The sequence below is a fragment of the Equus asinus genome, chromosome 1 (assembly GCF_041296235.1).
Source record: "Equus asinus isolate D_3611 breed Donkey chromosome 1, EquAss-T2T_v2, whole genome shotgun sequence".
NCBI lineage: Eukaryota > Metazoa > Chordata > Mammalia > Perissodactyla > Equidae > Equus > Equus asinus.
The window spans coordinates 118,442,397-118,514,485 of NC_091790.1; the positions used below are offsets into that span (position 1 = coordinate 118,442,397).

Sequence of the window (72,089 nt, forward strand, 5' to 3'; positions counted from 1 at the left end):
ATTGATAAAGCTTATCTTCATTTACAAATTAGATTAATATTCACCTATATTTCCTGTTATTTCTTTAGTTTCAATTTCCATGTTTAGCTCTTCACCCTGTTATAATTTGTTCTGATCAAATAGAGTGAAGCAACGTCAACATGGATTTTTAAACTAGCTCATCAATACTCTCAGCAGTACATGTTGAATGATGCATCTCTCTCACCGGATTCAGCAGGATTCATTCATCACACACTACTTCCCAGGACCTGTTCTGTGGTAGCTGTTCTACTCCATTGATCTGCTGGTCTATTTTTCACCCACTAATTACTATAGTTTAATCATTTAAATTACACGTTTAATTATTCTAGTCTAATAGAAAGTTGTATTACCTTGTGGTCCCTACATACCATTGATATTAGTCCTATCAATGACGCTAGTCCCTACGTATCATTCCCATTTCCAAAAGTTCCAAATTATTTCACATCTTCTTGTTCTTTAAGACAAGAATGAAGCTCCCACTTTTATTGCAGTTTTGAACAGTCATGAAGAGCATTTACTCTATATCTGGTCTACATAGGTTCAAAATCTCAGCGCAATTACATACTAGCTCTGTAACCTTGGGCAAATTATATGAACTCTCTGCCTCAGTTTTACACTTGTAACATGGGTATGATAATGGAACCTACGTCACAGAACTGTTATGATGATAGAGTAAATGATTGAATATATGTAAGGCACTTAGAATAGTACCTGGCATCATAGTAAAGAACATTATACAGATGTGTTTCCTATTATTATCTAGCGACAACCACTTTGCTAAGCTCTACACGCATCCTATCATGCAATCCCTGCTTGGGGCTACCTCTCAGGACTCCCTCCTTCTGACTTCATGTTCCTGTGAAAACTAATCAAGTTAAAATAATTTCATGTTTTGTCATGAGCAAACAGTTTCACAGGCAAAAAGAAAAAAAGAAAAGAAAATCCAAGACATATTTTTCCATTTCTATTGAATTATTTTCACAGATATTGCCTCACCTGAGGTACTGATTCTCTTGACTTTCCAACAAGTAGGAAGAGAAAGGACAAATGCCAGCGTGAGTATATGCGTTTAAAATCATTCCCAATTCATTTTTGTTGAAGCACTGCATTATCATGTGTCTTCTGTTAGGGTTTCATCCAATCTGTACAATAGAATTTTAGGAACGACTCTTTGTAGCTTATAGTTTGTCCCAAGTACACACCCATATACACATGGTATTCTCTTTGTTGGTCCTTTGTGATGCAGACCCAGTAGTTTGGGATCTCAGTTGTTACGGTACATAAAGAGAGAGAGAAAAAGAGCAGATTTACCAAGAGAGCAGGTTAAAATGGAAGATCCCAGAGATTCTGACATTTAATAAGTACCTTCCACCCCAAGTAATAGAATACAGTTGGTTCAAAGGAGCATATTTTTCTGAGAAATATTGAGATTGAATATTGAAATATTGCCCAAAAGAGAAACACAAAGGGAGGCATCTGGCATAGCCTATAATTGTTGTTGGTTCCTTATGAAAAAGAGAAAGACAAACTTCTCAGATTAAGGGAATGTTATCAGATTACTGTGTGAAACAGAATGAGTGGGGGGATGGAAAGAAGATATAGACAGACTTGGATCTGCTGCTGGTATTGGAACAACAGCTGCTTAAAATCGACGACGACATCATCAAGTGGAGCCAGAAACCACTTTTCTTTTCCTGAGATGTGGAATCTGTACTACCGGGATCAGGGCTCCTTCCTCCATCCACTTCTCTGGTTTCCATTTCCTGGGGCAGCCGCCGGGTAGGAAAATTTCAGATAGTGTCTCAGCACATTCGCTGTTTGGATCCTGTCTTTCCACAATGACCCTGAAATTCTGTGTGCAGCTTCTGTGTTTCCCCCTCCCATGGCCAACTCCTCATGCAAGTGTGGCCAGTTTAAGAGGAAGAAGAGGGAATCAGTTGATCTTCCTGTACTTAAATCTGTGGACTTTCTCTTTCAAAATGCCTTCAATACATAACCTGTATCCTACACTCACTGAGTCTACACTAAATGAGGTTTTAACTCTAGAAATATCATCACCAATGTTATGAAGCATAAATTAAACAGGCCATTTTTCCAGTTTGCCAGCATAGACGTCTTCCCTGCATATATTACTGCCCTCTCTCCTGTCACTTCTCCTGCCATCTGCACTTTATTGTGATGAGTTCCACTTGTCAGTGAGATCCATGGAATTTTGAGAACTATTCTAGGAATTAATGTTTCAGAAAGTTCAGAAAAAGTACAAAATTTGAGTAAGAATTATGAGAGAAATGGGTTCCCAGAGAAGAATTAATCATGTTTAACTTGCAACAAGTTAATATTCCCATGGTCTAACATGCTTCAAGTGTATGATAAACTTTTATAGACAGAAAATTATGCCAGGTTTTTTCCCAAAAATGGTTATAATTCATTGAGTTTCTCTTAATGGTTAATATTTGCTTGGAGTTTTATAGACCATTCATTGGGTTCTGTTAGAAATGTTCATCTTTAAAAGATGCTTAAGGATGGTAATTTTTAAAAGAGTCCGTTATCTGGGCAGTGATAAAATGGTCTTAGGTAATAACATCCGTCATCCCCAACTCACTGGAGGCAGGTGGCTTTAGCAAATGAGTTGTACGCCTTGCTGACCAATTTGCTTCCCTTAACGGAAAACCTTGGTAGTAACATAAAGCCTGTAAGGCAAAACTTCAAAGAAATACAGAATGGGCAAAAAGAGTGACATGACAAGACAGTGAACCAATACCTAAGAACAAAAATAGTGGGATTCAAGCCTAAAAGTCAACACTAAAAAATCTGAGCTGTGAAAATAATTAGCTCCTAATAAGAATGAAAGAGAAACAGACCGGCTTTCTTTCCTTAGGCCATTTTTAAGACAGTTTTATGATATTAACCATATCTGAGAATAATTTCCACCATGTCAAGTAAACAATTAGGAACCAGCAACTGGCAACATTTTAAGATTCCTGGAGTACCATTTAAGGAGCATGATGTGACATTTTCATATCCTAAAAACTCTTCTTATAAGCAGGAGCCTTCCCTCTGAAACTTGCCATAGCCTAGCCAATCATAATAATCTTTTTAAAGTAAAAGACAATAATCTTTTACTCTCAGCGATTATGGTTTTCCTCACCCCCATCCTCATCTCACAGACTGGTTTAATGCCAGTGGAAACCTGAGATGGTAAGGTCACTATCCTAGAGCCCTGGGGGAACTTCAGAGCAGACACAAGAGCAGTTAGTCCAGGGGCACCATTTCCTGACAAAGACGACTTCCAGCTGGCTAAGGTGTAGTGAGAATAACCCTAGACATGGAGTCAGAAGTCCTGGGCTCCAATTTAGGTTCTTCTGTTTTGTGCGTGTGCAATCTTGAGCAAATTGCACCACCTTCTAAGGCTGTGTTTCCTCGCTGTGCAGCAGTGACGGTTACACCTAAATGTGAAGTTGTCTTTTCTGGAACTTGACACATAGCAATACTCAGAACTGTGGCTGAACCTCAACCTAAATGTTGAGAAGATTCCAGAACCCCTCATTTAATTTCTGCTCTCATTTAAGCCTGATAGTTTTTGTCCACATCAACATGGAGGGCGCTGCTTCTCCAGTGCCTGCACAGTTTCAGTAATTGGCCAGTTTCTTACACATCGGGGGGCTGCAGAGCCCTGCCACATACTTCACGTGCAGTCCACTTAGCAGCAGCAGAAGTAATTTAATAATTGTTACTGACTTGAATAAAAGTAATAGCAAACACGATATGCCAGGTACAATTCTAAGTGCATTGCTTGTATTAATTTATTTAACCCACACAATAAGCTAACTAAAAAGAGTTAATTTATTTGTATATGCCTAAAAGCACAGGCAACAAAGGGAATAGAATCCCCTGTGTCTTAGAAATGCTTCTAAATAGTGAGAACCCTGACTTTGAGAAGCTTTTCTCCTTTGCATCTTCTTAGCTCTGGTTTGCTTTAAGAACACAGGGAGTCACTCCAAATCCAGGATGCAGGATTCCATGGAAATGGTCCAGCTGGCTGGCTGTTGAAGGGAGGTGCATAACAGCTAGATTTATACGCTTTTGCAGCTAAGAAGAGGAAAAGTCAGCCCAATTCAATCACAATACCATTATCAAAACAAGTTATCCATAAATCACTGGGGATTATAAAGGATAAAGGGAAATTTTCTTCCTTTCATTTTTTACTGTTTCTTGATTTTGTCTATGTTCCAAATCAAGAACTTTTTTTTTTTTAACATTGATGGCTGGTACAGTCTTTTCTCAGATTCTATCAGATGGTTGGAAGTATTAAAAAGATCTCATCTTAAGATGTCAAAGAAAGAGACAAAACAAAGACAGGCTCATGTTGAGAGCATTCAGTGCGTTTGGTGACATTTTCACCTTTGACATGGCTGTGCATCTTATTCTGTATTTTTCCCACTAAACTTGTGGCAGTCATATAAATGTTTGCTGAGATTCAAAATTGCTGCTTTAAAGAGTGACATTTTTTAAAAAGTTATTGAATCATCTTTCAGCAATAAGAAGCATTTATATTTGTACATTTTGAAACATAATGAAATAAGTACTTCAAAATAGGCCACTTAAAGACGTTACCAGAATAAATGATTGTAAAAAATCAAAACATTTTGAAAGGCTGGTATATATTAAATTTTCCAATATGATAAGGAGACAATGCTTCTTTCTTTGTTATAATACCTCTCATTTCTTTATATCAAATTCTTTTTTTTTTACGATACACTATTGTTAACTATAGTCACCGTGCTGTACCTTCCATCCCCAGAACTTATTTATTTTATAATGGAAGTTTGTACCTTTTGATCACCTTCACTCATTTCTCCTCTCCCCACAAAATTCTTCAGTATATGATTATTCTATTTTCAAAAGTATAAACCTCATTTTTTAGTCAATATTTTCCTTTTCATTGTAATGCTATAATACAAATCCAAGAACTACGTTACTACATTACCAGTGCCTACATTTCCACATAAATTAGATTCTCTTTCTTTACCTAATTAATTTTTAAAAGAGAAATTGTGTTCCTGCATTTTCAAGTTTATCTATTATTGCTAAAGATATTTGACAGTCATATAGTTTTATGTGATTTTTTATTGAAATATGATTTCAATGTTAAGAATCAAGTAATTTTCAATTTCTTAAATTATTCTGTATCCCTATAATATATAAGGCTATAGTTACAATTTATTTGAAACATACAATTAAGAATTTTTAAATTATGCCAAATAAGATAAAATGGGGTCATATTTCCACTTACCTATATTTGGACTTGTATTTATCTTTAAAATCCTAAATTTTAAAAATAGTTAAGCATTCGTCTGATAAAGAAATGGGAAACACAGAAGACAGAAGCAAAATGTTCAGCAGAAGACAGAGAGAGGCAGAGGGAGAGAAACCTCACCACAGGCATATGCAACAGAGGAACTGAAAGCATTTCTATATTGCAGAAGCAAAGCATCCAAAGTTGGAAAGAGATAAAGGAAGGTTGGGAGAGAGGCAACCAGAGCAGGCTTTTAGAGATGCTCTACCCATTAAAGGAGTTTGAAGTTCCTCCTAGGTCGGCAGTTCTCAAACGTGAGTGTGCGTTGGACCACCTGGAGGGCAGGGTGAAACAGAGCCCTGGACCCCACCTCTAGAGTTTCTAACACAATAGGTCTAGAATGGGGCCTGAGAATTTGCATTGTTAACAAATTTCTGGAATTGCTGATGCTGTTGCTCCACAGACCACACTTTGAAAACCTCTGTTTTGAAGGAAACCTCTAAAGAACTTTCAACAGGGGAGAGACTTGCTCTTTAGAAAATTCCATTTTACTGCAGAGCAGAAACTGGGTTCAAGAGGAGGAAGTGGAGGATATCAAGAAGATATTGCTGCAGTACAGGCGAGGCGGCAGAGAAGGAAGACAGCGGGCAGAGTCAAGAGCTCTTCACAGGTCCATGCCAAAGACCGTTCTCAAGGCTCCAGCTTGAACACCTGGGTTAGGGGTTGTGGCGTTTTCTGTAATAACACTGGCAAAGGGACCACTTTCAGGGAGAGGACAGTGTGGGACAGTGAAGGGTAAGGGGTAGTGATGTTCTGGTAATTGTTTAACTCCCGATCTCCTGCAGAGTGTGAGGGGGAAGCCTGGTTAGTAGGGCTTGCCAATTCACATGCAGTAAATACTCCCACCATGGCTGATTTCAAGCTACCAACGTGATGTCACAGAATAGAGAAGACTCATTGTGTAGCACCCATGATGTAGCGTTTCCACCATACAGATACGAAGCCAAACTCTGCAACTAGGAGTGCTGCATAGGAGTTGTGGGCACAACTTAGGAGCACATTAAGTTGCAATACCAACTGGAAGTTTCCCTCAGACAAGCAAAACACAGACAAGGGTCTATTTGTGACACCTGACCACAGTCTCGGTGAGCCCATGGGTAACCAAAGGGCATGGGTCTCAAGAGATGTAGGAGGAGAGGTGTGGAAGGGGTAGTCTGGAAAAAGAGGCAGAGTCACAATGGGGATAGCAGAGCCCAACCCTCAGACAGCAGGTCCTTAGCAGTGACCCAGCTGGGATTCAAGGTCAGGGTTCTTGTCTCCCCAGAAGAGCAATAGCTAGAATAAAGCAGGGGCTTAATATTAAGGAATAGGGATATTTGATCACCTCAACAAGGGCTATGGGCTAGGACAGGAGTCCAGGTAATAAAAGAAGGGCATTCAGTGGGAGTAAATTCCAAAGAAAGTAGAAACCTAGTCATCCAGACTGGTGCCCAAAGTCAGAGGCACTCCGCCAATAAGGGGCAAAAATGCTGAGCTGTGCAACACTGGGATAAACCCAGGCCTCAGGTCGTGGTAGACTGTAGGCTCTGAGATATTTAGGGGAGAGTTATACTTCCCAGGTGAGGCTAAAGGCTGGGAATGGAGCAGGGGTAATATTTAAACAGCTTGTTTGCACTCCCCCCCACCAGTTATCCTGCAGAGCATCTCATGAAGAGTGACTGTCCATGGGCATATGACTGTTTACTCCCAGGGTAGAGAAGAAAGACACTTTCTTAAAATGCAATTTTTATATGTATTGCTTATGCTCACTAGTTAGTAGATTCCATGTAAAGTTAAAATGCAAGAAAACATAGGCCCCATCAAGTTCTAAATACAAGGAGAGACACTGAGTGCCCTGGTGTTAAATGTTCTAATTGGAAGAGTCAAAAATGATCATTGTACCTCGTAGACCACATAGCAAATAAATTCGACAATAGCAATTGAAAAATTATCTGAATTAGTAACATCTGGAGGAGGGGGAGGAAACAGAACAATTTTGTTTTCCAAAGCTAGCACTATTTTAGACTATCTCTGTATTGAAATCCCTTATACCCAACTAAAAAGCATGAGAAGCATCTTCGTCTATTTCTTACACCGAAACAAATCATTTCAACTTCCCACTTTTATATTTATTGCACTTACAACAACACAAATTAAGTTAGTTTGTTTTAAAGCAATAGACAATTTCAAAAGCCAACTTGAATATATTTTTGTTTTAAAAAGTAAGAAAAAAAAACTATCTATACGAAAGAAATTTTAGGGCCCCAACGATTGCATACGGTGGCATAAGGGGAAAAAAATTGAGTGTTTTGTTTCCCTGGACCTTCTTTTTCTAGCACTCTGTTATTTTTACCTAATTTTTGAAACTGTTTCTTTAAAAGAAAAAATCAGTCATTCCATTTGTTTCTATAGTAACAAAAACTAATTTCTCGGTTTCTTCATGAGCTATGATCATGTTGAAACCGAAGAGGACTCATGGGTCTTACAAAATTCATAAAGTCCTGAATAAATAGGACTGCCATCTTCTGGCATTTGTCTGAAGTGACGGATAATTGCATTAATTCTGCATCCTAACTAAAGTATTCCCCCTCATGCTTCCTCCTGCTGTTTGTAGCTCAGTGTAATGACGTGGCTCAGGCTCAGACAGTTCTTGGGTGACCTCGTCAAGTTGCAAATAAGCCTTTTGTCCCAAAGGGAGCATGAAGAAGTGAGGATGTCTTAATGCAAATATTGGTTCCACGAAGTTGGATGATAAGTACACTGGGTACTGAAAGGATCAGAATCTTTAGCCTGCTTTCAAGCGGTTATTTGTTTTAGATTCAAAATGTCAGGCGTGCGGTTGTAAGGGAAATTTTACCAGTGATACCACGACAGAGCTGTTCTCTCCGAGGAAAGAATGGAAGCAGGACTAATGGAAGAGGGCGTATAGGATCTGAGGACTTCCTCCACACTCTTCAGCTGACAGCAGTGAGTTACGAGGTGTTACAGAGTAAAACAGAGTTACCGTAAGAGCTGTCCAAATAACTTATAGCCCTGAATCACAACACCATCTTCAGGAGATAATTCATGTCACCACTGAATGTTCAGTAATATGGATTTTCTCTAAAACACCATATTTAACAGGCAACACCATTGAGAGGTGAATTTAATGGCAAAGTGAATTATTTAATAGAATTGAACTATACTCCAACATGCAACCAGAGCTGATTAAAATGTATGCATAGTTGATAAAGTCATTTAAACTAAATACTGGTTGTGGGTAGCAAATAATAATCAGTCGAAAATGTTAAGATGCCAGCCAAATCAAAGATTAAAGAGAGTAAAGAGTAATCTAATTAAGATTTGTATATATTTCAACACTGCCTTTTTGTTATTACAGACATATCAGTAAATTAAACTTTAAATGCATAAGGCAGATATTTATTCTACCAGAATAGTTTATTGTTGCAATTTCGGTTCTTTACAATATCAGGCACAATAAATAGCTACTTGAATAAATGATTTACTTATCCTAATATTGATAAGACATTACTCATCCCATAAGAAAATATTTCTCCATGATTAAGGCCAACGCAGTCGTGGGGTTTCAGACTCACAAAGTAAAAATGGTTCCATGAAACCTTTCATTTACGAATTGAAAGATTATGTGTAGGCTGTCCCAAATGTGAGCTAGAGTTTGCTCATCAATAATAGATTCATTGAGATAACTATGGAACATTAAAGTATGCAATGGTAGTAAATATTATTGATTCCATTTGAACAATATCGCTAAAACTGGCTCAAAAAGACCAAACTAAGACTTTAAAGTGCTTACCCCCAGATCATGCCACTATGGGAAGAGTTGGAATATTACAATTTGCCATTGGTTTTTGTTCTAGGATCTATATGACATTCTGTCCCAGTGTGAATTCCCAACTCTGATCCATTTCTAATCGCATCTAGTCAGTTTCCCCTGCATGACTGTGGACATTTCTCTGTAACTGTTAATGCTGGTGAATTTCTCTGCACTCTGTAGACTTCAAGTTTCTTTCCCTGAAATGTGCATCTCGGTCAGAGCGTCCTTGCTGTCTTTCCAGATCAGGTAATTTTCCACTTCACAGGTTCTCTCGATAAAAGAGCTAATTGTACCAGTCAGAAGTCTTATATTCATGCAATTCTTACAGGAAAGAATAAGTACCTAGTACAACTATATATACCTTACTGAACCCCTCGTGTGCTCTCTTTATCTTTGTTATCTTTTGTACTCACCATCTTTTTTCTATTCCCACTTCCCAGACCCTAGTTCACTTCTTTACAGTTTTTCATCTGCGCTGTCCCAGGCAACAATCTCCAACTTGTTTCCTAGCAATTTCTCCCCTCTGCAAATAGTCCTCCATGCTACCTTCATGTTAGTCACCTGAAGGAACAATTCTGCCTAAGACATCCTTTTGCTCAAAGTCAACAACTGCCCTTAACTTGCAACTCAGAATCCCATCTTGGCATACCTTTTGAACCATGCACGGTCTGACACCAACGTACCTTCCTAACCCAGCTTCTACAACTCCATCCGGGAAGTTTGTGCTCCAGCCAAAATAGATCCATTACCACTTCCAAGCCTTGCCTGTTATACACCATTCTTTCCACTTGGTATTACCTCATCCCAGCTCTCCACTTATTAACTCCTAACTGTCTTTCAAGGCCCTGCTTAAACGCTACCAGCTCTTCAAGCCTCCTCTGATACTCAGCATCAAGGAACTCTCAAGCTCTGAACTCCCCTCATTTGTAGATTTCCTATTATATCTAATGTATTCTCAAAATATTATAATTACCTGTGCTTATTTTTAGCTCCACTCAAAAGAAGATGAATTCCTCAAGTCACCTACAAAATTAATTCTCATTCACTTTTTTATTCATAAAGTTGATAATCATTTGCTGAGGACCAGCTAAATCCCAATCCCCACAACTGGCACTGGGGAGAGAGTTACGCTCGTGCTGAAAATGATTCCTGCCAGTGGGAACTCACATTCTGGTGGAAAAACATTCTTGTACACAAGTTAATAGATAAATAAATAAGAAGCCTAGATATTGGGACAAATTCTATAAAGAAAATAGATATAATGACATAAATGTGAGGTAATTTTACTTAGGGTAGCTGAGAAGACTATTCTGAAAAAAAGACAATTAAGCTGAGACTTGAAGAATGAAAAAAAAACTTCCTTGTGAAGAATGCAGGATGGTCATTCCAGCTGAAAAAACTACAAGAGCAAAGTCCTGTATATTAGTGGTTTGGCACGTTTTTACAAGCCCAGGTGGTGAGTAAAACAGGGTTTGAGATCAAGTTGGAGGGTTTGTTAGGTCATGCCAAGCTGTACAGGTCGTAGACAGAGTTTGGGTTTTGCTTTAGGAGAGATGGGAAGGCGGTGAAGTTTATGTATAATAGTATCCTTTCATTCATTCAACAAATATTTATTAAGTACCCACTTTATGTCAGGAATAATGCTAGTTATTAAGAACTTATAGTTGAATAATGAACAAGTCATCCCTTGAGAAGGAAGCAGACATGCAAACAAATCATACAATCTCTGTATAATTCAGGCATAGTTGGCTGCTAAAAGAACACAGAAGAAGCAACGATTTCAAGAGACCACCCTGAAACTCTTTATCCCATTTGCAAGCGGCAAAAAATACTTATCTTGCCTGAAGCTTCCACCTGCTTTGATGGCCAGAAAATAATCACAAGCAAAGGTAATTTCTTTTCAGTGCTATGGCCAGCTTTTGGCTGGTACAGTCCTAGAGAAAGATCTGTTGAAAACCGTGAATGATTAAAATCAGAGAAAGCCAAAGGAAGCTTGATGGTATTGTGCTATCAGATTGATAGATAAAGTGATACACCACAGCTTCCTCATTCATCAAAGAAATGGGGCAGGCTCTGTGTCAGAGTGGAGCTAGTTAATGTATGTATAACATGGGGCGTGAGATGATATCTCATACAAGTTCAAGTGCGTTGCCACAATAATCATGTCATGGTGATTGCATGTCACTAGGTTCTTCACTATTTCTGTCTTTTGTATTATTCCCCAAAATGAAAAGATGAGGGAAACAGAGACTGCCAGGCAGGGCTGGATCAAGTTCACAGCTTGCACGTGCTTATTCCTCTTAAACTTGAGTGAAGTTTGTTTTTGTTTTTGTTTTTCAAGATTGTCCTGACGAGTGGTGCCATGGCCGCGCCAGGGATCCAAACCACTCGGCCACGGGGCCGGTCCCTGCTTTTCTGATCTAGTTCTTGTATTGAAAATTCTGAACTTCTGAATCCTATAAATTCTTTACTTTATATGATTTACCACTCTCTCACTCATCTAAATTTGGTTCTTTTATCCATTTGGATGCATGTTGCCTAGAAAGGCTGGAATATAATAGAGTCACAGCACTGAGAAAGGCTGGAATTATAATTCTTGTTTTTCTCCAACTGGGTGCCAGATGTTTTCTTGATCGAGAGAGAAAATTGCATTGACTTACAGAAAATATAGGTGGTAATAAACATGAATGGTCTTTTTTTTTTTTAAATCTTCTTATGCTTAGTAATAAACACAAAAGTAAAGTTGCCTAGAATTAGACATTCATAAAATACTAGTGGGGGGAAAAATAACCAATCTCGGGATAAATGTGAAGTCTGAGGCATCAGGATGACCAGGGATGGCCCCTGCTGGTGTAAGGTAGGTTCTGATCCTATTCCTATCCCTAAATTTTGCTAAAATGGCGTTCAGACTGTAGATCTGGTGAGCAAGTTTGAGTTTGGTGGTTTCTTACAAATCCATCATATTAGCTTCTGAGCAATCATGGATCCCTGGAATCATCATCCGTGCCAAAGCTTAACAGGGGTGAGATGACCTCTGAACCACCAGTGAGAGGACTGTGGGGTCTTGTCTTCAAAGTTTGTGAGGGAAACAACCGTCCAGCTCTCTTGGTAGAGTACAGCAGTGGACAGCAGCAACGCTGGGAAGTTTTCTTCAGAGTTTACCCTTCCTTTTCTTTGTTCAGTTTTGTCTCTTTGTTCTTACGGTTCAATTTAGAGACAAAAGAACATTTTGGGGAACTTAAGGGTAAGTTTCCTGAGACATTTTTACACTTTATTGTGATAACTAGCCAGCAGACCCAGATAGCAAGGCAGGCATGCATAAACCATACCATTTCAGCCTATGAAGCTCTTGCACACCAATTATCCCTCTGCACAGTGACCTACTATGACTGCTTACGTTGGATGATGTTGACTTTAGTCTTGCAATCCCCAGATGATTGGAGCCCTGACCAGATGGAAAATCCTTAGTCTCCTGGATTTCAAAATCTCTCTCTGTCTAAGGTCAAGGTCTTATAATGGCCTATTTGCCTGAAATCGTGTGGAGAGAGCCATCAACTATATTCCGATTTTTTTGGGGGGGGATTATAGCAACAGTTTTTAGACTTGTGTTTTCTACATGAAATAGCATAAAAATTTCACTTCAATAAATATTTATGTAGCAAGTATGTAATGGGTGCTCCGTTATGTCTTGGGTATACAATGTACATAAAACAGACATGGTCAGAGAAAACTTTATTGTCAGCATCAGACACTGGCTAACTGGAGCAGAATGAAAATATGGGGAAGGATATTGAGAATTCCAAAAATTAATGAAATCTAGAAAGTTAGGCAAGAAACATGGACAAGAAAAAATATTTATACAGGATAGTCAAATAGCTAAAGCGTCAGTCCTCATGGGCCTTATAAACAAGTGTGGGAGAAATACAATAACCAAGAAAACAAAAAGCATCAATATATAATTATAATCTGATACTGGTGCTCTTGAAGAAATAGAGGGCTGAGATAGAGAATAACAAAGTGTGGGTGGGGATGGGAAAGTACTTCTGACGTTTAAGCTAAGAGGAAGCATAAAAAGATGTCTCTCAAAATGCTTGTTTCTAAAAAATTATTTTATTATTAATATCGTGTTATTACATCATTTATACCTGAAGGAGGTCTGACTGATACGTAGGGGGCTAAGAGTGGGTTTGATGGGCAGTGGTGATTAGGGGAACATTCTAGGGAGAGGAAATAATGCACATAAAATCTCGATGGTAGGAAAAACCAGGATATATTTGATGGGCCTATGGGAGGCCAGTTGGTTCAAGAAGAAACAAGTGAGTGAGGGAGAGTATAAAATGAGATGAGGCTTGGGAGCTAGGCAGTGGTCCTAACTCCAGACTTTGGAATCTATTTGAGGTGAAATTGGAAATTTTAAAGAGTTTTACTCAAGCCAGCATATATTTATTTTTGCTATGTACTAATGATCAATTTGGCTGCTGTGTGGAGAACAGATTAGAGAGAAGGTGGGAGATGACTAAGGAGCATACAGCCATAGGACATGTGACAATGATACGTGCAGTCACTGATGTTTTGTATCAGTGTGGTGGCAATGTATATTGGGGAGAAGTGGTCGAATTTAAGATATAAATGGGAGTATACATGTGTGGAATTGTTGATGGATTACATTCCAATTTTAATAGAGGGAACTTCAGTTCTTGAATAGAGAATTTTTACTTATGTGTGCGATATTTATATATTGTTCCAGACTCTTTTGGCTGCAAATGACAGAAATTGAATTAAAATTAGAATAAAGAAAAAAAAGAATTTATTGATGAGGAATATTGGGGATACAATTGGGAAGTCTAAGGATGGATCAGGGCCTTAGGGAAAACTGTCCAAGCCTGTAGATGATTTCTGAACTTTGTATCAACCACGCATTTCTGTTTGTTCTTGTCCTCTTGAAAAATATGTCAAGCCTCAGGGCACATAGCCTCAGGCAGCCCCAGGTTAAAAACATCAGAGGAATCACAGAGAAATTTCCTCATCCACGATCCACATCCTGAGTCTCTGAGAAGGACTCTGATAAGTTCTTCTTGGTAGTCTCGAGCAGCAGTGACCAAGCATTATGTGTAAGGCCTGGTGCCTATGCTTGTTGCAAATGGGGCAACAGCTTTACCCTATGAAGGTGTGGGGAAAAGCTTCCTGTGCCTGAAAAAATAAGGAGCAAATGCAGCTATAGCGATCCGCTGCAGCTCTTTAGAATAATCAGTGAGAAAGGCAAAACCAGTCCCTGACATCCAGGAGCTGGCCTGGACTCAAGCTAGACCTTAGTGTTTTCCTATTGAACATGACAATTTTGCAGAGCACTAACATCAGATAAGGCCGTGCTGTGACCATGACGGATCAAGAAAAAATGATACCACTGAGTAGTCATGTCTGAACACAGACAAAATATGTCCATTGCCCAAGCCACAAAAATCACTCAACAGCCCCCAACCCTGGCTAGATATAAGTAACTATTCCTTCTTTACCAATCATGGTGTTAGCTTGGGTTTAGTTTATTATGATATTCCTCCATAGAATTTCCCTCGCATCCTGATAACATGCTATCAGAGCCAAGTCCTGTTTTCTTAAATCCTCCCCCCAAATTACTAACACAGCTGAAATCCTATACTAAGTCCTCTCTAACACCTTCTTACTGAGATACCTACCCCCTGGGTCCCCATGATGTGCATTCATCATCTTACGGGCAAGAAGCAAAAATTCAACTCACTCAACTATGGCTTTATTCCTGGTGGCCTTTGGTTGGAGGGCATTGACATCAGTATTTTTATCATTAGTAAAAACAAAACAAACAACAATCACAACAAAAACTTCACTCTGGGGCAGGCCCTGTGGCTGAGTGGTTAAGTTCCCGTGCTCCACTGCGGCGGCCCAGGGTTTTGCCAGTTCGGATCCTAGGCCCGGACATGGCACCGCTCGTCAGGCCACGTTGAGGCGGCGTCCCACATGCCACAACTAGAAGGACCTGCAACTAAGATATACAACTATGTACCAGGGGGGATTTGGGGAGATAAAGCAGAAAAAAAAAAAAAGATTGGCCACAGCTGTTAGCTCAGGTGCCAATGTTTGAAAAATAAAAAAAAGAAAAAAAAGAAAAGCAGATACTCACAAAAGCAAATGCCCACAGCTGACCTAAAGTCTCTAGGCTTTGTATGCTAATCAACCAACTATATGCAACTGTAAGCATTTAAATTGAAAAATATTTGACAGGTATTTCATAAATTTTCCAAGTTATCTTAGAAAACTAATTTATCTGTACTATTTAAAGTATTAAGAATATCACCTAAGATTATGTTACACGGTGACTCTTTTTTTCATTTTTCTCATCAAACAGAACACAATACAGTAAGTTTTTAGTTATATGCCCCTAAAAAGAGAAGGAAGTTTTTGTATGGATATAATGGAAGTCAGTGGATTATCTTCCAGCTATGGTAGAGCCATGGTCCCACATCATAAAGTGGCTGCTTTAAACTGCAAGAAGGATTCTCAGGGTGCCCAAAAAGTTGTGTCCTGATGACCAGCTATGAGACTTCTTCTCACTTCAAATTATAGGGCATTTAACAATAAGGCAAATCTAGGGGCCAGCCAGGTGGCACAGTGGTTAAGTTCACACATTCAACTTCAGTGGCCCGAGTTTGCTGGTTTGGACCCCAGGCACACAGCTACATACCACTTGTCAAGCCATGCTGTGGCAGACTTCCCACATATAAAGTAGAGGAAGATGAGCACAGATGTTAGTGCAGGGCCAGTTTTCCTCAGCAAAAGAGGAGGATTGGTGGCAGATGTTAGCTCAGGGCTAATCTTCCTCAAAAAAAAAAAAAAAGAATAAGGCAAATCTAAAGGCCTGGGCATCTCATGTGGATCATAGGTTTTAGTTTTGCTTTTATGCCTTTGGCATTTCTCCTGAAAGATATTCAAAGGATATTTTGTAAGAAACTCCAAGCTTCAGAAGGCCAAAGATACAAATCTGTAAAATTCTGTAGGCAACTGACATGGGGAATTTTGTGTTTATTGCTCTATAGTAATGCAGAAGATATAGGCAGGGTGTAAGATAATGATGAACCCAAAACTTCATAGAGTTGGAAAATTATCTTCTAATTCCTTTTCAAAAGAAGTGTTTCCGTTTAGTTCAGTAAGAAAGAAGGGTGCAGGAGAGTCCTTGAGGCATTGCACAAAATGCTTCCATTCTCCATCTCTAGGTGCGCTCTGTATCTCCCAGCCTAGCACCATTCAACTCTTCATTTATTCAGTCTACAGTTATTTGGTGAGCATCAACTACATTAAACCACATTCCAGGAGCTGTTTTAAGCCTTGGGAATATAGTCATATCAACACAGACAAGTGCCTGCTCTTATAGAACTTTTAAGATGAAGGTGAAAGACCATAAAAGTAAGTAAAGAAAGAAACAAGATAAGTGCTATAGGCAAATAAATCAGGACAAGGAAATACCGTAGAATGATTTGAAAGTGGGTACTATAGATTGTTTGATCATGAAGACTCTCTCTGCAAGAAAGAGTCAGCCACGTGAATATCTGAAAAGAGAGTTCTGGACACAGGCACAAGTGCAAAGGCGTTGAAGTGGGAAACTGTCTGTGTGCTGGAGGAACAAAAAAGAGGCCAATGAGGCTGAAGCTCAGTGAGCTCAGTAGGAAATGAATTTGGAAAGGTAGTCAGGGCCAGATTATGTAGCTTAAGCAAGTAGTTTTATTTCATTCTAAGTGTATTGGAAAGCAAAGGAAGGACATGAATTAACAAGTTTATCATGGTTTCTGTTTCCAGTGTAGAGAATGGATTTAATTTGGGACCAGACTGAAAACAGGGAGATTAGTGAAGAGCTTATTGCATTAATCTAGGCAGAAAAGATGGTTGCTTAGAGTATGTGGTAACAGTCAAAATGGAGAGAGAGTGAAAGACTGAAGATGTACTTTGGAAATAGAATCAGCAGGACTTGTTGAAGCGTTGGATGTGGAGAGGCAGAGAAAGAAGGATGACATTCCTGGGTTTATTTTCCTTCAGTAAAGAGTAGAAGGCATGACATTTACCAAAATGTGGAAGAAAGAGGAATCAAGTCTGGCGATGATGAATTAGCTGCAGACACATTAACTTTGGGATGACTTTGAAATATACAGGGCGGATGTCCACATAGACAACGAGATTTGCATATGGCCCAAAGGTGCAGCCCTCTTCAGGGCCCTTCAAGCATCTGTGTCCGTTGCTCTTGGACAAATCAGCCTGCGAGCTAAAACTTGAAAATCAGCCTTACAGTCACTCAACAATCCCTCCCCTTTTCTCCTCTTTTATTTTCTCGCTTTTGAGTGGAAATCTTCCTTCTCTTACTCCCAAAGAGTTAGACTGTTCAGCCCAGGATACTGTAACATATTTCAGGATAGCTTTGGCACTTTAAATCATTCTGTATTTGATCCTAAACATACCTACTCTACCAAAAAGAGTTCATCCCCACCTCTGCTGTCTTAGGAATGACTGATGGGTCCCCTTCTACGAGTCTCTCCTTAATGCACCAACTTCTGACTGCCACTTCCAAATCAAACCCATGCCCACCCCATCTCTGGTTTAGTTGGCTGATTCCACGTTAAGTCTTAGGTTCCTCTTTAAAGACTTTACCACAAATTAAAAGAGGAAACAATGCCCCTTGTTTTGTTTTTATGAAATAATTCTTTGACTGCAATGATAAAGAGCAGTTTTTAAAGTTTTCTGGAACCTTCATAAAAGAATGCATTAAGGATGGCTAATAGTCTATACTTATGCAGGAGAATGCTCTTTGAAATACATAAAAGCTATCATATAAGACATTTTGACTGTTTCCCTGATAAATATACTCAGTAAAATAAGCTTATAAGCTTCCATTAACTATATTTCTGACTGTTGTCTTACTCCATGATTTTTAACTAAAACAAAACAAAAAAATGCCAGTTTCTGCCTTTTCAGAAGAAATTACATGTAAGAAGGCAATTCCTTTGCTGTACGGTCATGTGTCACTTAACAACGGGGACACATTCTGAGAAATGCATCGTTAGGCGATTTATTATTGTGTAAACATCGTAGAGTGCACTTACACAAACCTGGATACTGCAGCCTACTACACACCTAGGCTATATGTTACTAATCTCATGGGACCACCATTGTTGTATATGTGGTCCATTGTTGACTGAAACGTCGTATGTGGCGCATGACTGTATTTGTCCTTGTTATTGTCACCTACCTTCTATATTTAACAAGCAGATCCACAAAGGCTTTCCCTGAACATTATTTGCAATTGTTATTATTATTATTCCTAAGAGCTCAGGACAGAATTCTCAATTGTTTAGACAAGAAATTATGTATTCATTATTTTTCTTTCATCATGATTAAAAATTAGGCAGAAACATTAAGAAAAATATTTATTTCTTATACTTTGAGAGAACTACCTCAATCTAAGGAAAGCATACGAGTACTAGACTAATAAGATAATTTATTTGTAGTTAACCTAGCCACTAGGATCTAACGTGAGAATTTAAGCTGTATCAACACTAAAATATTGAGACAAGATGAAAGATTGACATCATCATTCAGATATTTCATCTCAACACGAAATAAGAAACAGTAAGATGATTGTGTGGATGTTTTAGTTTTGACCAGATGTTGGGGACTCTGTCTAAATACTTTTGGTTTGTAAGTTTCTGGTGGATGAGAATGCTATCCAACCATAAAATACGTGTGCAAAAAGGAGTGAAAAATATCCTTTAAAGATCAATCAAATGCATCAATTTTTGCTTCAAGCTTCCAGACCCATCTCTCACTTTGCAATTCACTATCTTATTAAAATTTGAGTTAAGACACTCTTTCATTTATGACCACTTTTTCAGTCTTTCTATTAGGAGAGATTGAGATAATAATATACATTAAATTCCATAGTGCAGTTCTGAAGAGTATGTACCAAGAAATACTTCTTTAACAGTAGTTTTAATCATTACAGAAGACAGTTATAGTAACAGAAAACTGTACAAGTAATTCATATTTTTACCAAACATCATGATAAATCAGCCAATTAAACTAGAAAAGCAGAAGGGGCTTCTCACATATTGAACGTTGGAGTAAAATCTCTCAACAAGTATACTAACAGAGCAAGATTTTCTGTTTTCTTAGATTATGAAATCGAAATCAGTCCCAAGTTTTCTTCAATCAAAATATTTGTGTCTGAAAAGAGTGACCTCAGCTTTATTTCATTTCTCTGTAATCCTCATAGATTTCAAGTTTCTGACATATGACTTTCTCCTCTTTGTAAGCAACTATAAATTCTAGCCATTCTTTTTTTGTGTGTTTTGTCTTAGATAATACCCCCCAAAATTGAGTTTTATGAACTAATGTTATTACAAGAAAAAGATAAATTTATTCATTACACACTGACTTCTTTTGTTTATTCAATCAAGGGATATAAAAAGTAATCACACATGCTTTAAAGAGAGAGAATAATTGCGATCAACGACCCCTGACTAGTCTATCAGTGAAAATTCACTCACTGAAAGGCACAACATTCAAAATAAATCCAGAAAAAAGAATATTTATGCAATAATGTTATAGATTCTGAGAGGGAAAGGAAAAAAAATGCTAGAACTGATTCAAATTTAACTTGAATTAAATTCCTTATCCTTTTAAAATCAGAGGGAATATCCATACTAGTATATCAACTGAAATTATTAATTCCCCAACTCTGCGCATCCCCACAATCTGTGTCTTACCAAATCAAAACTCAGGAGTTTAAAGAAAACTGCCATCAAATCCCTTACTCATGACATCTAATCCTTTAAGGTTTCAAAAGATAGAATTGATGGGGATTTTTAGGCTGCTTAATTTTAAAACAGTTTATGATGAGGATTTTAAGGCTGGTTACTTTTAAAACTACAGATAAGAAGCAGGCTCCAAGGAGTGGAATTTGTTTGCTCTTTGATCAGAGGCAATTGCATTTGTAAAGGAAATCTTCATGCCTCCCTCTCTGGAATTTGTTTGCCCCTTGTTGGGAAAACATTTACATTTCTAAGGGAAACCTCTATCTGTGAAGATGCCTCCCTCTCTGAGCCAGGAGGAAGGGGGGATGGCCTTATCTTTGAAGACTGTTTGGCAACCTCATGTAACTGACCCCCAACCCCAAAATCCTCCTTTGTCTTTAGCCGAGGATAATATTTGAGCGGTGACTTCTGCCATTTACTCAATCCGGTTTGATTTGTGGGACCACCAAAAGGCCAGACCAAACGGGCACTAATAAAGAGATAACTCACACACACCTATGCCTTAAATATTGGCCCCAACCCTCAGTTCGGGGCAGCAGCAGCAGCAGCGGCAGCAACAGGAGCTCTGACTGCCCGTGGGTCCTGTCCCCACGCACCAGCTCTGCCTGCCCATGGGCTCTGTCCCCATGCCAGCGGGGGCAGCAGAAGCAGCGGCAGCAGCAGAAGCTCCGACTGCCCATGGGTCCTGTCCCCATGCTATTCCACACTATTCTCTAAATAAAAGAGCACTACTGCCAGATCTTGAGAGTCTAAGAAATCTTTCTTTCGACTCCTCGGCTCACCGACCCCGCATCAGAATGAGTACTAATTCATAGCAGCAGAAACCATTTTTTGATTGGGTAAGTTTGTAAAACTCCAACAATCACAATATGATTTGATCATTATTTATAATACTATTTTTCCTGAGGAATGCTTCAAGTCGGCTTTCATCCACCACTATCAACATGAAAAACAAAAGAAAAGAAGAGCTTCAAGGTCATAGGTAAATTGCTGTAATTTGCACCTTGGAAATCTAAATGGCAGAATCCGGTTGAGACAATCACACTAATGCCCTGAATAATTCTGGAAGAAAATGAACTGTCACTAAATTGGAATATACACAATTTTGTAAACTTCAAAAACCTCATCTTTTTGCAATAAAAGAAAAATATTCTTTATATTTGAAGCTAAGCAAAAGAGAAGAGGTCTTGAGGGTAGTGAAATTGGGTTATCTACGATTTATTGCTAGTTTGATATTTTGAATTATTGCAGAGGGGCAAATAAAATAGTTCTCACAAGTATTTAGCATGATGCTGGTTTTCACTAAAAAGTAATATAATTGCTTTAACAGAAAATTACATTTAGAGTGATTTTTTTTCTTTTTAAGGAAGATTAGCCCTGAGCTAACTGCTGCCAATCCTCCTCTTTTTGCTGAGGAAGACTGGCCCTGGGCTAACATCCATGCCCATCTTCCTCTACTTTATATGTGGTATGCCTACCACAGCATGGCTTTTTTGCCAAGCGGTGCCATGTCGGCACCTGGATCCGAACCAGCAAACCCCAGACCACCGAGAAGTGGAACGTGTGCACTTAACTGCTGCGCCACCCGGCCGGCCCCTAGAGTGATATTTAGATTTTGAGTGATTTAAGAAAATGTTAGTAAAATAAAGGATATACCTATGAGATAATTTAAATAGAATTTTCTCTGCTTGACACCAAAATAGTGTTCTAAGAAGGTTGTAGGAATTGACTCTAGAACTTGGTGATTTTTGTATTCAAATATGTCACTTGTCTACCTTGATTTTATTAAATAGTATCTTATTAATTAAAAAGAAGCCAATATGGTGTTCTAAAGCTGAAGTTAATATTAAATGAGGGACTAAAAAGCATTAAAAGTGTTAAAACATTTATCTTTATTTTTTATTTTATTTAATTCACTCATAAATTATCCTAAAGAAAACTTGTCCTCCTGTCCCTCGCAGTGGGACATGCCAGGTCAGTTTATTCAAACAGTGATACATTTCTTTAATACGCTTCTTGGCAAACTGCCTAGAGAAGAGAAACAAGTTCTAATTTTTAAATACTCCAGACAGCTTATTAAAATTTAGGCTGAAACACAAAACTAATGCAGGCAGACCAACCACATCTGGGATCCAGCGTGCACTTTTTTATGGGCCTTGTTGATTCCAAGAGATTTATTTGATTGAACACATAAGCAGAAATAACACTGTTCTTGCTAACTTGCTATTTGTATAAATTTGTGTTTTTAAAATAAGTTAGAAGTGTGCACTAAATCCAATTTGCTGTTGAATTTTATTAAGTATCTGCAAGATAGCGTAGAGTTATTTGACCAAACTCTTCCTCTTTGCCATGGAGAAGCGTTACCCATTGAAAACCGTGAACTCAAGTGGATGAATAAGTCTAACGGAGACAACAGGATCATATGAAAATGGTTTGTCAGATTTTTTCTTCTACTTCTGCGCTCTCACGTTTACATACTCTCCTTTCTTTTATACGTACACATAAATAAATGTGTGCAAAATGGTGAAAGATGGATCACACCCCTGAAGGCTTACTTTTTGGCTTGAAGATTTAGGCAGAATACTACACATTCAAAACAAATATGTTATTTCTAATATTCAGCAGAAAATTAGAAGTCTTAGACATAGACTCATGTTTCCCAATTAAATTTTTGCAGTATATGAAAACAACAGTTTGGACCTTCAAATACTTGCTTTTCAGATTTGATTACCTACAATGCCGAAATACCTCTGGTGACTACAGGCTTCCCATTTCAAATAGTTCTCAGTATCATTATATAGTTCGTTAAATACGTTTTAGGTCCACAAGTGGGTTAAATTTATATTATTTTTCTACTATGAGGAATAAGGGATAATTATTATCTGTTTATTGCCCAAGAGGAAAGTTAGTTCCCAGAAACAAAATCTTGGTTAAATTTTGTTGTACACTACTTCAAACACAAATTGCCCACCACAGTTTAAGACTTGGCTCTGTATATAGGAAAATTTCCTGTCTGAAAATTTAATAAGATATATCATATGGAAAAAACAGAGCTCCTGGAATAACTTGTAAAATAATTTAGAAAATGAAATTGTGTAAAATGTGTAACCACAGTATATAAGTAATGTTTCCTCTAATAATCATTAATGATGTGGTTATAACCAGACTTTCTGTAGCACTCTTCTTGTTATTTTTTTATAACTTTACAAATGTGGCTTTCTGCACCAAAACTGACCATACTTACTCACACCCTGCCCCCTTGTTTTGAACAAGTCTAAGGAAAAAGTGCACAAATATTAATTTGTTTGAAGTTGAAATACACATGCTTATGCTATTTTAAGAAAAGTTTAATGGTTGCAACATTTCAGTTCTCAGAAACTTGGAGGAAATATTTCTTGTGTATGCAATGAAGCCAGTACCAAAGTATTAGTAAATGGAAAAATTATACTTGTTCAAAATCCATTAACCATTTTACAGCTCCATAGAATTGTATGAACATTTAAGACATGTTCGACGAGCAAATAGCCAAATAAAATGTGTTTTGACACCTAAAAAAGTTCCATTAATTTTTATTATTTCTCTTCCTCCTTTTTTATATAGCATGTACAAAGTAGGGAAAGAAATTGAAGACAGCAATTATGGTCCTATATTTCTGTATATGAAATTTATTTTTATAAAGGTATTCACTTGGGTGACCCAGAATTTACACAATTATTCTCACCCTGGAACGGCAGAGGTAAACACAGAGACCCACTCTTTTCTGTCCTCTATCGTCAGGTAACCTCCACATTCCAGGGAGGAAAATGTTGACGTGCCTGTTTCTACCTTCCAGCAAACTATCTGAGGTCCAGATTCCTGGAGTGTTGGCTATAGATACAATATATGAATTTAAAGTCAGATAGACAAGAGGTCAACATCAAGCTCTCCCATCCTTACCTCATCTGCTATTGACCCCCAGGGTCCTCATCCCTAGACCTGGGTGATGATGAATAACACCTGCCTTAGAAGCTGACGTGAGACATTCTGGACAGGAATTAGCACAGGATCTGGCATGTAGTAAATGCTTAATAAAGCTTATTACTATTTTACTACATGAGGAAAGATAACTCTAAAACAGGAGGATAGAAGCTACCTTTATTAACACTTACTAGTGTGCCAGGCACCATGTGGGTACTTTACATGTGTGACCTAATTTCACCCTTACAATATTGTGAACCCATTTTACAGACAAGACAATGAACAGGGAGCATCCTCTGGTCCCCAGCAGTCCAAGAATCTTATCATTTTGCAGCTCTTTTGAACTATGCCTGGTTTAAAGAGGTTAACAGAAAAGAACATATCCTATATCTACATGAAAAATAATAATTTCTGGGGCCGGCCCGGTGGCACAGCGGTTAAGTTTGCATGTTCCACTTCGGTAGCCCAGGGTTCCCCTGTTCGGATCCTGAGTGTGGACGTGGCACTACTTGGCAAGCAATGCTGTGGTAGGCGTCCCACATATAAAGTAGAGGAAGATGGGCATGGATGTGAGCTCAGGGCCAGTGTTCCTCAGCAGAAAGAGGAGGATTGGCAGCAGTTAGCTCAGGACTAATCTTCCTCAAAAAAAAAAAAAAAATAGTAATAACAATAATTTGGTGAAACTTTCCTCAATTTGGCAGATATTACCATGTTAAACAAAGGTTTTCTTTAATATTTCCTTGAATTAAGATGCGACTAGATGGAATTCTATAAATTGGGATATCAATTACCTTTTTAGGGGTCTATTTCACTTTGTTTGTTATAACAGATTTGGAGTTAGGAGTTTGTTCTACTTCTGGCTAATACACATAACTAGTTTGATTTGCTTCTGTAGTTTGATTTCAAAGATGAATTTGGGTTTTGTTTCTTTAAACTTCATTCTTTGATAATAAGACCAATGAAATCTTCAAATGCCCAGAATAAAGCTAAATATCAAAAATAAATATGTGGAACACGTATATACAAACTAAACACTTAAAATCCAATCAATGCCAAATTTTAAGCTCTACTTCTGATATGAACCCAGTCTCACAGGTGTGTGTGTACTTACGTGTGTGTAAAACATAAAGTTTGTTTGACTCAGAAGGTATATGATAAAAGCAAATATTAAATATTTACCCTCATCATACTACACATAGAATGTATACTAATATATTACCTCTTGAGTATCTATTCCAAAGAAGGAAATATTTGAGGAAATGCTGCAATTCACAGGACTGTTTTTCTTTTCTTTTGTTTTTTTTTTTGGTGAGGAAGATTGTCCCTGCCCTAACACCAGTTGCCAATCTTCCTCTTTTTGCTTGAGGGAAATTGTCCCTGAGCTAACATCTGTGCCAATCTTCCTCTATTTTGTAAGTGAGACACGACCGCAGCATGGCTTGATGAGTGATGTGTGGGTCCGAGCCAGGGATCCGAACCCATGATCCCCGGGGCCCTGACATGCAGTGCAGGAAGTTAACCACTACACCACTGAGCCAACTCCCACAGGACTTTTTGAAAATGAGAAACAATTACAGTTAATGAGTGAATTAGGATTATAACTCAGCAGTAGAATGCACCAACCAAATTCAAAAAAGCTTTGCACAGATAATCCTCAACCTGCTTAATTTATGAATGGAGCTATAGGTATTTCCCAAGTCTTTAAAAGGCAGAGCCCGGGGCTGGCCCCGTGGCCGAGTGGTTAAGTTCGTGCGCTCCGCTGCAGGCGGCCCAGTGTTTCGTTGGTTTGAATCCTGGGCGCGGACATGGCACTGCTCATCAGACCACGCTGAGGCGGCGTCCCGCATGCCACAACTAGAAGGACCCACAACGAAGAATATACAACTATGTACTGGGGCTTTGGGGAGAAAAAGGAAAAAACAAAATCTTTAAAAAGAAATAAGTAAATAAATTCAATTTCAAAAAAAAAAAAAAAGGCAGAGCTCGGCATTAAGACAGAGTATGACTTTCAGGATTAACAGCAACCAGAAAGGAAATTTTAAGATGCAGTCAAAACTTTGATAATATTGATAATATTATATAATCAGATATGTGGCTATTGTTAAAATTCTTTTCTTAAAAGAGAAAAATGAAATTTGAGGTGCTTTTATTACTCCATTAGTGTCATTACAGAAAAACATTTTTAACAATATATGTGTAAATGGAAATTTTCTAAAATATTTCCTGAATAAATGTTTTTCATTCCTAAAAGACAAATTAGATAATAGTTTATGTAACAGTGTTATTTTTTTAAACTCTAAATTATCAGGACTTTATAGTTAAGATGTTCCCCTTAGCTTCATATATACTTATATATAGTTTCATATATATATATATATATATATATATGGAGCTAAAAGGATCTTGTAAAATAAAGATGCGCACATTTTGCAATCTTTCATGTATATATATTTCTACCATCCTCTTAACACCCAGCAAGGAGAAAGAATCTGCATTAACTAAGGATTACCCTTGATTCTTCACGTGTTAATGGATGAGCCTTAAAAGATTTATAAAATACCTAGAGTCAGTATAAAACTTGTGTGTGATATTTTGCACCTTTCTGATGAGTGGATCTACAACTTTCCCAAAGGTTAAGAAAAATTATTCAAGACAGAAAAAAGCCACGCCTGAGTGGTGGTGGAATAGTGGGTGCACGCGCTGTGGTGTGGTAGCCTGTTTTAAATCTCACTTTTCCCACAGGGTTGTGTAATCCTCTTTAAGTTTCTTGGTATTTCTGAGCCTCATATCCCTAATCTGTAAAATAAAGACAATAGCAGGAGATAGTTCAGTGGGCCTGGCAATGTGTTCTTATGATCATATATTCTGGTAAAATTTGCAAAGTTGTATAGTTTTTAATAGAGACATCCCCCAAATTGTGTAACTTCATACCCCACCAAAACTGAATCCCTCTCTTTCACCTCAGGGATCCTATTGGGGTTAAATTAGAGAATCTACGTAAAGCCAGAACACAGAAAACACTCGATTAGTGTGCATTATCATTATTATCAACTATCATAAGCAATCTGCTTGTGTTTATTTTTCCCATTGCTATATATTATTGAGTATTTCACATCTTAAATGGTATGGGTTAGGGGTGTTTAAGAAAGATCTTGGTGTATTAACAGAATTTTCTGCTCAGCAAATTTAGAAAGAAAAATAGTACAGAATATATTCATCCAAATGTTAGACTTACTGATACCAGCTTATGAAGGGATAGGTTTTAAAATATAATCAAGACCATGTTTGCATTTTGGCCAAAAAAAAAAAAAAAAATCCAAGACACTTCTTCAGAGGAAACTGAAATACTCTGCAGAGTACACTGGCCTGAATGAGATTCCAGACTCTCTTCAGGTGGCTGTGGCGAGAGAAGATGAGCAAATGGTGAACTCACCAGAAGTGCACAAATCTTGTCGTATCTATACAGAATCATCCAAATATCAGAGACTTAGCAATGTATGTAAAGATAGCCATGCCAATTTCTGAGTCACAGTTTCACAATTTGGGACATAGGATATACCTTTTTTACATTAATAATGTAAATCACACAATGTCTATTTTACTATGAACAATACAAATGCCATCATATCTTTTAATCACATACTTAGAAGTTACAGACACAAGCTATTTCTATAAATTATGACCAATCACTCAAAGGATCACAATAAATATTATTGACTTGTGCTTAAGCTTCACCTTTTGAATTTTCTATTATTTTATTCAAACAAAAGAGATATATACATGCACTAGTTATCATAAATTCACCAGGAAAATATGACTTGTATTTTAAATAATAGAAGTCTGAATATTACCTTCACTGAATCACTGAGTCAATATAGGAATTTATTACCTGCTTCAAGATAAAACAAATTTAAGATAAAAATGCTAGAGGTGGCTCTAGCAACAGCTGAAATCCAGAAGCCATATTGATTTATACACATATAGAATTGCCTTTTGAATCACTTTTAATGTGAACAACGTATATTTTTTAACAGAAAGTCCTGTTCAGAGAAAAACTCTAGGTATGTTTGCCTTGTCTTTTCTGAGTCAGTCATGAAATCGTCTACGAATTAGCTGAGTAATAGTAAGCATGAGAAAATTGTTTACTTCTGTTCTGCTCAGTAGAGACAGAAAGGTGAGTAAGTTCTTTCCAGGTAGTGAGTTGAATGGCAAAATCACAGTGCCATTTCCTGCTTCATGCTGTGTCCATTTAGTGAAACAGAATTGGTCACCACATTCTTAACGTTGCTTTTCAGAGATGTCATACGCACTGCAGAAGAGCTGAGCACATAGCTGGTTGATCTCTCCGGATAGGATGTCCTCCCGCAACAGAGCTGGCTATTGAAATGCCTCCTGAAGCTTTCACTGAGCAGATAAAGAGCAAATGGATTGACACAAGAATTGCAAAAGCTCAGAACCCGGGCAACTAAAGTGACAATCATGTGGCCTAGAGATGGGTCAATCTCATTATAGTTGAAAGACCTATACATGTAGAGGACGTGATTTGGAAACCAACAGAAGACAAAGCAGCCCACAAAGACCAGCACAATTTTAGCCAGGCGTTTCCGTGTTTCCATCTGCAGATACAAGGACATTGTCCCATTGGTTAGCATGAGTCTGGAGCCAGCCACATGCAAAATACCACGGTACAAAACCAGTAAAACTTATCATCGCGTGCAAATGCATCCAAAAGTACAAAAACTATTTTCCTCAACAAAGTGATGATTTTAACAGTTGGAAGAGGCCTATTTTGTTCACTACACTATTTTCATTTAAAAATATTTGACAGCTTATACAGACTAGATGATACATCATTAATAAATTACTACGTCTTCATGTTACAATTATGATCTTAAAAATTCTGTCTTATTTTTAACTATTTTCCTTTTGCTCAAAGTCTTATTGTGTTCACTATAAATATAACTCATTTGTTTGTATTAAATCCCCTGAATTAATGACCATAGAACATATTCGAGCTTAGATTTTTTTTTTAAGTCAGAGTATTTTAAATGGGAAAAATGATCTGTTGAAATAGGGCATGACTTTTTTAACCCTTACTCCACACATGCACACAAAAAAACTTGAGATTTAAAGTCCTGACTTGCATAAATCTAAAACGTCTGACATAATTGTCAATCCTATAAACATTACTACGTTAGGTTACCTTTAAAAATAAAAATACTTTTTCTTTCTTTTCATAAATTTACATACTGTGTTTACTGTTTTAAAGGAAAATCTTCAGGAATGTGATAATGAAATTCAAATACTGGACCATAGTTGTTTTTAATGCAAAAATCATTTTCGAACATCTAGAGTCCAAAGTTTAGCTCATAGTTGCTAATTTGTTTAAATATTTAAATAAGGCAATATGAATATGAAAATACAATGTATCAAAAGGTATTGAGAGAAGGCAACCTGATATTTTCTGAGCTAAAGCTGTTAGTAGTCAACTAGGATATGGCAAAGAAGACTGGAAAAGTTCAGAATTGACACAGATCTGCCACTGGGGAGTAGCAGTGAGTGGTGACAGCAAACGAGGGTGCAGGTAAAGAGGAGTGTGGCTCAGGATGCAGAATGTGGTCCTCCAGATGTAGCCGGGTGGCATCAGTTAGGCAACCTGGCTATACTAAAGAGGCAGATGTGAACTTTACATTATTGAGCAGTGCCTGCCCTAGCGGGTGGAACATGGGTGCAAGAATTTCACGGCAATCTGTACTTGGAGATTCATATGCACAGACAGGCTGTTGATGTTGAGATTACTTCTCAGCGGGTGTCAAGCCCAGTTACCCAGGCAGAGTTTATAAGTCCCAATAGGGAAATTCACAAAAACAAGGCAGAACAAAGGCCATTTTAAAAAAAGTGGATATGGGGAAGGTAAGAGGAACTCAACTCTAGAAAACAAGGCAAAAACTCAAATACCCAAATTGAGATACCAGTTGGATCACAGGGCTCTGAATAAAAGATTATGAGCCCAGGACCTAGAAATTTTTGCTTCAGTGATGCTAGATATTTAGATAATAAATCTATTAATTTGTCTAACAATTACTTTAATGATTGGTTGACCTTTCAAGCCTTTAAAGCAGATGTGGATCTCTGATGAGGATGGTTATCAATAAATAGAGGTGACCTTCCACACAAGAAAACTTTGCCAAATTGTGCTGTTGCTAACATGCCCAAAGCCGCAGCCTGCACCTCCACCTAGAGCCGAGCAAATTTTAATGATTTGCGATTCAACTTGTTTTCATTCAAATTGGGGACCAGACACCCATAAACTTCCTGTACTGTCACAACCCTCTGGAAGAAGTCCCTCACTAGGAGTGCACAAATGGACAACCAAAAACTGTGTCCCATAAGTACAGTATTTCCATCTCTTTGTGGAATAACACAGTTGGTTTTACCTTAAATTAATACTGTATGATTTTTAAGGAAGAAAGAGTATGTAAGGTGCATGTTGTAATTTTTAAACGAGTAGATAATCTTTATAGGAAAAGCTAAAAAGTTGAGTTAGTCCAAGTAGGACTTCAGCACCAGCACACATCTGATCACTTTCACTACTGTCCTGCTGCACTCTGTTCCCAGAGCCTCTCATTCTGGCACCCTACCCAAACCCCATCCCCAGATGCCAGGCAGTGTCCCATAGCCCTTTCCTGTGCATCCTTCTCCCAGACTTCCTGTCATCCTTATCGGGCTAATAGAAGAAGAGACGATAATTAAATAGATTTATACTTAAAATGTGAAAAATTTCTGGTTTATTATGTGGTTCTTTGCATAAACATTTGCACATAAAGAAAAGCCTTCAAAGATGTTAAATTCTAATAACCCCAGGCTCAGATGGCAGATAAGCAGGAGCTCCATGGGCCTTCACGGAGCTATGACATGGCCATATACTAGAGAGATCTCTTCCAGTTGAGGCTAGTGCATGTGCCAGTGCCCTCTGACTCTGTTCTGATCATTCCTCGTATTGAGAACCCATAAAATAGAAGACTAAATTGTAGTTACTACATCTGATCAGTGCACCCCAACACACACTTACCAAGCTTACCTGTTTTTTGGTATGTTCGTTGTATTCTCCAGGAAGATTATGTGCACTTTTGATTAAAGTCTTTGCAATATGATAATAGTAAATGCTAATAATAGTAAGTGGTATGAGGAAATAGACCAAGAAGATGAGCACTGAATGAATCTTTGGATGTAATTCATCCGTCTGAGGGTAGGGTATACACGCTGTGAAGCTGCCATTTTCCAAGCTACCAATGTGTGCCACTTCAGAAAACACAGCTTCAGGAACCGCCAACAGCACGGAGATGACCCAGATGGCCACAGCCTTCACACAGGTCCACAGCACTGCCCCTGATGTCTGGATGTCCATGGGGTTTACAATGGCTCTGTACCTGTGAAAGCAATGTGTCTCAAATCACTCTCTTAAGAAAGAAAAGGTAAGGAAAAGAGAGAGAGAGGGAGAGAAGGAGTGGAGAGAGAGAGGAAGGAAGGGTGTAAGAAGGGAGGGAGAAAGAAAGGGAGAGAAGGAGAGAAATCTTACTTGTGCCGAAATTAACTACAGTGGAGTCATTTAAAAACGGAGTCAGAGCTGCCCTTCCAGAGAAACTGATTTGCTGCCTTGAACCCCGGACTGGGCCAAAACAGCAGTTGTTTTACAAGCAATTGTTTGAGAAGTCAGCAGGAGGACTGCCATCCTGGTCACAAAGACCAAGAACTGTGGACTTTCTGAAAACAGAATCCACAGTCAACCAACATTTAGCCAAGACTAGCTCTCTGCCTCCAGCTCCAATTAAAATTCTTTTTAGTACAAACCTCCCTTCCTTGTCTTTAAAAGCCCCTGACTTTTACTCCCTAGCCGAACACATTTTTGGATTTCTACCTGAATCCGTGTCTCCTGAATTGCAATTCTAGTTGCCCAAATAAATATCTGCTGTTTAAATTGTAGCGATTTTTTCCTCAGTTGACAATTGCGAAGACAGAGGTGTCAACACTCCATTGTTCTCTGACTGTTTTGTAGAGAATGGGTTACCTACTATCCCTGGTGTCTTTCTGTCTGCAAGTCATTCCACTATTTATTAGCACAGAAGACAGGAAGAGAGAGGAAAATACTTAAATTGCCATTTCCCAAATTGCAGTAGTTTGCTTACCTCTCTCATAAGGTTTTTCTAAATTGACATACTACAAAAGAAATTCAGAAAATAATCCCATTTACAACTACAAGAAAAAGCATAAAATACCTAGGAATAAATTTAACCAGGAAGGTGAAAGAAATATACACTGAAAACTTCTTTCAAAACTTTTCATCATCAGATTCAATGTAATCCCTATTAAAATACCAATGGTATTTTTCACAGAACTAGAACAAAGAATCCTAAAATTTGCATGGAACCACAAAAGACCTCGAATAGTCAAAGCAATCTTGAGAAAGAACAAAGCTGAGGTACAATACTTCCTGATTGCAAACTATACTACAAAGCTATAGTAATTAAAATGCTCCCTAACAGTAAAGAAAAAAGCTCCTTGAACCCAGAGCCTGTGTCTTGCTCACTGTTGCTTCTAAAGTGTATGACACAATGCCTAACCCATAGTAGGTTCTCAGTAAATGTTTGTTGTACTAACAAGGAAATGTGTTCTGAGCAACAAGGAGATCACTAGTTAGAGCAGATTTGGTAGAGTGGGGTGGTAGTGGGATGTTACGTTGAGGTGAGAGTAGAGGTGAGAGATGGAGACACAGCTTAGTCTACTGACGCCCAAGCTGGATCAATATTCAGAATCACCTGGAGAACTGAGAAAAGGAAAAGAGTGTTAGCTTTCTCCCCAAGACTTACCAGTGCAGAGTCTCTAGGATGTAAAACGTGAGATTCTGCATTTTACTAAGATTTTTCAAGTGATTCTGAATATAAGCCAAGTTTAGAAACCCCTTTTCAGAAACGCACAAGCTTCCTGTGAGGTTGTCTAGTGCAATGGACACACATTCAGTAGTGGAGTATCTGGAATCCGAAAGTTCAGTGTTTGCAGAATCAGATGCCTTCCCTTTACGATATGTCACATCATGTTTTAACAGTATTGATATAGCAGTAAAACTTATTCCGAATAAAATTACTAAATCTATCATTCGAAAGCATTTATGCATCATTGTACAATAGAATGTCTAAAACTATAAATAACTTTAAAAAATAATGTAATAAGTGGGATGTCCGTTTGGAAAGGTTAATAAATACTGGATTCGATTACACAGGAGTCAACAATTCTATTTGCTCTTTACCCCCAAAAAGATCACTTTGCTTTTAACCTATTGAAGTGTATGACTTAAATGACACATGAGCATTTCTTGTGAAGGAGAATAACAATGACAAGCCATGTTGATGAAGACAACAGGTTGGAATTAGCCAGACTACGGTTAAAGGAACTGGGGAAAGACTGCAAAAGGCAGACAGATCATCTTCATTAATTCTGCAATAGGCTAATTTTGCTCTCCACTTCCATGCCTAGTTTCTGACAGTTAACAGATAAGAAATAGTTCATTAAGTTTGAAGCTAGCAATGTTAAATTGGGTCATCATTTTGGAGCATGGATTGAAACTGAAAATAACCTTAGTCATGTGGACACATGAGAATAAAGGAACAAAAAAACCAAAGTTTTTAAAAAAGGAAATTTAATGAAGACATGTGTCCTTTTGTATAGAAAATAAACAAGTGAACTTTGAAATACCAGGACGTCAGTATATTTGGGATGTGAGTGAGGTTCTCCGAAGAGCTGAAATAATCTACAGCTTATATAAAATATTATTTAAATCCTACACATTGACTGAAAAGTAAAAATAATAATGAATGCAAATATACAAAGATAGCATATAACTATTTATCTTGTACTAAATATCTGATCAACTTTTCCAGAAGAGAATCATCTACACCTCATATTAGGAGCAATTTTTCTAGAAATTCAATAAATAAACAATTAAATAAGGATTCACTAAAAAATTCTTAGTAAGAACTTGTTGAGAATGAGAAAATTAAAATGCAATTAAAATGATTAAAGACTTGGGGAAATTGTTCAACCCTCCTGAGGAATCAGCAATTGGAAGGTCAAAGGTAAATTGTTTTGTTTTTGGAAGACACAAATAGGAACCGTACTGCTGGCGACAACTAACAAAAAGGAAAGTGTTGAACTTCCCTGTCTGCCCCTACGGCTCAGCCTGGACAGATGGCCCCCTACTTAAATGCATCACTACAGGCAAAAGAATGAGAGCTACATCGTGGAGTATCTTTGTTCCACCGAGAAGTGGCCAAAATAGAACCAGTATAAATTACTAGATGAGATATTTGTCTCAGATGTGGTAACAGGGAAGAGTGCGACAGGCAGAGCACCAGAGCACTGAGCTGCGCATCTGATTGCCTCACCAATTACCAGCGTCCTTCTCCTCTTTGGGTCTCTCTCTGCTCGATACTCAGAGAGGGAGCTAATAAGATCCTATCAACGCTACCTCAGGTCTACAGTAGAAGACATTATTCCTGTTTTGCAAATGAGGAAAATTCTGCCTTATGGGCATGTGTTTTGTACTGTTTTATCATTTTCTCCAACTAGAACATTTGGACATAACAGATGTAGGACTAGCATCCAGATGCCATAAACCCCTGTCTCGTGCATCCCCTGCTTATTTATAGTGTGTCCCAAAGGTTTCAGACAAAGGTATATGAATCATCTTTAGAAGTAAAAAATAATACTAAGGTAATAAATAAATAAAGTAATATACAAATTATGAATATGAACATTGTGAGAATTATACAGCACCTCTCTAATTCAATGTTTGAGATTATCCTTCTGAGGAGAAGAGAAAGGGAAATAAGCTGGAAGTATTGAGACTAATGAGTAAAAGATATCTGATTATTGGGTATTGGATATTATTGGAGTCAAATATAACAGCTTTTAACAAAAAAAACCATATAAATCCTCATTAAAACTAACAAATTAAGTGCACGTCACAATTTGCTCTGTTTCTACGGCTATATAAAAATAACAACTGAGCAGTTGTCAGGGAAAGCAAATTTTCCTTTCTGCCTCGGCAGCTAGAAAACTCTCAAACATATGACTCACACTTTGTGAAAGTATGGATTGCCTTATATTCTTCAACTTTTATTTTCCCTAAACCTGGATTTCCTCCCGTTTTTGTTCCTGTTGCATGTTTTTTGTATCTCTAGTTTTAAGCTTCCTTAAATCTTTTGGAACAAATTAAAAATAAATAAGTCATCGCTCTGGTGACATGAGTTCTGTTGAGGGGGAGTGTGGACTATTCTCTTAAATATGTACGGCCAGCCTGAACTCTCCGAAGAGCACCAATCTCAGCACCCACTGAAAGGCAAGGGCTTCTCAGCGCAGTGTCCAGAGCTGTGCACCAGAGAAGAAAGTGTCTCCAGCGAGGGCCAGCCCGCTAATCAGGACCTGAACTTCAATCAAGAGTTTTCACGAAAAACCAGCAAACAGACAACGGCGCTCCCTCCCACCCCTGCACGAAGACTGATGGAAAGCTTCACAAGGGCCGGGGAGTGTTGACCTAAGGCCTACATCTGATGTATCTCAATGCTTCCACAAAGAAGAATGCTGAGAGAATAACTGTTTGCATCGGTATAACATCCAAATAATGTTAAAGACTCCAAGCTCATACCTAAGAGAACTAGCTCAGTTATGGAATTAAATCTGATTGCCCTAACTAGTGATGGAAAGCTTGAAATTACTAATACATTAGCACATTAGTCAGATTTGGTACAATGTTATTTTTGAATTCAATCCAACATTGAAGATGCAGTATCAGAAAAAGAACATAATCTGATACATTAAATTAATATCAATTTCATTTTATTGTTTTATAGATTTTTAAAATTTAACTTATAAATGCATTTCGGTTAGCAATTACAATAAAAACAGAATAATGAATTGATACCTAGCTTTACATTTGTAAATATATAAAATTATAAAGTTTATAGTTTAGCACTAGGAATCTATGGAAATTGTTTCCTATAAAGGAAAAAGGAGAACCCCATTCCTACAAGTTATTTGCATTTTAATTATGGACTTCGAGACACCAGACAATCTTCAAGAATCAAAGAAATAGTATTCTAAGTTTGGAAATGCAGCTACTGGAATAGACAGCGAGGGAGATATCTACACAGACAACCATAAGCAAAGTGTGGCCTGTGGGGCTCCCCCTACCTGGTATCACAACACACATGTCCCAACGGGGTGGGGGAGAGATGTGTGTGTGTAAAATTGTTAGAAAGAGAATACGCAAATACCTTTAAGCAACAATTTAATGTGAGCAAGCAAAAAGAAGTCTATTTTCAAAATAGTGACAAAAAAATTCATCAAGATAAAATTAAACTGAGATCACCCGTATCACCATTTCAGATCATGCACTGTGTCTCCTCCCCCGATTCTGGTTATGATCCGCCTCTGAGCCACATCTACTGTGGACACAAATGATTCTCCCTAAGGATGTACCAGCTGAAGCTCCTTGAAAGAATTTGCAAGTCAAGGATTAATAATCACAAGTACCAAAAAGTATCACCCATATCATCCTTTGGCCATATCACATGAGGCGATTTATACCTCAAAGAAGATTCATAGATATCGTATATTTTATTTCAGTCTCTGCTGATGTCATCCAGCAATGCTGTCATCAATGATATATAACACTAAGTCTCCACTTCACATTGGGATAAGCTTTCCAAAATCTAATTATCTTCCTATTTCTACATTACCGTGATCTCTATTTCTAAATTCTCTACCTTTATTTTCTTAGACAAAGACACTTAGGCCATCTCGTGGAAATAGAATATTTGGTTTAACAAACAACTGAATTTATTGTTTGAAAATTACAATAACAGGGTTTTTCCCCCCTATTGTTACAACTACCACTTAATTTTGAATTCAAGTGTTTCTTTTATTTTGCAGTTACATTTTATGACTTGCTTTCATTCTATTGAATCTGATGAATTGGCTTTTATAGTCATTTTTCTTTTTTCACTCTTGAGTTCTTTGTTTTAAATTTCACTTTTCAGTCTGCCATTAAATAAGAAACACCATTAAAGATTTCGTATACTTGGGAAAGTAAAGATGTGGCTTAACGGTGAAGAAGCCAGGCTTTGAGCTGGCTTCAAATCCTGACTCCTTCCTGTGAGGTCAGGAAATTGTGGCTGAATTTCAAGCCTTACATTTCTTCAGTTTAAAACGGAAATGATAATAGTACCTTCTTCATAGTGTTGTGAGGATAACAAACTCACAGAAAAGTTCACACAGTGCTAAGTGCAACTAGTCTTGTACTTGTTTCCAAATCTATGAGAAAGCAAAACATTTGGTGAGATAAAGTGTGATCAAGGACTTATCAACACTTGATTACTACGTTCTGGAAGAAAAATAGAAGTGTAGACAATGTACAACAAAACATCTCCAAATCATTTTAAGTGAATATTGAAATGTATTATGTAATTTTATCACCACTGATTCCAGTTCCTTAACTTACATTTCCAAAACACACCTTGATGGGCAAGCACAGCCTCTGGACCAAGTAGAAGAGGCAACTCACCTTTATTTATCCTTATTGTTAAAGTATCTATGCTGTATTTACAAAGTACATGATATGTGTAAGAGCAAAAAAATCAGTAAATGCATGAGAAATAACATTTCTTCTGACCTTGATCAGAGCCAATTTACCTGTGTGCCTCCATGACAATAGATAGAGCAAAGTAGTGTGAAATAAACTCAAGCCCTGGGAATTGCTACTAATATTACCTTTTAAAAATGAAAGCACATGATAGCAATTTTAGCTATTCATTGTTTTATTCTAATCATTAAGTAGAATTTTAACTTTCTAATTAAAATCTGCCCCATAAAGAAGAGCAGCTAAAAATTCATGTTTTAATTATGGAATTAAAAAAAAACTTTTTAAAAGATAATAGAAATGGTGTCATATAAACAAAGTGAGGTACATAATTTACCCACAGTCACCCATTTTTGCAGTATTGTGGCTTTAGAGAGACTCTTACACAAACTACAAAGTCAACAGTATTCGGTTTAAAAAGATAATGGCTCTCAACTCTCCACTGAATATTGTCTTTGCTTCAATGCACATTAACTCTTGAATGCCAAAGTGATTTAAGGGCATTATTGCAAATACCAGGAAATTCAAATGGACTCACTTTTCATTAAAAATTTAATACGTAAATTAAAAGGAGGAAAGTGAACACAACCTTAATCATCCAAGTTAAATTCTTTATCTAAATAGCTTAAGTCAACCCCCTAACCCTAAGGGAATTAGACCAGGCTCCATGCAAGGATGCCTAATTGGACATTTTGCCTCAAGCCCCATCCAGACACCCCTTCTGCTTAAATCCCCGAAACCATGATTAGAGAGGGCCTGGCGTAGGGGCACTGGACCAAGTCAGCAGGCCTGGATTCTCCTCTGAGCTCTGCAAGGAGACTTATATCCCCTGGGCCTCAATATCTTCACCTGGAAAATGGCACAGTTGAATTAGTTGATCTGCAAGATAGAATAATGGATACTTCCCAACCTTAAAATATGTGGAAAGCAGATTTGATATCAAAGGTGTATTTTTACAGCACTGTAAAACACAGATAACTGAAATTTGGTACCTACTTGTTCATGAAAAAAAAAAAAACCTATCACTTGAGGCATTAAAACAAAAAGGATGTGTGAAGTCATCTGTCTGAAGAACATTTACTATTCTAGTTGTTTTTACTTCAAATAAACAGCAGAATTTGGGTAATAAGTGTAAATGATGCTTCCCTTATTTGGAAAAAAATCAAAATCAAACATTTCCCTAATATTAAGTTTGTGTAAGAGTATCTCTAAAGCCACAGTCCTGTAAAAATGGGTGACTTTGGGTAAATTATGTACCTCACTTTGTTTATATGACACTTTGTTTATATGACACCTAATATCAAGTCAGGTTATTAAACCACTGAGTAAGGGAAGTGCCCTTCTAAGGTTTTAGGCAAACACAAAAAGCTTCCACAAGATAGCTGCGCTTTTGTACATTAATTCTATAGCATCTCTATGAAATAGATACCAAAGATTCCCAAAGTGTGTGGAGGGGTGGGGGAAGAATAGGATACGCAATATTAAAACTACTTTCAAACTAATGCAATTTTAATGATTTTAAAAGTAATAATTTTCTCATATCTTTTCAAGCTTCACATCTCAGTCCACTTTAATTCCTTTTTACTCCCTAACTCCCAGATGGACTCTGTCCCTCCCTCTCCCAGCCGCTCCTTTCTCCCGCCTCGCCCCAGGTGCGCTCCAGGTCTCCCGCCCCTCTGCACCGCGTTTCCAGGTCGCCTCACCCCTCCCTGTGCCCTTACCTGTCGGCGCTGAGGGCGGTGAGCGTGAACACGGACACCCCCACGGAGGTGAGCTGGATGACCGGAATCAGCTTGCAGCCCACCTTGCCGAACATCCACTCGTCGAAGAAGTAGCGGGACGCGTCCACCGGGACGCAGGTGAGCAGCAGCAGCACGTCCCCGGCGGCCAGGTTAGAGATGAAGATGTTGGGGACGCTCCTCATGGCGCTGTTGGTGATGAAGATCTTCACCAGCACGATGTTGCCCAGCAAGCCCACCGAGATGATGAGCAGGTAGAGGGACGGGATCACACAGCGGAGCACCAGTTCAGCGGTGGTCCGGTCCGGGACCTGCAGGAAATCCCCTTCGGACACCCCGGGGATGAAGCTGCTCTGATTCGCTCCCGCTGTCTGGGAGAGGTTGGAAAGAGACTTGGGGGGCATGGTCTCCTTTCCAGGAGAGTCCGCTGGAGTTTTAATGCGCCCAGGTGGTCTGAAAAGTACAAGGCGCAGGACTCGGGCTTCATCGACCTCCCTCCCGCCGGCACAAGTTTACTGCCCGCGGGGGATGAGCCACACCGCCGCGTCCCGGGGAGGACAGAGCCCGGAGGGAAGTCTGTCTGTCCACACGCCCCGGGGCTTCACTCCTAGAAGGGACACATGGGCTCCTGCTGCCTCCGAATTAAAAATAAAATAAAATAAAAAGGCAAAGCAGTTGCGTCTTTGTTCCAGTCTCCAGTGGTTTGTTCTTGGTTGTAGTTAGCAGAGAATTGCCCTCCTGCCCGACCGTTCGCTGGGAGGGGAGGAAGTCATCCTGGCGCTGTCCAGCGAACGCCTGCTGAAACACCTGGAAGCAGCATGGGGCGGCTGGCACTTCCCTCGTCCCACAGCTTTGCTCGTGTTTCATGCAGCTCTTGTTGTCTTGTGTGGAATTGGAGGGGATCTGAGTCCTCTCTCTCACACTGCGTCCCTATATACATCCATCCTTACCCGCCTCCAGCGGGAGGAGCCCCAGACAAGAAGTTTTGTGAACCTCTGAGGATTGGGTGGCGGTGCTGGCGAGTGATGGCTGTATCACTGAATTTAGGAAAGAGAACAGGTGACAAAGGATGAAGGAAATGAATAGAACTCCCTCCCCACTCTTCTACCTCGATCCACTTTTCTCACCCCAGATATGGAAACTCTTTCCTGCAGCTGGCATGTTAGTCTTAAACTTATATTTTATTGAAATATAGTGTGCACAAAGTACACAATTCTTAAGTGTACAGCTCAATCTAACCACAATTCAGAACCTACAATCTAACCACTATCCCCTAAAAGAACCACTGTCATTCCGCCTTGTATCATCTAAGATTAATTTGCCTTCTCTTGAGCATCATTCAGTATGTACTCTTGGATGCAACTTTGGTCACTCAACATTGTGTCTATGAGATCTACCCAGACTTTTGTGTGTAGAATTTTCCACTGCTGCTTAGTATTCCATTGTATAAATATATCACTGTTTATTTACCCCTTCTAATGTTGATTGGCATTTGGGTTCCTTATAACTTTAGCTAGTTTGAATGATGTTTCTACAAATATCCTTGTATACGTGTTCTGGTGCACACTTGAACAAATCGCAGACGTGTATTTGCTAGGTCACATTGATTGAGTATGTTCAATTTTAGCAGAAATTGACAATTTTCCCCAGTGAACTCCAACTTCTTTTTCTGTTGGAGACTTGCTTAACAACATTTATTAAGGCTAAATAAAGCATGCCTAGGACTAAGAAATGCCATCCCTAAATATGTACTCTAATATATACCTGATACACAATTTTAAGTAGGATGTACTTAAGAACAAAATAACTTCCCAAATTAACAGCATCTGAATCTAATATAAACTTCTCAGAAATGGCAAAGTTCTGAAGCTAGTCAAATAACATTCTTTTCATTAGGAAAAACATTTGGCTAGTTCTTGGCTATTACATGACAAAATTGCGTGATAACAAGGAAATTAGCAAGGACTACCTACAATGATGTGGCCATAAACTGATGAAATATGCCAAACCATTTGTAAAATTTAAGTAGATTTTTCAGATACTGTCAACCAAGAGCAGCATTTAATAATCATAGTTGAAGTAAACAAGGTAAACATTTGCATTGTAATCAATTTAATGTTTTCTAACTCAATTACAAGTCCTTATTATACTCTTCTTGGAGTTCATTACTTAAAATAATCTGTTATTAAATTAAAGTTAACTAAATATAATGTTCATATACATACATCTTAAAATATGTATAAGAATATTCTATTTGTATTTATATATCTTATATATATATCTCAAAGCAATTAATATTACATATAAGTTGAGATATGTCTTTAGGAGTTTTATCTTCAAAGTTATTTAAGGTTTCCCTTTTAACATCCTATTGCATTATGCAAAGTAAGTTACTAAAGCAATCTTCTAAATTATGAAATTTCTCAAACTTTCAAACTGCAACTATATCATTTTAATCTATTTCATATGAAAACATCTTGAAGTCTAAATTGCTGTGTGAATATCTATATTCTCTTCCGATTATGTCTGTGTGATGCTAAGCATTTAGATGAGAAAAATATTTAGTCTAAAGATGGATTAACAAATATCTAGTTGCTTGGCATTGTAGAAATAAGACATCTAGATCGTCAAATTTTTTCCATTTCAAGTGAATCTATATGTACTTACTCAAAGCCTTGGGTCCATGAGAGTAGAGAGCACAATGAATGTTTTAATAATGATGGTTTTACTGATACTTTATTAAATATATTATAAAGTTCCTGTAATTCTGCATGCATTATTTAGATGCATAACCAAATTTCATGTAGGTACATAGGTAATGTCTCATTTGTGTAGAATCAATACACATCAGAAATAAACATCTACTGAAAGGACAGGCTTTTTTATTGTAATCAATGTTTCATATACCACACTAGGTCCCTTAAAGTCATATCTAATTTTATGTTTATAAATATTCTTGGAGGTAGGTATTTGAGTCTTAAATTTACATACAAGACAGTAGAAACTCATAGAGGCAAGATAACTTGCTTAATTTCATAAAGACCTCAGTAAAATTGCATTTTGAAGCTTATTACACTTGATTTAAAAATCTATTGTATCTCATTGTTCCCAGAGAATAAAATTGCCTGGAAAAATGTGGTTTCTGTATAATTGAAAAATGTGTTTTTTTATATGGAGGTATTCAATGTTTATAAAACATACTTTATGCATTTCATTGCTAAAACTTTATTCTATGTGTTTGAGAAGGAAGAGGAAAACATTAGCATGTAAGGAGAGACATGGAGAATATAAAAAGACATATATCGAATTTTTACAGAGGAAAAAACAATGTCTATGATGGAAAATAAATTTTATAGGATTAACAACAGATCAAACTCTGTAGAAGAAAAGATTAGTGAACTTAAAAATGTAGTAATAGAAACTATCTAAAATGAAATACAGACAGAAAAAGACTGAGAAAAAATGAACGGAGTCAGTGCACTGTAGGATAATAACGTTTGGTGGCCCAATATATCTGTTTTATACCTCTGAAGGATAGGAAGAAAAGGAACAAATGAAAAAATATTTGAAGAAATAATGATTCCAAATTTTTCAAATATAATGAAACTTAAAAGCTCTTATTTCCAAGAAGCTCAACAAATCTCAGGCAGAAGAAACATGAAGAAAATTCTACCAAGATGAAAAACTAGAAGCATTCCCACTAAATCAGGCACAGGGAAAGAATGGCCTTCCTCTCCACTTTTTTCAACATTGTGCTGGAAGTTCCAGCTAATGCCATAAGACAAGAAAGGGAAATGAAAGGTATTACATAGGAAGAAATAAAACTCATTGTTTGAGAATAACATGATTGCTTATGTAGAAATCCAAAAGAATCAACAAAAAACACCTTCAACTAATAAGTGACTATAGCAAGGTTGTAGGATACAAGGTTAATATATAAAAGTCAATTGCTTTCCTATATACCAGCAATGGGAACAAGTGGAACTTGAAATTTAAAACACAACACATTTACATTAACACCTCCCAAAATGAAATACTTAAAAAAAAAACTAACAACATTTTATAAGAGCTGTATGCACAAAACTAGGAAAGTCTGATGAAAGAAATAAAGGAACTTAAATGAATGGAGAGATATTTCAAGATCATGGCTAGGAAGACAATATTTTCAAGATGCCACTTCTTCCTAAGTTGATCTATATATTCAGTGCAATCCCAATCAAAATCTTAACAAGTTAATTTGTGGATATTGACAGAATGATTCTAAAGTTTATATATGGAGAAGCAAAAGGCCATAGAATATTGAAGGAGAAGAACAAAATCAGAGAATTGACACGACCCAACTTCAAGACTTACTGCAAAGCTACAGTGATCAAGACAGTGTGGTATTGGTGAAAGAATAGACAAGCCAAATAGAGAGCCAGAAATAGACTCACATAAATATAGCCAACTGATCTTTGACAAAGGAGCAAAGCAACACAAGGGACTAAAGATATTCTTCCAACAAATGGTGCTGGAACAACTGGACATTCACATGCAAAAAAAAAAAAAATGAATGTAGACGCAGATATTACACCCTACGCAAAAATTAATCCAAAATGGGTCATCAACCTAAGTGTAAAACAAAAAACAATAAAACTCCTACAAGATAACATAGGAGAAAACCTAGATCACCTTGGATATGGTGATAACTTTTTAGATAGAACACCAAAGGCACAATCCAAGAAAGAAAGAACTGATAAGCTTGACTTAATGAGATAATCGAAATTAAATTCTTCTGCTCTTCAAAGGACACTGTCAAGAGAATGAGAGGGGCTGGCCTGGTGGCGCAGCAGTTAAGGGCACAAGTTCTGCTTCGGTGGTCCAGGGTTCGCCGGTTCGGATCCCGGGTGCAGACATGGCACTGCTTGGCACGCCATGCTGTGGTAGGCATCCCACATATAACGTGGAGGAAGATGGGCACAGACGCTATCTCAGGGCCAGTCTTCCTCGGCAAAAAGAGGAGGATTGGCAGCAGTTAGCTCAGGGCTAATCTTCCTCAAAAAAAAAAAGAGAATGAGAAAACAAGCCATAGATGTGGAGAAAATATTTGCAAAAGACACAGCTGATAAATGACTGTTATCCAAAATACACAAAGGACTCTCAAAACTCAACAATAAGAAAATAAATAACCCAAACAAAAAATGGGCGAAAGATCTAAACAGAGAGCTCACCAAAGAAGAGATACAGATAGCAAATAAGCATATAAAAAGATGGTCAACATTATACGTCATTAAGGAACTACAACTTAAAGCAACAATGAGATACCACTACACATTTTTTTTTTTTTAGGAAGATTTGCCCTGAGCTAACATCTGATGCCAATCTACCTCTCTTTGCTTGAGGAAGATTATTGCTGAGCTAACATCCCTGTCGATCTTCCTCTATTTTATGTGGGATGCCACCACAGGGTGGCTCAGTGAGTGGTGCTATGTCCACACCTGGGATCTGAACCTGTGAACTATTGAAGCAGAGCATTCAAACTCAACCACCATGCTGCTGGGCTGGCCCCTACACACTTCTTATAATGGTCAAAATCCAAAACGCTGATGACACCAAATGCTAACAAGGATGTGGAGCAACAGGAATTCTCATTTATTGCTGGTGGGAATGCAAAATGGTACAGCCACTTTGAAAGACAATTTGGCAGTTTCTTAAAAAAACTTAATACACTCTTACCATAAAATCCAGCAATTGTTCTCCCTGACATTTAATCAAATGAGTTGAAAACTTACATCCACAAATACATGGATGTTTATAGCAGCTTTATTCATAATTGCCAAAACTTTGAAGCAACCAAGATATCCTTGAGTTGGTGAATGTATAAATCGTAATATATTCAGACAATCAAATATTATTCAATACTATAAAATGAGCTATCAAGCCATGAAAAGATATAAAGGAAACAAGTGCACATTAAGGGAAATAAGCCAATCTGAGAAGACTACATATTGTATGATTCCAACCTCATGACATTCTGGAAAAGGAAAAGCTATGGAGACAGTAAAAGGATCACTAGCTGCCAGGGGTTAGCCTAGTGAGGAAGGGGAGAAAAAGAGGCGGTGCACAGAGGATTTTTAGGGCAGTAAAACTACTCAGTATGATGCTATAGTGGATACGTGTCATTATGCATTTGTCAAAACCCATAGACTGTACAACATCAAGGGTGACCCCTAATGTAAATCACGGACTGTGGGTGATAATGATGTGATGATGTAGATTCATTAATTGTAACAAAAGTACCGCTCTGTGCAGGATGTTGATAGTGGGGGAGACTGTGTGTATGTGGGAAAAAGGAATATATGGGAAGTCTCTGTAACTTCCACTTAATTTTTCTGTAAAGTGCCAGCCCCATCACCTAGTGGTTAAGTTCGATGTGTTCCGCTTCAGTGGCCTGGGTTCTCGGGTTTGGATCCCAGGTGTGGACCCACACCACTTGTCAGACACACTGTGGCAGCGACCCACACGTAATGTGAAGGAATATTGGCACAGATGTTAGCTCAGGGCTAATGTTCCTCAGCAAAAAAAATAAACATGATAAAAATCATGCTTAGTTAATAAGGTGCTGCATTTTACCTAGGCATTTAAACCTATGAAAATTATTGATTGGATTATCTGCTTTATATTTTAGTGTTAACAGTAGCCTTACTTGGTGTTGGCGCCATGGCCTAGTGGTTAAGTTCGGCGTGCTCCACTTCAGCAGCCTGAGTTAATGGGTTTGGATCCCAGGCGTGGATCTACACCTCTTGTCAACGATGCTGAGGTGGTGACTCAAGTGTGAAAAATACAGGAAGATTGGCACGGATGTTAGCTCAGGGCTAATCTTCCTCAGCAAAAAAAAAAAGTCTTACTTGGGTTTGTTTTTGTGTTTTAAATAAACTACTCCTATGGCTTTAAAAAATTGTACAAAGATAAATCATAATCAAATCACTTAGTACCAATGACAAGGAGAAAATATTAATATCAGCCAGCAAAATAAATTAAATAATAAATAAACAATGTACATAGACACAACTAAAACAAGATAAGAGATTTTTTACTGAAAGCATGCAAGCCCAAAGACGGTGGAGCAGTATGTCTAAAACACCAAAAGAAAAAGAATCTCACTTTGAATTCTAGAGTCAGGAAAATAATTTTCAAAAATAGAGGTTAGACATAATTTTTCAGACATACAAAATCTGAAAGAGTCATCACCAGCAGACCCATACCACAAGAAAGGTTAAAAGAAGTTCTCCAGATAGAAGTAAAAGGATTCTATCTTCATCTACAAAAATGAATAGGAGCATATAAACAGTAAATATAAAAATAAATTTCTTATGCTTTAAATCTCTTTAAAAGACAATTGAGTAAGAAATGGTAATAAAAATATATTATGGGAATTATAATGTATGTAGAGTGAAACGTATGCTAATAATAGCACAAAGACAAGAAGAGGGGAAATGCAAGTATAATCTTGTAAAATTATCTATTTGTGCAGTGGTATAACATTGCTTAAAGGTTGACTGGGATAATTAGACCATGTCACCTGACAGCAATACTATCAATCCTCTTGACTTCATTAGCATTTACAAAATACTTCACCATGCAATAGCAATATATATATATATTCTTTTAAAATGCATGAAGAACATTTAAAAAGACAAAACATATTCTGGGCCATAAAATAAGTCTCAATAAACATAAAAGGATTCAAAATCTAAAAATATGTTCAATGAGCATGAAGAAATTAAATTAGAAATCAATAATGGATGGTTCCCTGGAAAATCCCAAAATCTACGTAAAATAATAGCATACTTCTAAATGACTCATTGTTCAAAGAGGAAAACAAAAGGCAAATTAGAAACTAATTTGAAGTTAATGAAAACAAAAGCACACCCTATGTAAATTTGTGTAATGCAGCTACAGCAGTAATTAGAGGGAAATTTATAGCACTAAATGCCTATAATAGAGAAGAATCAATGACTTTGGTTTATATCTTAAAAATCTAGAATAATAACAAATTTATTTATTAATTAACAATAGAAAATTAAAGTAAGCAGAAAAGAAAAAGTTAAAAGCAGAATTCAATGAAATAAAAAACATAAAGATACTAGAGAAACCAATTAAATCAAAAGCTGACTATTTGAGATCAATAAAATGGATATACCTCTAGCCAGATTGATTAGAAAACAGTGAAGTCAGAAATGACAAAAACCAGTAACAAAAGATGTGAAGTCAATACATTATATAGATATTAAAATAAAAACAAGACAACGTGATGAACAATTTTATGACAGTAAATTCAACATCTGTGATGAAATGGACAAATTTCTTTTGAAAGAAACAAACTACCAAAGTCAATAAAAGAAGAAATCAATAACCTGAATAGCCTTATATTAAATAAGCTATTAAATTTTTAAAACCAGGGCCAGCCCAGTGGCCAAGTAGTTAAGTTTTGCATGTTCTGCTTCAGTGGCCCAGGGTTCACAGATTCGGATCCTGGGGATGGACCTACACATCGTTCATCAAGCCATGCTGTGGCAGCATCCTACATAGAATAACTATAATGACTTGAAACTAGGATCTACAGCTATGTACCGGGGCTTTGGGGAGGAAAAAAAGGGATATTGGCAACAGGTGTTAGCTCAGGGCCAATATTGCTCACCAAAAAGAAAAAAAGAAAGGGGCTGGTCCCATGGCCAAGTGGTTAAGTTCAAGCACTCCGCTGCAGGTGGCCCAGTGTTTCGTTGGTTCGAATCCTGGGCGTGGACATGGCACTGCTCATCAAACCATGCTGAGGCAGCGTCCCACATGCCACAACTAGAAAGGACCCACAACGAAGAATATACAACTACGTACCAGGGGGCTTTGGGGAGAAAAAGGAAAAAAAATAAAACCTTTAAAAAAAAAAAAAGAAAGCAAAAGAAATCCCATTCCAAAAAAAAAAGTTTAAAACCCTCCCACAAAGAAAACTCCAGGTCCAGATGGTTTCACTGATGAATTGTACCAAATATTTCTGAAAGAACTAATGCCAAATTTAAGCAAAGAACCATACAAGTAAGTAAAGAAAGAAACAAAATAAATGCTATAGGAAAATAAATCAGGGCAAGGAAATATGATGGAATGATTTGATTTTAAACAAAACTCTTCATAAAATGGAAGAGGAGGAAATATTTTCCAACTCATTGTAGGAGGCCAGCATTACTCTGATACTAAAAAAAGACACAGACATCACAAGGGAAAATTTTAAAAAAGCAACTGCAGACCATTATCTCTCAAGAATATAGCAAATCAAATCTAAAAACATTTCTTTAAGAAAAGGATAATATATCATGACCAACTAGAGTTTATCCCAGGAGTGCAACATTGGCTTACCATTCAAAAATCAGTGTAATTCATTATATTAACAGATTAAAAAAGAAAAAACATACTAACATTTCAATAGACACAGAAAAAGCATTGGACAAAATTCAACATCTATCCACAATAAAGGTTCTCAGCAAACAAGAAATAGAAGGGAACTTTGTCAATGTGATAAAAATATGATAAAAAAGCATTAAGTTGGGGTCCGGCCTGGTGGCACAGTGGTTAAGTTCACACACTCTGCTTCAGCTGCCCAGGGTTCACCAGTTCAGATCCTGGGCACAGACCTACACACCACTCATCAAGCCGTGCTCTGGCAGCATCCCACACATAAAATGGAGGAAAATTGGCACAGATGTTAGGTCAGCAACAATCTTCCTCACCAAAAGAAAAAGCATCCACAAAACTCCTACAGCAAACACTGTACTGAATGGTGAAATACTGAATGTTTTTCTCTTGAGATCAGGAATAAGGCGAGATGTCTGCTCTTACCACCTCTGCTCAGTGTTGTACTGGAAGTGCTAGCCAGTGCTTTAAGGCAAGAAAATCAAGGAAAACACAGACAGATGTGTTACCCCATCTAATTGGAAATGGATGGGGGTCGAGGTACTAGAAAGTCTGGTAGGTCAGTTCCCAAACTAAAACCACCTGGTAAACTGGACCTATGTTGAGAGGGAAAGTTTGAGTAAATAAATGATAAAAAAATAAATGAAAGACAGCAAAATAATATTTGAAGTTAAAGGGGCTAACCAATGAATTATTCAAAAGTGAAAAGTAAATATAACTTTGGTGCCTTGTGAGATACTTCAAGCAAGGCAAGAATTTTGTCTCTTATCTTTGATTCATGTTCCCGTAAGGGCAAATCACTTTGTTGGCTGAAGACTCTGCCGTTACTGCAAACAAAATGCACGGCCTGGGAGGCAACAAATCTCTGCAACATTACTACCAGAGAGCTTATTTCATGTTTATTGGATGAACAGAGACTCATGCTGGTCAAACGGAAGGACATTAATGTGGCTATCTTTTGGCTCTCATTTTACAGATTCATGTACTATCACTGACCCTTTTCGGGACATCTCTGGGAATGTCTTCCCCCAGATCAAACCTTAAGAACCCGATTCATGGTGGAGCTGACGATTATTGTGTAACTATAAATTTTGATGATGAACTGTTAAGCAAAATACTAGATCATAGTGATAGAAAGTTGTCTGCCGCTTTCCTAGCATGTCATAAATGTCATGTGTCGAAACGTTTTCCTAACTTGGTTTTTTAAAAAGAATGTAACATGCAGATTACTGAAGAAGACCAATCCATTGGGAACAAAAGTGGGTTGATGTAGTAGAGACCACCACACCTGTAACCCAGGTGACCTGTGAGAGACCCTCAGGCAAACAAAGATAAAGGTATATTTAGAGATAACCACTACTACATGAGTTTGTCAGGGGAAACACAAAAATTTGGGGTGTAAATGTTTCTTAATTGCACTCAGGCTATTAGCACACAATGGATACAACATGTATCATAGATAAAACAAAATTGGACTACCAGATCAAAAATATTTTTAGGGGAAATAGGACTAGGCATAGGAAAATCAGGACAAATAGAATTTGCCTTTAATGAAAAGAGACATTCAGAGGATAAAATCTTCTTGCAAGAATATGATACCCCATGGTTATCCTATTCCAGGAAGAAGACAAATGATAGCAACCTTCTTAGTCTGGTAAAGAAGCTACAACTAAATTTCTTCCAAATGGAAGAAATGTTAAGAAAACATTACTGAAGAAAATGGTGGGAAGGAGTTTGTGCTCAAAATCAAGCAGGGCTTGAGACATACTATTTCAAGTAGAAGCAGAAGCTATTGCCCTGGATGAGAGGACAACTTCTGAAATGACAGCATAAAGAGCTCCACAGACATTCTTCCCAGAGAAACAATCATAATTAGTAAAAATTAAAAATAAACGTAAACAACCATTTAATGTCTCTAGAAATTGTTCAAAGTGCATACAGCAAATGAAGAAATATTATTCAATAATATCTACTACATCTCAGTAAAACAGCCAAAGTCTGTTGACTTTGAAACTTGACATTTGGCATTTGAAACTCAACCAACTTCTTTTATCCCCCACGCAGCCAGCTCAGCAGTATGGAAGCTCCCCTCCAGTTGGGTGAAGCGAAGAACGCAGGACTCCCTCTCCCCCACTCCCAGTCAAGTGCTATGTCATCCCCCTCAAAAGGGGCAGGCCTCCATCAATTCTCATCCTCCTAGGTTCTGTGCTTTATTCCAGGCCAAAGCAGCTGAGTGGTCTGGGTCTATCTTACTATATTCAACCCATTTAATGGGGCAGAAATTCTGTCCCAGGTGCAGTAGGCCATGAATACTGGTGCCCTGATCACTTCACCCTAGCTTGCTTGTAGTGGGGGGATTCTGTGCCAGTAGAGGCAAGCCAAAGAGACCAGAGGCTAACGCCTCTACCCATCGCCCTGCTCATAAAGCAGGGGTGTCATTCAGAAAAAAACGAGTCATCATCCCTGGCCTCAGAGCTGGAGCAGCAGCAGAGGTTTTGCCCAGGGGGGAAACAGGCTGTAAAAGCAGAGTTCTTCGAAGCTTTCCCTAAGGGAACTGACTTTATTGGGTGAAAACAGAGTATGGGGAAGTTCAAGCTCAAAGACACTCTTAAAAGCAACGGACATTATGGTGTCAAGAAATTAAGAGGAGGCTGATAGCTCTGTGAGAGGAACATACTAAAGTGTAATCCAGCTACAAGTTTCCCAGGAAGAAGTGGAGAAAGGTAGCTAAGAACAGCCCTCCTGGAGTTGGAACAAATGTCAAAGATGGGCCTTAAAGACTACTCTTGCAAAGGGAGCTGGTTTAATTGAATCATACTGTGGAGCAATTTATGCTCCTAGGGCATTATTGAAAACAATAGAGCAATCAACCAGCAATTAGTGGACACTAACAGCTGAATGTTATACCTATGGAGGCAGTCAGCTTAATAGAAGGATCAGAGAAACAGAAAGCCAAAGAGAATGCTGCTAACAGGACTCCATCCCAGGGTGGCTATACACACACCCAAGGCTGTGCCCTCTAAGGAACGACATCAGAGGCTGCACAACGTGGGGAAAATAGATGACATTGAAACAGCCCAACCTACTCACTAAATAAATAAACAAGCAGACAATAATAACAAGTTGAGACTCTTAAATACAGAGAACAAACTGGTGGTTGCCAGAGGGAAGGAGGGGGTAAGGGGAGTGGGTGAAATGGATGAAAGGCATTAAGAGGTACAAGCCTCCAGTCATAAAATAAATGTCATGTGGATGTAACGTATGGCAAAAAAGTAAAGTAAAATAACAAGTTGGAAGGGGCAGGTTACTATACAGAATTGCTACAATATATAATCGACAATGTCCAATTTTCAAGCAAGAATTGTGAGATATCCAAAGAAATAGGAAAGTGTGACCCATACACAGAACAAAACAAGACAACAAAAACTACCTTTGAGAGGACCCAGATATCAGTCTTAGCAGACAAAGACTTCAAAGCAGCTATTATAAATATGTTCAAAGAACCAAAGGACACCGAAGTGAAAGAAGCAAAGGAAGACTTGATGGTAACTTGCCATTTAAATAGAAAATATGAGTAAAGAGATAAAAATTATTTTTGAAAGAACCAAATGGAAAAGCCCAAGTTGAAAACTATAATAATTGGAATGAAATATTTACTAGCAAGCTCAAAAGTAGATTTGAACTGGCAGAAAAGTTCCTGAAACTGCAGATAAATTGGTAGAGATCATGCAATCTGAAGAACAGAAAGGGGAAAAAAGTAAAGAAAAATAAACAGATTCAGAGAAATGTTGGACATCATTGAATATATCAAAGTATGCATCGTGGGAGTATGAGAAATAAAGGACAGAGTAAAGAGCATAAAAAATATTCAAAATCATTGCTAAACACTACCCATATTTGATAAAAACTACTAATCTACACATCAAAGGAACACAACAAATTCCAGCTAGGATAAACATAAAGAGATCTACACACAGGTATATGAAAATAAAAATATTCAGAGACAGAGATAAAATCTTGAAAGCAGCAAAGAAAAATGGCTTGTCATATATTGGACTAACAACTGACTTCTCATCAGAAGCAACAGAAGCATAACCCTCCAATGGGATAACATATTCAAAATGCAGAATGAAGAAGAAGTCAACCCAAAGTTTTATATCCAGTAAGACTATCCTCTAAAAACGAAGGCAAAAACCACATACCCAGATAAACAAAAACTGAATTTTTGTCAGCAGACCTATCTTACAAGAAATACTAAAGCAATTTCTTCAGGGAGAAAGCAAGTAGCCCCAACAGTAGTTTAAATCCACAGGATAAAAGAAAGAATGTGAGTAAATGTAATTACAAAAGACAGTATATGCATATTTCTTCTCCCTTCTTTTCTTAACTTATTTTAAAAAGCAATTGTCTAAGATAATATGTATATAATTATATTGTTGGGCCTATATGAAGAAGTGCAATAATATTTGACAATAAATACACAAAGTTAGTGGGTAGAAGTAGATTTATGGGAGTAAGACGAGACACCAAATGAATTCATAAGAACAGATAAAAAGGACTCACAGGAACAAATAAAAAGAACCAAAAGTAGTAAATAAGAAGGTTAATATAACAAACTATAAATACATACTTGCTCTCCTTTCTTGTCTCAGCTTCTTTGAAAGACATAAACTGTATAAGGTAAAAATTATAACAATGTGTAACATGCATAAAGTAATATATATTATGTATGTAACATACATAGTGTAATATAATGTAATGTGATATAATATAATAATATCACAAAAAGTGGAAAGAGGGAATAAAACTATATAAAAGTAATGTTTTTATATCCCATTAGTATTTAGTACAAATCTGAAGTCAATTCTGACAAGTTAAGATGCATGTGGTAAGCCCTAGAGAAACTACTAAGAGAATAACACAGAACATAGTTTAAAAAATTACTAAAGGAATCAAAATGTTAAACTAGAAAATATTCATTTAATGCAAAAGGAGGCAATAAAGGAGGAAGAGAAGAAAAAAAAAGATGTGAAACACGCAAAATGAAAAAGAAAATTGTCACACCCAAATCCAACTCTATCAAGAATAACATCAAATGTGAAAAGATTAAAGAATCCAGTCAAAAAGCAGAGATTGCCAAACTGGATAAAAAAATAAGCTCCAACTCTGCATGAGACACACTTCAGATTCAAAGGTACAAATATGTTGAAAGGAAGGGACTGAAGAAAGAAATATGCAAATGGTAGCCGTGAGAGAGCTGGAGAGCTAAACTAATGCCAGACAAAATAGGTTTAAAACAAAAAAGATCACTAGAGATAAAGAAGGCATTTTATAAAGATAAAAGGGTCAATTCATGAAGAATGTTTAACCATTATAAACATATATGCACCTAACAACTAAGTCCCAAAATGAATGAAGCAAATATTAACAGAAATTAAGGGAGAAATAGACAATTCAACAACAATAGGTGGAGACTTTAATACCTCACTTTCAACAATGACTAGAACAACTAGACAAAAGGGCAACAAGGAAGTAGAAGATTTAAGACTATAAACCAACAGGACATAACAGACATCTCTACAACAATCTACCCAACAATTGTAAAATGCATGTTCTTCTCAAGTACACATGAAGCATTCTTCAGCATAGACTATAGGTTAAGTCATAAAACAACCTTCACTAAGTTTAAAATTACTGAAATCAAACAAAGTATGTCTTCCAACCACAATGGAAGTATGTTCAATAAATTTAAGAAATTTAATTTAATAAATAAAATTAAAATCAGTAAAAGAAAAATTTACGAAATTCACAAATATGTGGAAATTAAACAATGCACCCCTAAATAATCAATGTGTCAAAGAAGATGTCACAAGAGAAGATGGAAAATATTTTGAAGTGAAAATAAAGGTTCAGCATACCAAATTTACAGAAATGTAATAAACTCAGTGCTTAGGGGGAAATTTATAGCTGTAAACACCCATGTTAAAAAAAAAGAAAAATCTCAATTTGACATCCTAACTTTTTGCCTTAAAGCAATGAAAAGAGAAAAGCAATCTAAAACTAATCAAGCAGTTGGGAGGAAATAATAAAGATTAGAGCAGAAATCAGTGAAATACAGAATAGAAAATTGGGGGCAAAAATCAATAAAATCAAGTGTGTTCTTTGAAGAGATCAACAAAATTGACTAAACTTTAGCTAGACTGACCAACAAAAAAAGAAAGACAAATTACAAAAATCAAGTATGAAAGATGGTGCTTTTCTGAATGTCATCAAGGAAGTAGAAAGATAATCCACAGAACGAAATTTATAAATGCTGTATCTGATAAGGGGCTTGTATCTCGGATATACTGGTGAGAATGTGGAGAAACGGGAACCCTGGCGCACTGCTGGTGGGAATGTAAATTAGTGCAACCACTATGGAAAACAGTATGGAGGTTCTTCAAAAAGTTAAAAATAGAACTCCCATATGATCCAGCAATTTCACTTCTGGGGATTTAACCAAAGAAGATGAAAACACTAACTTGAAAACATCTATGCACCCTCATGTTCATTGCAGCATTGTTTACAATAGCCAAGATATGGAAAATATGGAAACAACCTAAGCATCCATCCATGGATGAATGAATAAAGAAAAGGTAGCCTATATATACAATGGAATATTATTCAGCTTTAAAAAAGAAGGAAATCTTGCCATTTGGGACAACATGAATGGACCTTGAGGGTATTATGCTAAGTGAAATTAAGTCAGACAGAGAAAGACAAATACTGTGTGATATCACTTATATGCAGAATCTAAAAAGAAAAGAATTCGTAGGCAGAGAATAGATTGGTGGTTTCAAGAGGCTGGGGGTAGGGGTGATGAAATGAGTGAAAGATATCAAAAGGTGCAAATTTCAAGTTATAAAGTAAATAAGTTATGGGGATATAACATACAGCATGGTAACTGCAGTCAATAATACCATATTGCACATTTGAAAGTTGCTAAGAGAATAAACTTTAAAAGTTCTCATCACAAGAAAAAAAAGAGCTCTTATAACTCAATAATAACAAGACAAATAACCCAATTTAAAAATGCACAAAGGACTTGAAAAGACATTTCTCCAAAGAAGATATATAAACAGCCAATCAGCACATGAAAATATGCTCAATATCGTTAACCATCAGAGAAAGGCAAATCAAAACCACAAGGAGATACCACTTCAAGCCCGCTAGGATGGCTATAAGCAGAAAGAGAGACGAAACAAGTGTGGACAAGGAAGTGGAGAAATTCAAACCCTTATACATTGCTGGTAGAAATAAGTAAATGGTGCAGCCACTGTGGAAAATAGATTGGCTGTTCCCTAAAAGGCTACAAAAAGAAGTATCATATAATCCAGCAATTCCACTCCTAAGTGTGTATCCATGAGAATTGAAAACATGTCACACAAAATTTATCCACAAATGATCACGGCTTTATTCATAACAGCCAAAAAGTGGAATCAATCCAAATGTCCATCAGTTGATGAATGGATAAATAAAATACGATAAAACCATACAATGGCATATTGTTTGGCATTAAAAAGGAATAAAGTACTGACACATGCCACAATATGGATGAACCTTGGAAATATGCTAAGTAAAGAAGTCAATCACAAAAGACCACATAATGTATGATTCCATTGATATGAAATGGAATGCATGAAATTTATACGAAATGTGCAGAATGGGCAAATCTACAGAGAAAATACTTCTTAGGACTGGGATTTGGGAGAGAATGGGAGGGAATGGGGGAAATGCTAATGGGCATGGTGTTTGTTTTGGGGTAATGAAATATTTTTAAATTGATTGTGGTGATGGTTACACAACCACGAATATATTTGAAACCAGTTAACTGTACACTTTAATGGGTGAGTGGTACGATATGTGAATTATATATCAATAAACATGTTAAGGAAAAAAGAAGAAAGAAGATGAGAAAGAATAGGAGGTGGAGGAAGGTCATTATCTTATCATGTTTACTGCTTAATCCATTTATAGAAAAATCTATGAACCCTTTAAATTATAGAAGTTTCTAAACAGGGGATATTGTTCACATCAGTCTCCTTGACGGCTTTGGTTCCATGGGTAGATTGAAATGAGTCATACCCTATTGTTGAACTTGTGGGGGCAGGAAATATATTAAATTTTTCTTTGATAATCCTGCTGAGAAATTGATTGACTGTCTTAGAAGGCCCCTCTCACTGGGAAACCATTTTAACTCAGTCCTGTAAAATGATTAAAGACCTGTGGCTCAGCCCACAAGATGCCTGTAGCCTGAACTCACTGATGCACGGCCTTTAGTTTACACCACTGTACATAACATCTGGGACCTGGCAAGAGGTGTTTCTGTCGGGAAGAGGCAGTACATACAACAGCCGTAATTTCTGAAGTTGACAAAAACCAAAAGATTACATACTTTTCTTAATGAGAAAAAGTTGTTTTGGTTACATAATGATGCGGTTTCCATGCATTTTCCAATTATTAATGTCACTTGGGGGAAAAAAGCTTAACTAGACCATCACGTAGCAGTCTCTTAACCTTAGTCATGTTAAAGAGAACTTCTTTGAAATAGTTTTATCCATCCACTGGTGTCAAGTAGGACTATAAAAATGTGAAACAGATCACTTTATGAAAATTGGAGCACAGAATTGAAAGTGGGATGGGATTGGTTTATAGTGGAAGAAAATTGAACGTTGAAAGACAGGATATCAGAAACATCAAGGACACTTTAATCTGCGTAGAAATGGGACTTCAGAGAACATACATTAGAGTGTTCTTAGTAAACTCGGCTGAGACCCCATTTAAAATGCAGCTCGTGCTCCCGCGGTGAGATCTCTCTCAGATAACTTGCTCAGAAGCCGCCAAGGCACCTCCCAACACGTGAGCAAATGTTATTTGTGTAGCTTAATCGCTAAATTGACAAAGTCAACAAATCTTTCGGTCCTTTCTGATTAAATGGTATTCTTTTAGTCTAAAAAGTCCCTTTCATTGCCACAGTATATCCAGTTTTCATTCTGAATGGTTAGTACAGCCACAAGAAATTTTCCAACTTGTAACACTTGACCTTACGTGAAACTGGTAAATAATCTGCTTGGCATCCTTCAAAGATAAGCAGGATCACAATTTTTTGGGAGTTAGGAGCTCCCAAGAATCTCATTTGAATTCCTTGTTTTGTGTCTAAAGGAATCACCACAAAGTGGTCCAGTTTTTTCCTCTCTTCCAGCATATGACTGGAAGGCAGTTCGTATAGGCAAATGACTAGACTTAGTTTTTAGTGGAAGAAGTTGCTTAATTGTTTTCAAATATTGTGAAGTAGACAAGAAAGAATAAACGTTATCTTTAAATTCGGTATAGAGCAGGGATTGAATAAATCTCTAAAGTCATTTGATGCAGCATCAGCGTTCCTCAAATGAAAGACAGTACGATCAGTCTGTCTTTACCCCCAACATTCTTATTGCTAAAATCTATAACACATCTTCTCTGTCAATAGGGCTTAACAAGTCAATATTTTATGTCTCATTAGCGCCACCTACTGAGTGCTGCTCACATTTTGTAAATCTCAGTTACAATTCCGTTGCTGTAAAGGCAAAAGGAACCAAAGTAATAAAAAGATGACAATAGCATGATTACATCTCCAGCATTTTCTTTTCATCCACGTTATTTGAGTATGGCTGCAGTTACCAGAGCAGTGACATGTCAGGTCATGAAATCAATTCACTTTAAATTTCACCTGTATAATACGTACTTAACTAAAAGAGGCTTTACTTTGACAAAGGCAAATTTTACTAAGCCATACCTGCCTTACTCATCTCACAGATTTATAACAAAAATTATATAAATTAATGCATGTGAAAAATCTTTGCAGACGACAAAACATTAAAAGTGTAAAACATTCTATACAATTTAACCCGTAATGGAATAACATTTTCAGTTTTATTTAATTTTTTTCAAAAACTTTTAAAACGCCACAACTGAATTTATAATCAAAGCGAGACAGTTGATCTAAGCATTTGGAAAGGCTGAAATATGTCAGTTCAGTGGAAAGAGATTTCCTACGTTTGATAGTTTGAATTTCCTTTCTTAGTATTTTTTCATTTCCAAAAAAAAAATGGTTTATTTTTGTACCTAAAGGTGTATTTATTTTTCAATTCTAAAAATGCAATGAATCATACCCACTGAGCATGGCATATAAAGACTCAGTTGATGAAACTGGAGTTGGTGATTCAAACTCCTGACTTTGCTGAAGCGACTGGAAGACTCAGAAAGCATGTAATGTGGTTCAGCACCAGGTTCACTGACGTTAACTGTCGGCGAGTTTTAGAAAACAGAAGGATTCTACATAAGAAAAGCTCCTCTCACAAACTGTAGCTTTCTCACCACCTTTCTGTAGGTCTTGTCTGAAGTTATAAAATAACAATGAAAAATAAAAAATAATTAGTAATAAAATAAAAATAAAATAATTCCATATTTCTGATTAAATATACTTTATAACGCATGTAGAACACCAGGACTGAGGAGTCAAATAATGCCCACGTGACATATTTTCTCACCCACAGTTTCCAATAGTATAATAAGTAGCTTACCAAATTTGGAAGCGTCTAAATATCTGTAAACATTTAAATATTTGTCATTTTTGCCTGAATTGCCAATTTTGCCTGAATCCTTCCTATTCACATAGAGGCTTGGATATTGTAAATATAAACCTAGCCAAAATATATACAAAGGTATTAATATTTAACAGAAATCTTCCTTTGGCCCAATTCCCTCCTCCATTCACATCTTCCTGGCTGTCCCCTCTAAAGCCCCCAGAGGTTTCTCAGCATGAAGAGTCCAATTATGAAACGGGAAAAGCTCGACTCGAAGCTGAAGGCTGCAGTTACGAAGTGCTCTGGAGAGGTTAAGAGACTGATATGAATTCGTCCCGCTGAATATAACCTGCAGTGATATTGCCAGAGAAGACAGGAATTTGAATGAGCCTAGGTTGGAAAAATAAATTACCTTGTCGCCTTGAAGGCAATCTCCATGGGTCAAGGCTAAGGCCTCTTTCTTTGGTGTTGTGTTGAGAATCATCTCTATCACTTTTTTCCCCCATATAACTAGGTGTTTGTGACATTTTTGTAGCCAGTACTCTGACATTTTTTCGCAAATTGTCTTTCAGAAAATGGAAAATGTTCTCATTAGTTGAATGGGAATGATTGATCAAGCTAACAAATGTCTCAAAATCCATCATAACTTTAAATCAAAGTCAGGGTATTAATAAGAATACTACCTTCCTCATATTTATTTTCTCCCTATGGGTTCATATGTCAGAGTGTGTCTAGCTAATGTCAACAGCAGAAGAAAATAACATCACGGTTCAAGAAATGTTGGCTTGTTAATATTTACTTGAGGTACTGACTTGATAATGATCATCAGCAAACATTTCAGTCAAGAAAGCAAAAATACATTTGTGTCCTCAAACATTTAATTCCCATGCCAAAAACGTTAATTCAAAGAGAAAAACAGACTAGGCTTGAGACTAAAGACTGTGGCATAAAACAGAATAATTGCAATGGGCAGTACAATTTACTGATTAGGATTTATATGCCAAATATCCATCTAGACAATTTACATTCATTATCTCATGTCATATTCTTAACAATACTATCAACTCCATATTATTATTCCCATTTTACAGAGGAGAAAATTAAGTCTAGAGTGGCAAAATAATCTGTCCAAGGTCACCCAGCTAGACAGTGACAAAAAAGAGGAGAAAAGTTTAGCGAATCTCCATTTGCTAAAGACATTCATCTTGGCAGGGAGCTACATCTGCAAGGATGAAGAGGTACTTTTTCCCAATTCACTTAGTCTGCTCACCAAGCGTGTGCCTGTGGGACTGTCTGCCCAAATGGAGTGAGTTTTTCTAATGTATACAAAGATGTTAAGTGACTTAGTATTAGCCCTGTGTGTTGCCAAATGTTCCAAAAAATTCAGAGAGAAAAGTTTGCTGTTATCTCAGTTGATCGGGGATGGGATCACAGACACAAGAAATTGAAGTTTAGCCTGAAAAACGGGTAGGATTTCAATGGGAAAGATGGAGTACATGGTGGGAGAGTAAAGTAGGACATTTCTGGAAAATGCAAAGGATCCACATGTAGAAAAATACAAGGCACATTTGAGGTACAGGAGACAGTCTGGAGCAGCGGAAGCACAGATTTTTCTAGAAGGGTGAAAGATCAGACTGGAAAAGGTCAACTTGTGGAATGCCCAAAATGCTACAGCAAGATGTGTGGTCTATGGTCATTAAGATTTGGGGAGCAGCAGAGGATTTAGGAGGAAAACAATAAAGCCCATACATAGGGCAATTTTTTCAGCATTGAGTGTAAAAGTTTTTGAGAGGTAATATGGCAATAAGAAGACAACTGAGAAAATATTAATACCAGATCTGAACTACGTTCATGTAGAAGATGTGGAAGTGGACACGAGGGATAATCTGTCACTAGAGATGCATTACTGCCCTTTCTTCTTGGGAACATTAGTCTTTTTAAGTTCTTAGATCTATTATATGTCCACGTGGGTATTGAGTTAAAACACTAAGATCTTTTGGAATATGACATAGGGATAATGGTTATGAAAAATTATGCAAAGGCATTGAATTGTGATTTCATAGAAATATTAAATCAAAGAAAGAACTTCAATACCCATTGCTCCCTGCATTCTCTTAATCGCATAAAATTATATACCTACCCAAACACATATGCCCACACTTACCCAAAAATAAGTCTTCAGCCTACAATTGCTATGGGAAGCTGTACATAGACTATTTGGCTGTAAAGTGGTATGACAGTTATTAAAATCTTGTTTGGACACAGATAAAGGTCTTCAAGGAGTTCTATTTTCAGAGCCTTTTGTGAAGGACTCATTCTAGAACCATACTTTCACTAACTGTCTTGAAACTCTAGTTGGTTGTTGATGCTTTTGAGTTCTGACATTTCAGGAGTCAATGGCAGGTCTCTACATCACTTCTGTGATACCATTCGATTCCAAATTTCCCTGTGTACCAACTCCAGGGAATTCATTCCAACAGGGACTTGCTTTTTCACAAGATCTCTTTGTGTCATTTGACAATTGACTAGCAATTTTCAGCCAGATATTATTTAGATATTCTTTTATCTTCTTATTCATTCAAGTTTCCATTCATAATTCAGTACTACATATTTTTTAAAACATCTATTGGCATAAAATCATCTTTCAGCTTATTATTACTGTAAATTTTATCCACTGTTAACCAAATAACCCCATAATTATTACCTTTGTCATTAACATAACTGCTTTTAACAAATTATTAACTTCTAACATTATTATGATTAATATTATTAGAAACCTGCCACCTCACTCAAAATAAGTTAAGTCTTATACATATTTTACAAATTAAAAATGTTATTAGAAACTTGCAGCATAAAAACTCATCTTAAATTGTTTGTATCTCAATAACGTAAATGCTGGGTTGGTTTCCATTTACTGTGTTGTATAAGAATGCTTGTGATGACAAGGTCACTAAAGGTCACTAGACATTCACCAGACCTTTCACTACACCTTGAAAAGTTTATATCCCTAACCTATAAAGCTGGAAAAATCATCCTTTCTGAAACCATTAGAGAATATGTGATGGTTTTATTTCATATGACTCATAAAACTGAAAAAATTATAGTCAGTAGCATGTTAATATAATCATCTCACATATGGTCTCAGACTTTACCAGATCCAGTACATTTGCATCCTGAGATCTGTATTAACATTTTAAAGATAAATTAGCACATCTTAATACTTAATAAGTAAGAATTCATAAAAAATGGACGTTAAATTTTCCTTATAAAAGGGAGCATAGGTGGTTTATATATTAGGTGCTTCCAGCAGGGAAAGGCATTAATCAGCTTTCAAAAGCTAAATTTGTCTCAAGCTCATTATTATTCAAAGCAATGAATTTTCCCTGGTAACATGTCACAAAGGGAATTAGGAACGGAAGTTCTAATGATAGCCCAGCAATTTAGCACAGGGTTTTAATTCAGTAATCTGGAGTTTATGCACATAAGACTGATTATGTGCACTAAAGTTGGATTCTATAAGCATTTCATAAATTAAAGGAATGCTATGTGTTTCAATAATACAAAATATCATTCAATATATATTGAAACAAAAAAGCAGAGTACACCGCTTTGCCAAACATAAAAAAACATTATTTTTCCCCACACTGAAGTATGTAACAAAAGCATTTACAATTTCTCATTATGTCCAACATTCAACAATCACAGCCAATTGATGACCTGAAGAACTTATATTGATGAAAATGGATTTAATCAAAATCAAGCACTGACAAAGGGGTAGTATCAAGCATGAGCTTTCTGAGTTTGACTCTATAGCAAATAGTTTCACAAAAATCTTTGTCAGATGTTTACCTCCCTACAAACAACTGGTTCAGAGAAAATAAATAAATAAAACTCAGTGTGCACAAATTTAAAAATTCAGGTGTTTTCAGAAAAATGAGTATAATCCTCCAACCAATAAATCTAAAGGATCTAGTTACAGTGCCATAATGCTCATTAATTCCTTTGGTACCAAAGTAATTTGAAATAGCATGAAAACCTGAGCATGTTGAAAGGTATGTGTAATACACTCATATTTATAGTCATCTCTAAGTTATTACTAAGAACATTAAACATGTGAACGTAGCCAACCCTAGTACCTAAGTTCCTCATTTGCTAATGGCAGTTGGTAACTTCAGATAAGGGTCCTCCAGAGTCAGGTTTATATGATGCAGATTGCCTCGTGATAGAGGAATCTGTTCATTGAAGAATCAGCCTAATACCACTTTAAGTTTATCCAGGAATCAGTCTTAGGGAAAGAGCCCATGTCTGAAGGTCTTTTGGAATGTATGGACTATTCAAAAAGTGTCAGGAGGCCTAGAAGATTTTGGGAATTTGTGGATCTGAGAGCTGAGAAATATTCCATCTTCTGGATTCTGAAGGGTGAACATGTCGGCTACCCAGAGCTATCTTTTCTTTTCTTTTTTTTTTTACTTCAGAAGGGACTGTGCTGGTTGCTCTAACTATTGCCTCTCTTTCCTCACTTTCTCCACATCCTTCCTTCTTCTTTTAAGCTCACGTGCAGCAGGCTTGAAATGTCTCCAGGAACACATGTACTACAAAGGTTTCAATTTAAAAAGATAGAACATCTCCAGGTTCATTAGGGTGGCAGAAGGTTGTTGTTAAGAACCAACAAGGAAGGGAGATATAGAAAACCATCTGAGCAGCTGTACAAAAACTCTTAATCTCAGTGCCCCCAATTCAGAGGGCTACGTCAGGTCAAAGAGAGAGCTAGAGCAGTGAATTGTCCACATTTAGAATACAGCATTCTCTCACTTGTGTGTGTCTCACATTCACGCTCTCAAGTGTCTTAGACAGGATTCCATAGGAACAGATTCTGAGATGATGGCAGGAGATTTGTGGGAGAGTGCTCTCAGGAGTTGACCCTCTAAGGAAATGAGAAAGGCAGGACTGAGCAGATGATGAAACACCTGCAATGAGGTTGCAACTAAAGTCTTCGTCAATTCCAAGGGTTGCCCTCGTGTTGGGATGGCCCTTTAGAGCTGTTCTGAAATGGGATAGGAGCAGGCCTTTCGTTCTGCATCAGCCAGCTTCTGGCCATGTAGCACACTTTGAGAAGGGACACAAGCGTGGGTGAGACATTTCCCTGCAGTGGAGGACTATGTTCAGTGAAGGACGCAGTTGTGCATTTCCTGCAGCCAATATTCCCAGCAGTATGAAGATGATGCATAGGCAAAGTGCCATAGCATTCACCACAGCACGAAGAGAGATCTAACTCAGTCAGGCTCCCCCCACCTAAATAAGAACACCTCACTGGGTGTGGCCTTCTCTATCAAGCCTATTCTTGGCCGGCTTTGCTGGTGCCCTAAGAGCTGGTTCAGTTACTCATGGCCAAGTAAATTGGACTGCTTTCACCCAAAACATAAAACACAAAGAATTGCCAAAGACTCTAGCATGGTGGGCACTTAGGGCTTTACAGATTCATCTTAGGTACAACAAGTGGCCAACTTCTCAATGACAATCACATCATCGGCAGCAACACTATAATAATATTTTATGTTTATTTGGTATTTACAGTGCTAGGTACTATGTTAAATACTTTTATATAATCTATCTCATTTAATCTTAACAGGAACCCTTTGAAGTGGGTATTATTATTCTTATGTTGCAGATGATGGGAAATTGAAACCCAGAGAAAAATAGAAAATGTATTTAATATCACAGTACTGATAAGGCATAGAACTTGAAACTAAGGGTTTCAGACTCCTTCTTTGTAAGAACTTTACTAGACTATCTACACAGCCTGACTTAGTACTGACCATAGACTTCTTGACACTTGGATGGAACTTTGTTGACTTCTTAATTTTAAGTATAAAGTTAGACCTATTTTATTACAAAGATTGCAAGATTGACATTACAGTTGCTCAAAGATCACATAATCTTAACTCTTCAGAACATTGTTTAAGATCGTGAAATCAGTTTAAAAGTCTTTTATGTTCTGATAGAAATGGAGTAATGAGGTTAGGTGTTCTTTTCTGCTTTCTGCTTATGACAACTAGAAAACTGGATCCACAAAGGTAACAACGATTGTAAAATATGAGACAGCCATTGGAAAAGAAGCAGCACAGGACTGGGATCACTGAAAAGAGGCAAAACAAACCAGGTGAGCCCTGAGCGCGTGAGCTTATGGCCTAGAGGCAGCTTCAGGACCACCGTTCAGGAAGCCGAAACTCTAACAGAGCCCAGGGGCCTCAGTGAATTGAGGAACTAGAGATCAGTGTTCAAGGAGGCAAAGATGGCTAGAACTTGGAGGGCAGAGTATTACAGAGGTGGGAGCTAAACAGAGAGAACTCCAGAGATCTGCAGGGGCTCCATGTAAGGCTTTGACTGAGTACTGCTCAGCTCATGCATGAGAACATCCCAAGGCCAGAGAAAGAACTACTCAAAGATTCGAAATACAAGCTGGGCTGAGAGTAGCTTGTGTCTCCACAGCCGGAGTGGAAAGACCTCGTAATGCCATGTGTGTCCTGTAGAACACTCAGAAGTATACTACAGCAGTTTCCCCTTATCCGTGGTTTTGCTTCCCTCAGTTTCAGTTACCCACGGTCAACCATGGTGTGAAAATATTACAGTAGTATTTTGAGAGACAGACTACATTCACATAACTTTTATTACAGTCTACTGTTTTAATTGTTCTATTTTATTTATTCTTGTTACTCTCTCACTGTGCCTAATTTATAAATTAAACTCTATCGTAGGTAGGTGTGTATAGGAAAAGACAATATATATAGGGTTAAGTACTATCCGAGGCTAGAGGCATTCACTGGGGGTCTTGGAACACATCCCCAGCTGATAAGGGGGATCTACTGTACTTTAGTTGAGAGCCAAAATTTGCCATACACTACAACCTAATGCAAACCCATCTTAATAATACTTAAATCAAACCTCTGAGGTATCCAACCAACTCCAGTGACCTACCTGCATGCCAGAACAAATTCTAACACTACTGAACGGAAGAGAATAAAAATATAACAACCAACAAAATGTCAGGCATCCAGTTAAAAATTACCAGATATATAAAAAGCAGGAAAATATGATCCATAATGAGGAGAAAATTGATCATTAGAAACAGACACAAATGTGACAGAAATGACAGAACTAGAAAACAGCTATTAAAATATATTCCATTTTCAACATCACTAATCATCAGGGAAATGCAAATCAAAACCACAATGAGATACCACCTCACACCTGTCAGAATGGCTGTTATCAGAAAGACAAGAAATAACAAGTATTAGTGAGGACATGGAGAAAAGGAAACCCTGGTGCACTGTTGGTGGGACCGTAAATTAGTGTAGCCACTATGGAAACCAGTATGTAAGTTCCTCAGAAAATTAAAAATAGAACTACTGTATGATCCAGCAATTCCACTTCTGAGTATCCAAAGAAAACAAAAACACTAAGTCGAAAAGATATATGCACCCACATGTTTATTGTCGAATTATTTATAATAGCCAAGACATAGAAGCAACCTAGATGTCCATCAATGGATGAATGAATATAGAAAATGCGGTGTGTATATATATATATATATATATATAATGGAATATTATTCTGCCATAAAAAATAAAGAATTCTTGCCATTTGTGACAACATGGATGGACCTTGAGAGCTTTATGCTAAGTGAAATAAGTCAGATAATAGAGAAAGACAAACACCATATAATCTCACTTATATGTGGAATCAAAAAAAACCAACTGAACTCATTGATACAGAGAATGGATTGGTGGTTGCCAGAGGTGGGAGGTGAGCAAAATGGGTGAAGAGAGTCAAAAGGTACAAAGTTGCAGTTATAAAATAAAGCATGGGGATATAATATACAGCATGATGACTATAGTCAATAGCACCGTATTTTATATTTGACGGTTGCTAAGAAAGTAAATCTTAAAAGTTGTCATCACAAGGGAAAAAATTTGTAACTATGTGTGGTGATGAATGTTAAGTAGATTTGTTATGGTGATTTTGACAATATATACAAATATCAAATAATTTTGTTGTGTACCTGAAACTAGTGTATTTCTCGGTTAAGAAAAAAAAAGTAAAATAAAAAAATATACATATTCCATCTACCTGTAAAAAGGTAGAGAAAAATATTAACATGATGATTAGTGAAATGGAAGATAAAAACAGAACCAAATTGAATTTCTAGAGCAGGGTGGGCTCTACAAAGATTGGCAACTTTTTCTTAAAGGGCCAGATAGTGAATATTTTAGGCTTATGGGCCATATTATCTCTGCTGCAACTATTCATCTCTGACCTTGTAGCACAGAAGCCACCACAGACAATACACAAATGAGTGGGCATGACTATGCTACAATAAAACCCTATGTCACAGAAGGATCCATGGGCAAAATTCCACTGACCCCTCTCCTAGAGATAAAAGTATCAGAAATGAAAAATGCCCTGAATAAGATTAACTTCAAATGAGATTCTGTAGAAGAAAAGATCAGTGAAATTAACATAGTGATGATTCACAATGAAACACAATTAGGAAAAAGATCTATAGAGAGGATCAGGTACATTTAAGACCATATCAAGCAGTCTAGCATGTACGTAATTGGAGTCTCAGAGTAAGAGGAGAAAGGGACAGAAAAAATATTTGAAGAATAATGGCTGATTTTTTTCCAAATTTGTTGAAAACAAATCCACAGATCCAGAGAGCTCAACAAATTCCAAGCAGATGTGGCAACTGAGGCTTACGTTGTTAGATAGTTTTCCCAAAGCATTTCCATTACAAGCTATGATTTAAATCCATGTTTGCTGATTCAGGAACCCAAGTTCACTTGTTTGGTATACTTCCTCTTAAGCTTGATAGAATGAGTCTAGTCTCCATAAGAAGAGTGGAAATAATATTTATTGAGTAACCAACTATATGTCAGCACTATGTTAGATGTTATCTCATATGTTCTCTCATTCAATTACAACATCTCTACTGGGCAAGAATAATTTTCCTCATTTCACAGAAAGAAAAACTAAAACTCAGAGTTAAAGCAGAATGCTTAAATAACAACCAGTAATGGTAGTAAAAGACACAAACTCTGGTCTTCTGGATTTACAGGCTGTGCTCTCCTATGGAGTTTGGCTACATGGATGGAGTATTTGAAAAAGAAATAAGGCACATGTTTTATATACTAGAAACCATGCAATTTATGAATATTTGAAATAGAAACATTGATAAAAAAGGAAAAGGAGGCCTTCAATTTAACCATTAGGTCAATCAATTACTGGCATCATACAAATTACTGAGAATAAATCTCAGAGCTAGCACAACAGTTCCAAGTATGGTTCTAAGACTTAGAATCATAAAACTATAGAACTGTACAATTATTTACAGATTGTAGAATCAAGTCTATTCCTTTTAGAGAAATGGAAACACAACCCAGAAGGTTAAATCATTTGCCTAAAATAACATTATTGGTCATTGACCCTTTCTGCTAAGCCATCCCAATTCCATTCCAGAAAATATAAATTATTCCTGCAGAAAGACAAACCCAATTTTGGCAAGTCAGAGATTTCAATGAGATGTGAATTGGTTAAGGATTGTGATTTATGAATTGAGGCAGCTATCCAGATTGCCTTATCTCGGCTGTCCTCCTGTGAAACATCCTATTGCAAGAACTTAAATTGACCTCTATTCCATCTCATTCAACAGTCATCAGCATCTCATGAAGAAGAGTATAAATTACTGTAATGCAATGCAAAGTTCTGAGAATCAAAAAGAGTTAGAGGAGAAAGTTACACAGAGATCATTTCTCCTTGTTTGCCAGATGTAAAATAAGCCAAGATCATTTATAAGCCTACTCTGAAGGATTAAATATAAATGATGCCTAATTTTAGGCAAATTCTCAGTACAACTATATATGTACATACATATGTACACACACAAGCACACATGCTCTTATGTGAGCCCCATGAAGCAGGGAATGCATTGTTCTCACACATTCCCAGCACTTCACACAGCAACTGGGACTCACTATTTATTGAGCGAATGAAAAAATGAGTGAATAAGTATAAATACCTAGAAAAGCATAGCTCTAAAGAAATACACCTAGATGTTAAAGTATGAATTTAGAGCAGATTGTAAATAGTAATAATGAATAACATATGTGGATTGATTTTCATGTGTTAGCCATCATGTGTAGGGCTTTTCTACACTTTTATTTCATTCAATCCTGTCTTGCATTCTGCACAAAATTAGAGGTTCAACCCTTTTATGGGTTGGATGGCATAGATCTTAAACATTTTTAATCTCAGAAGTTTTAGGACACCAGGAATATCTGTCAAAAGACTATATATGACTTCCAGGGTTTAGAGAAGTACTGGAGATAGTAGTGATCAATAGATGTCAGCAACTTGGGTGTGTGTGCTGGTGGTAGTAGTCGTGGTAGCAATGTAGCAGTAGCAGTGGCAGATCTGAGCTTGCCTTCATTCCTTGCTCTGAAGTTAAAAGCTTTAAGCAAGTTTGAGCAAGTAAACTGGTGTAGCTGCCTCAAATTTTAGGCCAATTACTCAGGAAATCAATGGACGTACTCTGGGCATTTTTTAAATCTTTGGGGCTGGGAGAGCAGAGGCAGGTTTTAATGATCAAATTTACTCAAAGCCCCTGGGGGTATAATCCTACCAGTCCTTGCCAAGCAGAAGTCCATGTCCTGACAGCTTAATAGACTCTAAAGAAAGAGACATCCTGTCCCAACAAGATGAAACAGAGAGAGAGAGAGAGGAGAGAAATTGAAAACAGACATGGGATGTGCATATGTTATCCATCGTTCCCTAAAGCATTCCTGCTCCGGCCAACACAAAGTTTCCTTACACTGAAGAAAGTAGCGACTCTTTCTTGCATAGGAAGGATTATGAACTTGTTAATATTCTATAGTCTGCATAACAAGGAAAAGCTAAGAGAAAATGATAGATGGTTCAGGCTCTCATTAAAGACAGGAGGAATGTTCCCTAAATGCTTTAAAAATCCGCAACCACACACCCCATGAGGTAAATACTAATGTTGTCTCCAGATGGAGAAACTGAGATTCACAGATGGTCAGTAAGTTTCTTCAGATCTCAGATCTAGCCAAGAGGTGAAACGAGAGTTCAAACATCGGCTTTCTGATTCCAGAGCCCATGACCTTAGATGCCACGTGGAGCTTCCTCCTCACATTGACACCACATGAGGAAGAATCGTCACCTAAATTCATTTCCATAGAGTCCTCCATGCATCTCAAGTACTCCCTGGCACATGTTAGACTTGGTTGGTTCTCTGCTTGGCTTTTCCTCTTTACAATGAGACCTGGCCAGGAGCACGGAATAAGGGCCAAGCTCTGCAGCACCCTCCAGCTGCTGTGTACCCCAATAACCCCCTGAGCTCTTTAGAGGAGAAAATAAGAAAGCCCAAGTTTATTTCCTCTTAATTTCCATGTTTCAGAGCCTAGCAATCAACCTAATAACGTTCTCATGTGCCTGTAGCCTACTAGATAACAACGAGTAACTCATCCACTGTTGTCACTACCTGGTTTTGCTGCCTACCAACCGTAACTTTGTTTAAATTATTTTAGAAATAGACCTATAAGACTATGAACTTCATGGAGTTATAAGAATTCAGGGAGATAATTTGTTTAAAACACTTAGTAGCAAATAGAAACGATTCAATAAGCATAATACATTATTACTAGATTTTTCCTGTAGGAGAGTTTTTTTTCCCATCAGCTTTAGTCCTTCTCGTGCTGCTTCCACATCAGGAAGGAGGGGCTTAGTGTAACAGCACACAGGCATGACCTCAAACTTTAGTTCTCATTTATTGATTCTAGGCTTCTCTAGGAAGAAAGCACATAGCCATGATTCCAAATGGCATTTTGAAACAGGCAAGGTTCTTGGCTATTAGATTTCCTCAATTACTTCCCCCAGTCACGTGGTAGATTGTAAACTCACTGCAAATTCTTCGCTTCTCCACATCCATGCCACTGAAATGTGATTTCAGATGTTCCTATTAAGAACTAGAATCCAGGTTTACCATGACACCTGCTTTGGCCAATGAGACATTAGCATCCGTGAAGCAAGCAGAGACTTAGAAACTCTTACACATTTAGGATCTTCCGCTCTTGCTGCTTTGGGAACTCTGAAATCCCCACCATAAGAAGAAGCCTGGGCTAGTCTCCGGGATGACGGGAGACCAGTGCCTTAGTCACCCTGATCACTCTGGCTGAAGCCTGCCAACCACAAGACATGTGAGTGAAGTCATTCTAGATAGTCCTCCTGGCAGCTGACCTGCTGACTGACCACACACATGTGTAAGAACCCAGCAGAGATCAACTGAGCCAACCCAAACCATGAGCTAAATAAATGCTTGTTGTTTGGCCATTATATGTGAATGACTTGCTGTTAAAAAATTCTTAACTGCTACAGATATTAGTACCAAGGGTCAGGTGCTACTATAACAAAAGTTTTAAAATGTGGCATCATCTTTGGGACCACCAGGAGGCAGAGGTAAAAAGTAACCAACTATTACCAGAGGCAGGCAAAGCAATGAGAAACTATATGTGGGGGCTGGAAAAGCAGTGAGAAATTTACTGTGGCTGCCTGGAGTT

At 37.4% G+C, this 72,089-nt stretch overlaps 1 protein-coding gene across 1 annotated transcript; it reads right to left on the reverse strand.

The window, feature by feature from the left end:
* Positions 1-26,508: 26,508 nt before the first annotated feature.
* On the reverse strand, positions 26,509-40,242 carry NMBR (neuromedin B receptor). Its single transcript, XM_014854921.3, has 3 exons — positions 39,392-40,242; positions 31,059-31,407; positions 26,509-28,593 (listed from the first exon to the last, which is right to left on the reverse strand). Exons 1-3 carry the CDS (start codon positions 39,811-39,813, stop codon positions 28,192-28,194), a joined length of 1,173 nt encoding a protein of 390 aa, XP_014710407.1. The 5' UTR covers positions 39,814-40,242; the 3' UTR covers positions 26,509-28,191.
* Between the last annotated feature and the right edge of the window lie 31,847 nt (positions 40,243-72,089).

Excerpts from the sequence above, each read along its gene's own strand:
- NMBR (XM_014854921.3), bottom strand. The coding sequence starts at position 39,813 with ATGCCCCCCAAGTCTCTTTCCAACCTCTCCCAGACAGCGGGAGCGAAT. Across the intron at positions 31,408-39,391 it reads ACCGCCCTCAGCGCCGACAG|GTACAGAGCCATTGTAAACC; the intron begins GTAAGGGCACAG and ends TTGCTTTCACAG. Across the intron at positions 28,594-31,058 it reads ACGAACATACCAAAAAACAG|ATGGAAACACGGAAACGCCT; the intron begins GTAAGCTTGGTA and ends TTGTATCTGCAG.